This window comes from Amblyomma maculatum, chromosome 3 (assembly GCF_055883805.1).
Source record: "Amblyomma maculatum isolate TAMU_Amacu chromosome 3, ASM5588380v1, whole genome shotgun sequence".
Lineage (NCBI taxonomy): Eukaryota > Metazoa > Arthropoda > Arachnida > Ixodida > Ixodidae > Amblyomma > Amblyomma maculatum.
The window spans coordinates 87,323,027-87,395,115 of record NC_139346.1 but is presented as its reverse complement, the minus strand read 5'-3'; the positions used below and the strand labels follow the sequence as shown (position 1 = coordinate 87,395,115).

General features: G+C 45.2%; 2 protein-coding genes and 1 pseudogene across 2 annotated transcripts; all 3 read left to right on the top strand.

The window, feature by feature from the left end:
- The first annotated feature begins 26,334 nt into the window (after positions 1-26,334).
- Positions 26,335-27,500, top strand: LOC146195196 (small ribosomal subunit protein eS19 pseudogene; annotated as a pseudogene).
- Positions 27,501-36,442: 8,942 nt separating this feature from the next.
- On the top strand, positions 36,443-36,880 carry LOC146195195 (solute carrier family 22 member 15-like). The gene has a single exon (XM_084596746.1). The coding sequence runs from the start codon at positions 36,443-36,445 to the stop codon at positions 36,878-36,880; it is 438 nt and encodes a 145-aa protein (XP_084452872.1).
- Positions 36,881-44,003: 7,123 nt separating this feature from the next.
- Positions 44,004-68,646, top strand: LOC146195194 (uncharacterized). Its single transcript, XM_084596745.1, has 7 exons — positions 44,004-44,070; positions 48,575-48,810; positions 50,899-51,079; positions 54,251-54,388; positions 63,094-63,203; positions 64,332-64,490; positions 66,757-68,646. Exons 1-7 carry the CDS (start codon positions 44,004-44,006, stop codon positions 66,838-66,840), a joined length of 975 nt encoding a protein of 324 aa, XP_084452871.1. The 3' UTR covers positions 66,841-68,646.
- The last annotated feature ends 3,443 nt before the right edge of the window (positions 68,647-72,089 follow it).

Genomic DNA, 72,089 nt, shown 5'->3' with positions numbered 1-72,089 from the left:
TTCCGGATGTATACCATTACATTCGAGTATAATATGGTAAATTGTTTCACTGGAGTTACCACATACAGCACATGCGTCATCTCCATTGTAATTTTTTTTTTGTAGCTGCGTGCTCTAAGAACAGCAGTTACAAAAAGGAACAGCAGTTTACATTAGGTAGCGAAGTACTGGAAGTAGTAGGCGAATATGTCTACTTAGGACAGGTAGTAACCGCAGATACGGACCATGAAAAGGAAATAACAAGAAGAATAAGATTGGGATGGAGCGCATTTGGCAAGCACTCGCAGATTAGGACTAGCAGCTTACCGGTATCGCTCAAGAGGGAAGTATACAACAGTTGCATCTTACCTGTACTCACCTATGGGGCTGAAACGTGAAGGCTAACCAAGAGAGCTCTACTTAAGTTGAGGACAACCCAGAGGGCTATGGAACGAAAAATGGTAGGGGTAACATTAAGAGATAGGAAGCGCGCAGAGTGGGTCAGAGAAATAACTTAAGTTACCGACATTCTAGTGGAAATTAAGGAGAAGAAATGGGCATGGGCAGGACATATAGTGCGAAGAGAGGATAACCAATGGTCGCTTAGGGTAACAAACTGGATTCCAAGGGAAGGAAAGCGTAGCAGGGGGCGGCAGAGAGTTAGGTGGGCGGATGAGGTTAAGAAGTTCGCAGGTGTCAAGTGGATGCAGCTAGCACAGAACCGGGTTAAGTGGAGAAATATGGGTGAGACCTTCGCCCTGCAGTGGGTATAGTCAAACTGATGATGATGATGATGTTCTAAGGCACCCTGATCTAGCTTCAAAAAGTAGGGCACTGCCTCTTGAGTTATCAAAGAAATCTTCCTTCCTGATCTGCATTTTCCACTTTCGGTATAATTCCACTCTGTTTCTTTCCATCGAATTTATCCAATTTTTACCTTCTGTTTGCTCCCACTACACCAGCGCCGCCTCCTTCCTCGGGCGGTAATTTCTGAACTACTGGTCGGGAACGTCGCCGGGGGAGCGCATTGAACCACCCACGTCCCGACTGGTACGCGCGCTGCTTGCGCCGTTGGCACCCTCTCCTTCATTGTATGCACGCGCCGTCTGACCCGCTGGTGCACAAAAGAGATGTTGCTGGTCGCTTCGAGTCTGGCTGGCATTTCGCAGCGTTCAGAGAGGGAAAAAAAAGTTATTGTGTCCAGGGATGCGGAATGGCTCCTCTTGGTTCTCTTTATTAAAAGCACACAACAGCACCATGCTTGCAGTGCCACAGAATGCCAGCCCTGCAACTGCATTTGCCACTGCTTGTAAGCTGCCGCTTTGGAGAGCATAGCCATGAATGCTAAAAAAGACGTTCGCAATGAAACTTCTTTGTCGCACAATTTACGAGTACAGAGAAAGAGGAGACGCGCTCATAATTTTTTGCCATGAACGGCCTCCAACTAGACCAGACTTCTTTCCAATTGAAGAAGTATGGCATTCTTTATTTCAGAAACATTTATTTACCCAACTTTTGCACGGAATCGTAGCATTTAATTAAGCATTTCTCCATTATCGTTATTTACTGTCGAGTGTTCATGCGGTCGAATGCAGTTTCGAAAAAAGAATTTTGAAAAGTCAAAATGTTGGTTATCCACATCAGTGAGCATTTGCTTATGATCGATGGCTCTGCAGATAGGTTTTCTTAAGGGTACGCGTGCGCTGTCATAGCATGAAATAAATAAGCAACCGCGTTTTTCTATGGCACTTATTAACCAAGCTTACGACATTTTCCTTTTAACCATAAGCGAGCAGTTGGTAGGCATATTCGGTGGATGGTCTCGTCTTTCTCTTCAGCCTCGCATATCGCCTTCAGGACTCTTAATTTGTGTTAAAATAAAGGCAATTTTTTTATTATTAGCACAAAAAGTATCAAAATCCCATCTATAAGTCAGCGAAGGTTCGTGCATCACACTGAGCCATCAATAAAATTTTGCATTGTGAAGATGACTATGTAAAAAATAGATTTACTTTCCACTTGTAAACTGTTTTGCCACTTAATTACTTGCGGCACTAAAAGAGCCGTTAACATAATGGCATTTTTGTCAATTTGCCTCATGGAGGGGAGATGATCCACAAGTTTTTTTTTTTTTTTCGCGTTTGCGTTGAAACATTTTCCTAATTCTCTGAAGAATGCGCATGCGTAAGCGTTCAAGCATCCATGAGCAAGCACGCGACTGCACAAACAGATATTCAGCACGTGCAGAACTGACCCCTTTTAAAAGCCACTCGCGCAGCTGTTCAATGGGAGGGGGAACCGGCCTGCCCGGTCAATTATCGGGACGCCGCCGAAGAGGGCGCGTTTCACTGGCGCTTGCAGCGTCCCCCTGCGAAGCTGCGGTCCCTTATTCGCCCTTTCCTACCAGCGCGTAGGCGTTGCAACCGCCCAATGAAATCTGGTTACGATCGACATCAACCCATCATAACCCCGGTGCAGACAAACCAGATTCGTAGTCTTCTTAAAAGCTACAGTGAGTCCTTTTTGTTAGCGTGGAAAGTGCGACAAATGCTATTGGCAAAACACCGCATTTTAACCGACGAACACGCGCGACCTCTTCGTCAGAGCCCCTATCGCGTATCACCGCGAGAAGGCCAAGCCATCCGAGAGCTATTCGATGAAATGCTTCGCGAAGACGTTCTTCAGCCATCAAACAGCCCCTGGGCGCACCTGTCGTCCTGGTGAAGAAGAAAAACGGAACACGTAGTTTTTGCGTTAATTACGGAAGCTCGAATGGCATAACTAAGAATAGTGTCTACCCGCTTCCTCGCATCGACGACACTCTAGATCGGCTCTGTTAAGTACTTCTCGTCGATGGGCCTGAAGGGCGGGTATTGGCAAATTGAGGTCGACGAACCGCGTTCATCACGACAGACGGCCTTTTCGAGTTCAAGGTAATGCAATTAGTCCTCTGCTCTTCAACAGCGACATTCCAGAGAGTAATGGATACCGTACTGGCTGACATGAAATGCTAAATTTGTCTGGTATGCTTCGAACGTTAAAGGCCATCTGAAAAGGCTTCGAACAGTGCTTGACGCAATCATGTTCTCAAGTTTAACGTTTAAAGCAGAGAAGTGTCACTTCGCTTACGAAGAGATGTCGTTCCTGGCTCATATCGTTAGGATGAAGGGAGTTCTCCCCGATCCGCAGAAAACAGCTGTGATTGCACAGTTTCCACAGCCCGGTGACAAGAAAGCTGTACGCCGATTCCTCGGGCTCTGCGCATATTACCGACGATTTTCCAAGGACTTCTCGCGCCTCGCCGAAGCTTTGACGCAGCTTACAAATGAGGACGTGCCATTTCAATTGGAAGCATCGTAAGCGGAAGCCTTTGAGGGACTTAAGCGCCACCTACAGTCCCCTCCTGTCCTAGGCAAATTTGATGAAAACGCCGAGGCTGAGATACACACCACGTCACACAGCCATGTGAGAGTGCCGATTCTGATTTTTGCCTATGCTCAATTTTGTATTCACCGCTTTAAGACTTCCCCGTTCTTACAGCATGCTCAAATTTCTCCATGTTATAATTCCTTATATCTGCCAATTTACGCTTAATGATTAGCTTTATCTCTGCCAGTTCTCTCTGGTCTGTTGGGTTATAAGTTTTCATACTCCGGCGCTTGTTTGTCAAGTATTCAGCCTCCTCAGACAGCTTACCGGTTTCCTTTCTAAACTACTGCCTACTTCAACAGCACACTAAGTAACAATATATCTGAAATTATTGGTTGGTTGGTTGGTTTGTGGGGTTTAACGTCCCAAAGCGACTAAGGCTATGAGAGACGCCGTAGTGGAGGACTCCGGAAATTTCGACCACCTGGGGTTCTTTAACGTGCACTGACATCGCACAGCACACGGACGCCACTCCGTTTCGCCTCCATCGAAACGCAGCCACCGAGGTCGGGTTCGAACCCGGGTACTCCGGCACAGTAGTCGGGCGTCTTACCACTGCACCACCCCGGCGGGGTGGTTCATTGCTTCTAGGCTTATGTCGTCATCCTCAGTTAGAACTGAATATCTATTCTGTAGCGAGATCCTGAAGTCTTCTGCCCTCGCCTTCACCTCTAATTCTTTGATGGACTTCTTTCTTACTAATCTGTTTCGTTCCCTCTGCAGACTTAGACTAATTCGGGACCTCACCATCCTGTGGTCACTGCATCGTACTTTCCAGATTGCCTCTCCATCTTGCATATTGGCGGGGTTAGATATATAGCATAAAATCAATTTCATTTTTACTCTCACCATTAGGCCTTTTTCATGCCCACTTCCAGTTCTTCCGTTTGTTGGAGGAGGTATTCATGATTCGTAAGTTACTGCGCTCTGCAAGCTCTACTAGTTACTCATCCTGATGTTCCTGGAACCAGTGTCATAGTCACCTGGTCTGCCCGCTCTTTCTCTACCTTGGCATTGAAGTCGCCCATTACTACATATATTGCGTCGTTCCTTTCCGCTGCCGATTCTACATCTTCGTAAAAATTTTCAACTGCCTGGTCATCATGATTACATAAAAGTGCGTATAAGGCTGTACAACCTTAAGCTTATACCGCTTATTAAGGTTAATTACGATGCCTGCCACCCTCCATTCATGAGCTCCTCAATATTACCAGCTATATCCTTATTGACAAGGAAACGTACTCCTCCTTCTTGACTACATTTCTGTTCTTCTTAACTCTCCGATAAACCTCGATAACACGGTACATACCCGTCCTTCACTACATTATATGCCTTATTTGGCCTCCTAACTTCACTAAGCCCTACGATACCCGATTTCATGCCCTCTAGTTCCTGTAACAGCACTGCTAAGCTAGCCTCACTAGCTAGGGTTCTAACATTAAACGCATGCCCGGGTCTGTTTCTGATGGAGTCCTGTCCAGCGAAACCAGGTATTCGTAGCAGCCCCCGCTGGGTCACAGGTCTGACCGCCGCCGTGGACACTTGCTTCCCAGCCGCTGGGGACTGAGGGCCGCGGCTTCATAGGACTAATATGAGAGGTTGCGGTCAAAACTGATCCATGATGGTCAACTCCTGGTGAGGGGATGTGTTGCCGGAGGCGTTCAGTGGTATCAGGTCGCACCTCAAACCTGTTTATGGTTTATGGAATTCTATCGACGCGGATTTTTTTCATTCCGTTAAGAATTGCGCAGCACCGGGATTTGAATCACAGTTCTTTATCATACGAGACGGATGATCTATACCTCTACGCACTGTTTCCCCACCGTGTTAGCCAAACTTATTTTCGGCTGGCAAAGCAATCTTGCAAAGCTATGTCCACTCGGACCACGGCCAGCGAGGAAACATGCACAGCTGCGGCCGTTTCATTTACATTATCGCGAAACTAAACGAGCTTAGAATTCTCTACACTGCCCGTAGCGAACAAGGGCATCCCAGCCGCCGCCGTCTCCGTCTCGTCTCCGCCGCAGCAGCGGACAAGAGTGCGACCAACTCGCAAGCATTACCTTGAGTTTTTCTGGTGCTTGTCCAGAAAATGACTCGAGACTGTTTCAACCGAAACATACACAATTTATCTAGCATTTAGTATGTGAGCCGAAAATCCCGCAGGATTGCGCCGATTCGCGGTTACGACAGCGGCCCCAGTGTGTTTGCTTACATAGAGCTTTTGTATATAGGTGGATGCTGCTCATTTCCATGGTGTAAAATGCAAGCCGAGCCAGCAATACTGAAATATTGTTTTCTTTTCACTCCAGATGCACCTTTGTTTGCTTACAAACTACAACAGCGCTGCAAGAAGCGCGCAGATGCTAACACCTCTGCCTGCGCCGAGCACCCAAAAGCGGCGTCTGCATTTGCGGGCTGCCTCGGCAGACAGGCCGGGTTACATCGACGCTTCCCGCTCAATGTGCAGGCGCTTTTTGATGCAAGATGCCGTCAGTTTGGCGTCAGTATACCAGAACTACACTCGATGGCGACATGCAATCGCTAAAGCTTGGGAATGCGTGCTCCTTATTTGCCGGAATTGCAGACCGGAACCCCGCGCACTCGCACTAGGCCTACTCGTCGCTGAACGGGACGACAGTTCGCCGCCGACTGACATTTCTGGTAAAGGTCATTGGTGATGAGAAGAGGGAGCATATAAAGTGCAGCCGCTTGTTTTGCCATTTTTAAAACAGTTAGGCTACAGGTAAGCGAATCGGTGCAGGCCTTTAACTTATTGGATGTCAAGTTGTCGCTCGGCCTGCGATCTGACCAAAACAGATAAGGCGACTGTCCGCTTATCGATTCCATCGGCATCGTGGGCCGAACACCTGACACTACAAGGACAGGTGACCGTTGATCGTGCTGGCGTCGTAGCCGGTGCAACGCAATAGGGCAGTGTGTCGATAAAAAAGGGAAACCAAACCGCGCAGCACACTGTGATCGTGTCTCAACTACACCGTAGAAAACGCACTTTACTCTAAATTGTATCTGTTCAGTAACGTAATCATTTCTGCACGAGGATGGGCCACTATGTCATTCGTGCTCTAAAGAAAAGGCGTGTTCTTTGATATTGCAGCTCGCCATGTAGACGACGCTCCGCCGTCTATTCTCTTCCGACGTCACACGAGCATTTCAAAATGGTGGTAGCTCTCGGTGGGAAGAAGTTTAGGATTTCGATTTCAATTGCATATTTTTTGTAATATGCGCCGCGCGCTAGGCATTAAGTCAGTACGAGCAGAATCAAATAGTTGTACATTATTTACAGAAGTATACAACGGCAATACATCGAATGACCTTGTCATTGCCCCTTAAAGCAAAGACAATCCAACATATTGGGGAAGTGATTCAATCTTTATTGTGTGATAGCGTAATCTATTTTAAGGCGTGGTATTTCTCCACGGGAAACGGTAGGTACACTCCGCTGTAGACAGCCACTATGTTTTCGCGAAGGCGGTATAGAACTTCGCTATAGGGAACAGGCTGAAGCAAGGCAAGCAACTCCACAATTTAGTGCCTTTCAGGTTCTGAAGCTACGCTGCTTGGCAAAGATAGCTTCGGTTTACGATGTCCATGATAATGGCTTGGCTTTCTCACTTTGGGAGACAATGAGATCGGGACAAGGCGTTCCTTTAGGGCTTCCTTTCTTTGCCGTTCGTCCAAGGTGGCCGGATCCGGGTGTTCTTGGTGTTGGGCTAATATCTCTGGCAGCCATTGAATCGCAACCCCGCTGATGAAGCGGGGTTGCGATTCAATGGCTGGGGTGATATTGAGGGCTAACACGCGCTGACTCGTAGCGAATGCGCTGATCATTGTGGCTAGGAGAACAGCCACGCGACCGATAGAATACGAAAGGTAGAATCCAAAGCTCCGTACTTCTGTGGGAAACACCTATGCGGTATAGCCGTAGTTGACGCACAAAGCAGCAGCCGCGGCGCTGAAGATAGTAAGTGTTGACAGCGACATCGCGATGCTCGACTCCAATGCGTAAGAGACTGTCTGAAAGACGCTGCAGACAAACAACAGAGCCAATACAGCGGTCAAGGTCGCCCTTTGGCCTCGATGTTTCATGCCGTAGTAGACTGCGATGAGTACCATAATCTTGAACACATGTGCCAGTACATCCCAGTGGCCTTCCAAACTCCCGCGAACCATGCGTACGCCATGGTACGCAAAGCTCACGCCAAACCAGGACACAAATATAGATAAGGCGTAACGGCCAAAGGCGGCCGTATGGAAGAGACGCTCGGAGATACTTGTCCTCATGCCGGAGGTTGTGTGCCGCTTTTCCAGCTGTTGCACGAGCGCTCTGAATGTGGATCTTGCTTTAACCGTATCGACGCCGTTGGACTTTACTGCATGAAGCATGGTGTGCTCAGCCTGGTGAAATCTCCACGTGGAAAGCTGCCAGACAGGAGACTCATCCATGGCGTAGCACCATACCGGCACGATTGTCGATGAAGAGACGAGAAGCGCTTGCGAAAGCCTCCAAGATGGACTTAGCGGTGACAGCAGGGAATAAATAGCAGGTGTCACTGTGGTGGCGATACAGGTGGCGAGAAGTATGTACAGGGCTCGGTGCTCGTTTCCGGTCACTTCGTAGAGGACAATAAAATTGAGCACACTGGTTGCACTCGCACCACTGGAGACAACAAAGCGGTTCATGAGAAAGACGCCGAAGGCATGTGTCGAAGCTGCCGCCATGCTGGCGAACAATGTGGCGGTGGCACTCGCCAGCATGACCGGCCTGCGTCCCTTCAGGTCAGCGATTACGCCTGCCACAGGCACCAGGCACAGAGATCCCAACGTGTAGACGGATTGGGAAACAGAGGAAACAAGTGTTCTCGCACACGAGATCCCACATGCTGACGATGCTGTTGCCCACGTCCGCAGTGTCGTAATCCCATCGATCACAGGGAATTTCGTGGCGCTCTTCTTGGCTCTTGTCCTTAGAGAAAGAAAAAAGAAAGCAAAAGAGAAGCGATTAAGTGGTGTTGGCAGAACAATGCCGGGTGAGGTAAAGAACTGCTTAAATATGGGCAAACATTAGTTTTATTGGTAGAACTGTTAAGGCTTGGCTGCATGTGAGCGAAAAAGAGAGCGACGTGACAAGGCGGCGCGGCGAAAGCGATCATCGTTTGCTGTGTCCCCTTCTGGATAAGGTACACGCACGCGACAGCGCCAACAGACGGACGCCTGAAACGGCGATGACGCTCTGTGTTGCTGGCATAGTACACCACAAAACTAGCTGCAAATGGAACAACAGTGATAACGATTGCATGAATTAAAGTGCTTATCGATAACATGCAAAACAAAATGTACTCACAACAAAGCGTAATTAAATCGTTTAACATGTGCAAAGTAGCGCTATATACAAGTGGTCACGTGAACTTTTGTCTTTTTTGTCGCGGTTAGAGGTTCGTTGAATCCTTCGCGATTCTCCATTGTTCGTACAAAGCGAGACATTTACGCCGCAATGCACAATCATAACCCAACACTGCAGAAAAAAGAATGCGTGTGAAATGAGCGGCAGTGACGTACGCTTCGTGTTCATGCTAAGTGCTGATCACGCATGCACTTCCGGGCCAACGAGCGAAATTTACAATGTCGGAAGATGTGAGCGACGAGCCAAGCGACACATGCATTAGTGTTCGTGTTCGCCTGAGTTTTCGCGGACATGTAGCCCAGCCTTTATCAGTGTGCGGGAACTAATGTGGGCAGAGTAAAGTCAGTGGTTGAGGTTATACGAAAGTAATAGAAGGAGTACTGGCGCTTTAATGAAATAGAACTAAAATATTTATCTTTATAAACACCCCCAGAAAGTAGCAATTATCTAGTTTCGTAAAGTTAAAGACTGCGAAACAGCCACAATTGTACTAAGCTATTTTGCTGTAGTGTTTCACCGACATAAAGTCTTCGAAACGGGAAAAGCAAGGGCAATATCAGAACTAACAGAACTAAAAAGATGAGCACCCGGGAAAATATTTTTTGATTTCAATGTTTATTTTAGCCCGGTAGTGATTATCTCTTTTCTAGACCGTTCCACCAAAGTCTGCACGTCTTTATATGAGACCGCCATACATTAGCAACAAAAATGACGTCGACCTGTGCGGCCGCTCATGGTCACAGATGCCATGCTCGCGACGGCCCCTGCTGCTGTTACCACAAGTGCCGTTGCAAACGAAACGTGCTAGTTCAACCTGCTATCCTGGTCCAGGAGAAGCAAACTCTCTGTAATTTCGGTGTCAACTACTTAAAGACACCTGGCGACTGAAGGAGACTAAGGTTATGGCTCTTGAAAAATGGCTCTCTGTGCACGTAGCCGGCAGGCTGCGGTGGTCGGCGCTGATTTTGCTGCAATGAAAAAAAAAAGAAAAAAAAGCCGGCGTTCGGTCGATTTTTAAGTCGCCACCATCAGGAAGCGCTCCTTTGTCGACGGTAAGTTGGAATCGCGCACGACAACGACTACAAATTTCTTTTTCATCGATATTGTTGCCAGGGCAAGGATACGACTGTTCAAAAGGCTTTCGACCGGCCGTTATGAAAGTTTTCTGCGCAATCGTGTTAAATTTCAGAAAATTGCTTTTATGCAAATTTCATACGATTTACGTGACAGCGACCCATTCAGGTAACAGGTAATTTATATACACTGAAAGCGCCAGGAACAATGACGTAGCTTCTAATAAACTCAGCTGTAAGTTCAAAAGTAAGAAATTAAAAAGTCACCGTGCGAGAAGATGCAAATTTCTAGATATTAGGACTGTGCGGATGGGGGAAAGATTGGAAAGGGGAGGTGTCATGACGGGACGGTTTCTGCGCGAAGTAAATATTGCGACAGGATATGAAGGCAGATTTCTCACCGGAATTGGTGGATTGTACACTGTGCACTCGCTGAAGCTGCCGTCGGCCAAAATTGGAATCGCCACGTTCTTCCACTGCTGGACGGACAAGTCGCGCGAATTCGAAGGCGGCTGGCACCAGTGGTCGACAGGCCGGCCGATGAGGCGATAAGCGAAGGAGTGCATCAGAAGGACGGTCGTGCTCAGTATGGCGCATAGCAACACCAATAGCTGGAACCGTCCGTGACCCAAGATGATATAGACGTTCTCCTGAATGATGGCGTGCGACTCAGCGCCCACGAAGCCTTCCAGGGGAGACGCAGTCCCAGGTTTGGAATCAAAGCTCGGGCTGACAGCTTCTTTAGGCTGCATAGCCTTAATACGGTCAAGAATTACGCCGTCGGAGTGCCTTCCGGAGCAGTATTGGTTGAAGCAACACCGCAGCTTACATGGTGTACATCAGCCAGAGCTTCGACCACCGTGACTCAGGATCGCATAACGTTGTCAGTAGTTCGAACCCCTTCGTGGCTGGTAACTTCGAGTGAAGTCCACGGTCAGCTCACGGAGTTGGTCTGGAAAGATACCGCGCCGAAAAGAGATCGCCGTTGCAGAGCTTCCAAGGGGTCAAGTATTCCAACGTCGTTAGCTTCTTCTTTAACGCAGGACGTTTTGTGCACGTGGCGCGTGAAAACTGACGAAGCTACATTGGTTTCTTCTTTACCATCATTCATCGCAACCTTGCATTGATGATGCATCTACAAGTAAATGTGCAATTTAAATTCTCTTGTAGTGAGAGCGCCCATGTGCTTGCCCAAGCAGATGCTTTTGCAAACTGACAGCGGGGAGATATCACTTAACCTTTACCTTATTCAACGTACGTATAAAACCGGATTGTAAAATGTTTCATGAATCCTACCGAGCTTATAATAAAAAAATCAGGGTACATATTGGCCTGCTCAAGATGTTTATAAAAGATGACAAACATGTGAAGCTTCTTGACAATTTTGATGGGATGCATATTCGAAATAAAGTAAAATATTTGCATTGGCAGATGGAATTAGAATTATATCTATTATTTAATTTTATTATTCTTTACTATCGTTTTGTCTAGCCGCGTGGGACAATATAACAGAGATCAAATATACGATGATAATTAGACTGCGAAAAGTCTGCAACGAAAATAAAACAGAAGAAAATTACTCGAAAGAAGGAACAGGAGAAGGAAGACTGATGCTCCGGTCACTGCCCTTTTTAGAGGATGATACTTGCAGGACTCGCGAGTAATACGTGTCGTTATCAAGGGACAGATACAGTGAACCCATTTCAGCTTAAAAGCATATTTTGACACCAAAAAAGTCTGCAAGAAAAATTAACTGTGGTATGCAAAGCGCATGAACCATTTTTTTTATGCATTACAGCTAGACACTAATCAGGACGCAGTATAAAGCCAGCGTTCGCTGTTTTATTTTGCAGATGCCTAGGCAATCTGCCTAAAGCAAACGCGCAATCGCATTCGTATGCTATTGCGTGCCACCATCCTGAGGTGGCACAGAATATAATAACAACAAACTCTTTGAAGGTGATGCGTCCCGCTGTCTGTATTAGGTACGTATCAATGAGGTTCTTAAAGCATAGTTAGATTGCGTGGTCTAGGTTGCAATAGAAGGGGATCGTATGAAGTAAGGGATCTTTCTCCTTTTTGGAGCGTTGCGACTGCGCGTTTGCCTTCGTGCAATGGGGCCTTGGATCCAGGGCAGGGAGTGCTTTCTGGAAGAGAAGCGAAAGTAAAGTTTCCGAAGAGGTTAAAATGTTGATAAAAAAAGGCTGATGATGCTTGCTATATTACAATAGTACACAAAATAACTGAAGATTTCATTTCGATTCCTAGCATTTCTTCACTTATTTCAGTGTAAAGAATAAATTGGCTAGTTTTTTTAAAGAAATCTCGTTGCCGTTCGCAGGCGTGAGGGCCACCCCGACCCGGATACTCTTAACTGCGACATCCTCTGCACGGGTGAGACCGCGGGGGAGGGTTACCATACACGGAGAGATAAGAGCACGTGTACGGCGCCGGAGGTGTTCATTTCTTGATGAAAGGAGAGCAGTTTTGTCCAAAGTAAGGAGTCGAGGAAATCAGGACCCTGGGTCATGAAGCAGGTTCGATAAATCTGCATATGTTTGACAAGGCAGTATATCTCGTGAAACCCACTCAATAAGAATAGACTGCGGGATACGTGCCTTAGCTTGCTGATGTCATATTCCTGGGCAGCAAGTGACACGTTGGAGCAACCCAACCGCTTGCAGGATGTCAGTGCAGATGAGAACGTGAGCCGCAGGAATCTTGAAGTTGCGGCGGCCAAGGAGGAGTGTGCCTCTGTAACTGCAACGAGCTCAGCACAAGATGATGTAGGGGGTTGCAGCAATTGAAACGTGGAAGTCTAATTAAGGCCAGTTCTGCAAGGACAGCAGCCTTGGATGCTGGTTTCCACGTATACAATAGACCCTCTTCTCTTCCTCTAGCTCTTCCAATATATTCCAAACGACGATGCGGAGTTGGTACACATTGGTCTGCGATTATACCGGGTGTCTAAACTAAATTTAGCCAAGGGTTAAAAATAAACACTTGAGATTTCCAGAAAACCTACAAGTGTACAGCTGTCAGCCATCTTGCGCACCACAGGTATTTTTTTATTTTCTTTAATTAATTAGTAATTAAGATCACTTTTCTAATTTACCAAGTATTTCCTTCAGACAGAAAATTTGATGTGCGAAGTTTGAGAGCGCCTTCTGAAGCTCCCATTCCATTTATTTCCGAAAAACAAAAATACAAGCGTTCAACGCTGGTGAACCCAATATGAAGAGAAAGCATTAGCGACGGTTGACCGAGCGTTCTTCTTCTTCTTCTTCTTCTTCTTCTTCTTCTTCTTCTTCTTCTTCTTCTTCTTCTTCTTCGTCTTCTTCTTCTTCTTCTTCTTCTTCTTCTTCTTCTTCTTCTTCTTCTTCTTCTTCTTCTTCTTCTTCTTCTTCTTCTTCTTCTTCTTCCTTCTTCCTTCTTCTTCTTCTTCTTCTTCTTCTTGTTCTTCTTCTTCTTAGGCGCAGCGACGGCTCGGGGACCACAGACACGGACACTGCAGGCAGCGACGAGCGGTTAGACCTGGCGTAGTATTGCTTTCGCAATAAAAGCCTCACTCGTATCGTTTTTCTAATGGAAAGAAAGCGCGCGAAAAAGAGACTATCACGTGACTAAAGCATTCGTGCCCTTCGACGTGCTGCTCTCATTGGTGAGCTCAGCATTCGCTCTCTAACTAATGTCTTTGATTTCTAACAAACTCGGCTCATTCGAGTATAAACATATGGCAGCGCGAGGGTCACACGGCTCCATGGCGGATCACTCGGGGGAGGTAGGGCATGTGCATGGCTGACGATCACCCCGCTGACATGTAGCCAGGCACATATCCGTAGCGAGCAATTGAAAGCCCCCACTCAGTAACAGACTCACGGAGCCGCTGTACGAATGTCGTGCGGTTTTTCTCATATTGGTCGTGCAAGACGAAGCAGTGCCAGTGTATTCATGGACAAGTGGACCGACGCGCATAGCGTACCATTTAATGCTGTCCACTCATTTATTTAAAGGCGAGTTTAGGCGGCCTCATGTTTTTCCATTCGACGCGGTTCAGTTATAAAGCTTTCTTACATTGATCTCCCCTATGTGTGTTAGCCACTTAACTTTTAACTACAGTCACTAAAAAACTTATGGGGTTCGACGCACATTCTAACAGTGAACCATGTTAAAAGTGTATCGCACACTGGCCTGTGGCGAGCAATTAGATTGTCTCTTGAGCCTGAATTCTCATTGGCGCGCCATATCGTGACGTCGCAGTTTACGTGTGCTGGCGTGAAAAAATCAAGAAGTGCAGCAAATCCTAGTTGTTCTTTGACTTCACCATTTTTGTTTTACTGCAAAATTTCGGCCTCACGCACTGAAATACAATGAAAAACGTTGTGGATTGCCTCTCCCGAATTCGGGAAAAAAGAAACAGAAACAAGCAACGGGGGTGAGCAGGTTCGGAGCCGGAACCTTTTCGCGTTAAAAGTGTATCAAAGTTTGCAGCTAGCTCCGCCTTTTATATTTATTGTTAGGCTTTCACAAATTATTCTGGCATCTGTCAGCGTAGCTAGATCCGCCGCTATCAACCTTCGTCTTATACTGCAGCACACTCTGTCCCTGATCACTGCCCGCCGCTGCCTTCATCGACTTCCTTGTGTGCGCAAAACTCTTTCGCACATCTATTCGGCTCAATTACAGTAATACTCCAACCTTTATTATTACACTCTGCAGAGCAGTTTAATTAGATGTACAATTTTATGCTTAGGTGGTTTACTTTAAATGCAACTTGGCAGTGCATTTCAGCATTATATGCTTACATAAATTAGGGGAATTGACTTACTTTCTCCTAGCCTGAAGGGGCAGATGCGGTTAAGTAAAACCCATTTCTGGGCTAGTAGGTGCATTTCACAAAAAAGTAATGAGTCCGCAGCGCCAACAAATGGGAACTTACACATAGACACATAAAGGACAGGCGCTTGTTCCAACTTCTTTTCGAAACGACAATGAAATAAAACTTCTTCGAAATGACAAAAAATGAGACATTTTTCACCATGCTCAAAAACAAATGCTTCCACACCGTTGGCAAGATATCTGTAATGTTAGGCCTTCCCTATCTAAACAAAGTTAATAAGATGACTTTCACCACTTAATAGTAATACTGACGTGTTACTGATGCACTCCGATCCCAGCTTTTCGATATAAGAGGCTTCGATCAACTCACGGAAGACAGTGCCCTGCTCTTGCTTAAAACCTTAATTTTTTGTCAGCTTTGGTTCCTACTTTGGCTTAAAATAGCACGATTGTCAGTGGGCGTGTAGATGTAAATTTGGACTGTTAGTCACAGAACGCTTTTGTTCTGCAGCTTGATCATTCACACATCGACTAGTTTGGCCGATATATATTTGCCACAGGTTAAGGGGATTTGATAAATGTTCGTACGAGTCACAGACGATGACAATAGAAAACAAGGCTGCTGTAAGAAGCATGTCAAGCCATGTACTTCAAATGTGTCACCCCGGTGACACATTTGAAGTACATGGCTTGACATGCTTCTTACAGCAGCCTTGTTTTCTATTGTCATCGTCTGTGACTCGTACGAACATGCTAGCCAATTTTAGAAGGCGGAGAAGACCATCCTGGCGTCGTGTTGGTGAGCCACCTTATGCATATAAGGTGCAACAACAGGACTGGTCGCGACCTCTTCTTCATGATGCCTTTTCTGCGCATGGTCGTCACTTCATACTGTGCATCAGGGACTCCGTCACGGCCACCGTTAAGTGTTCTGGATAGCCCGCCGATCGAAGCCTTTTCAGCTGGTTATCATAGCTCTCCTTCATCAAGTGGCAGCCCCCACCAACACCCAACGTTTTCCGCTTTATAGCCCTCTGCGTTGTCCTCAACTTAAGTAGCACCCTTATTGTTAACCTGCATCTTTCAGTCCCAGTGCCGGTAGGATGCAACTGTTATACACTTTTCACTTCAGTGGTACGGTAAGCTGCTATTCTTAATGTGTGAGTACCTTTCAAATGCGCTCCACCCCAATCTTGTTCTACCTAGCTATTCTTCTTTCGTGGTCCGGATCAGCGGTTACTACCTATTCTAAGTAGACGTATTCGCCTACCCCTTCGAGCGCATCGCTCCCTATATTACAGTGCTGTCCCCTTCCTAGGCTGTTCAACATTACTTTAGTCTTTTGCGTATTAATCCTGAAGACTGCTGTTCTGCTTCTGCTGTCTAGATCACTTGTCATTAGCTGCACTTGATCCCCTGAGCTACTTAACAAGGCAATGTCATCAGCGAATCGCAGATCACTGAGATATTCACCATCGACCCTGATGCCTAACTGCTCCCGTTCCATGCCTTTGAATACAATGTCTAAGCAAACTCTAAAAAGCGCTAGGGAGATCGCGTCTCCTTGCCTAAGTTACGCCTCTCTTAATAGGAATTTTAGCACTTTCTTTATGCAGAACTATGGTTGCTGTGCAGGCACTACAGATATATTCCAGTACTTTCACAAATGGCTCACCTACACCCTGATCTCGCAATGCCTGCATGACAGCTAAGGTTTCGACCGTATCAATTATTTTCTCGGATTCAATTATTGCTATCTATAGGGGCTGTTTATATTCTGAGCACTTTTATATGACCTGTTTTATATAAGGTGGACATGATTGATCGTAGAGTAGCTTTCCGAAATCCGGCTTGATCCTTAGATTGTTTAAAGTGTAAAGTTGTCCTATTCCGATTAGCGATTACCTTAGCAAATACCTCGTACGTAACGGATAGTATGTTGATTGGTCTATAATTTTTCCTTAGCGTCCTTAGCGTCCCCTTTCTTATGAAATAAAATAATGTCAGCGTTCTTCCATGATTCCGGTACTTTCGATGCCATAAGGCATTGCGTAAACAAGGTGACCAGATTTTCGCGCACGATACCCCACCCATCCTTTAACAAACATATAGTTATATGATCTTGCCAGCTGCTTTATCCCTTGTCATTACTTCTAAGGCTTTCCTAACTTCGTCCATCGTTACTTGCGTGACGTCTGAATGCTTTTCACTATGGCCAATCTCATTTTGGTCCCCACTACTTTGACTACAGTAGAGTTGCGTGTAGAACCCCTCTGCTACCTTGATTTTCTTGTCCATGTTAGTATTGCCGCGAACAATTCACGTCTTTAATTGTTCTTTTTTGACAGTGCCGGAATGGGGCCTTATCACAGTAATTCTAGCGGATCGATTCTCTAGCGGATCATGAGGATCGATTCTGTCATTTGTGTTTGTTCATGCTCGTTGTCACGAGTTTATGCTTTATCATTTTCTTTGTCGCGCATGATGCTTCGAGAGGAATCTAGAAGATTCCTGTCACTCGCATTTGTTTCTGCAATGCTCCAGTTGCGCTAGTAAAGGCCTGCGGCTTTATCTCTGTGTTTCCTTGCCGCCTTAAAATTGAGCGTTGATGCCTTAGACGACCGCCTTTGTTCGACGACCGCCGAGCACTACTGTTGCTATCGCGGCCGCCGAATCGTCTAGTTCTTTTGCGGGTGCAAGTCCGCCTAATAAAGAGTTTCTTCAATGCACACCCAGACACTTCTTTTCTGTCATCGATGTTGTCACCACCACGAGAGTATTGGCATTGGCAGCCACGCCCCTTAGTGAATACATCTGATTTTGCGTATACGCTCAATCTCCTTTTTGCCGCTTTCAGTTTAAGACTCTTTTTTAGAGCATGCCCTATTTTTCCTATGCTATACTTTCTTTTGTCGGCCACCTTGAATTTTCGAGTTTTACTGGACTGGAAGCACGAGAACAAGGAGTAGGTTTCCTTGGCAAGGTCAAAGCTGGTAATATAGATGAATATTATAGCGTCAATTACAGTGTAGCAGCGGAACCAGGTATTCGTAGCAGCCCCCGCTGGGCCACAGGTCTGACCGCCGCCGTGGTCACTTGCTTCCCAGCCGCTGGGGACTTAGGGCCGCGGCTTCATAGGACTAATATAAGAGGCTGCGGTCAAAACTGATCCATGATAGTCAACTCCTGGTCAGGGTATGCGTTGCCGGAGGTGTTCAGTGGTATCAGGTCGCACCTCAAACCTGTGTATGGAATTCTATCGACGCGAATTTTTTTCATTCCGTGAAGAATTGCCCGGCACCGGGATTTGAATCACAGGTCTTTAGCATACGAGACGGATGATCTACCTCTACGCACTGCTTCCCCACCGAGTTAGCCAAACTTATTTTCGGCTGGCAAAGCCATCTTGCAAAGCTATGTTCACTCTGACCACGGCCAGCGAGGAAACATGCACCGCTGCCGCCGTTTCATTTACATTATCGCGAAACTAAACGAGATTAGAATTCTCTACACTGCCCGTAGCGAACAAGGGCATCCCAGCCGGCGCCGTCTCCGTCTCGTCTCCGCCGCAGCAGCGGACAAGAGTGCGACCGACTCGCCAGCATTACCTTGAGTTTTTCTGGTGCTTGTCCAGAAAGTGACTCGAGACTGTTTCAACCGAAATATACACAATTTATCTAGCATTTAGTATGTGAGCCGAAATTCCCGCGGGATTGCGCCGATTCGCGGTTACGACAGCGGCCCCAGCGTGTTTGCTTACATAGAGCTTTTGTATATTGGTGGATGCTGCTCATTTCCACGGTGTAAAATGCAAGCCGAGCCAGCAATACTAAAATATTATTTTCTTTTCACTGCTGGTGCACCTTTGTTTGTTTACAAACTACAACAGCGCTGCAAGAAGCGCGCAGATGCTAAGACCTGCGCCGAGCACCCAAAATCGACGTCGACATTTGCGGGCTGCCTCACCAGACATGCCGGGTTACATCGACGCTTCCCGCTCGATGTGCAGGCGCTTTTTGATGTAAGATACCGTCAGTTTGGCCTCAATAGCGCCAGAACTACACTCGATGGCGACATGCAACCGCTAAAGCTTGGGAATGCGTGCTCCTTATTCGCCGGAATTGCAGACCCTAATTCGCGCACTCGCACTAGGCCTACTCGTGCCTAGTGGTTAGAGCGCCCGTCTCGGCTGCGGGAGGTGGTTAGTTCGAAACCCAACGCCGGACACCCACCGGTAAAAATGGGTACAAGCGTCCCCCGGTCTGGTGCCCGGCTTTTCTAGGGGTGTGCGTTTGGGAGAAGCTCCGTAAACCCCGCTGCGCGCCCCTCCTCCGCAGTGGGCCCAAACCCAGTTTCGAACCTCGCAGCCTGCAAAGGTGGTTCAGTTTGTCTTGCAAAGGTACTTTGAGCCTCACCTGAAGTGCTCCCTTAGAGCCTCATCTGCAGCAGTCCTAAAAAAAGCCTAAAGTCCTAAACTAGCCTCCTTCTTCCCACGTGCAGCTAAAGATTGGAATGGCCTTCCCCAGCATTTCGTCGACATCACCTGCCCTTTTTTGTTTGCTAGCAATCTAAACAACATTTTTTTGTATATGATCACATATATTGCATTGTCTTGTACCTTTTCTGCTCATCCCACCCCTTATGTAATACATCGCGAGGGGTCTTTAAGGTAATAAAATGAAATGAAATGAAACGGGACGACAATTCGCCGCCGACTGACATTTCTGGTAACGGTCATTGGTGATGAGAAGAGGGAGCATATAAAGTGCAGCCGCTTGTTTTGCCGTTTTTAAAACAGTTAGGCTACAGGTAAGCGAATCGGTTCAGGCCTTTAACTTATTGGATGTCAAGTTGTCGCTGGGCCTGCGATCTGACCAAAACAGATAAGGCGACTGTCCGCTTATCGGTTCCATCGGCATCGTGGGCCGAATACCTGACACTACAAGGACAGGTGACCGTTGATCGTGCTGGCGTCGTAGCCGGTGCAACGCAATAGGGCAGTGTGTCGATAAAAAAGGGAACCAAACCGCGCAGCACACTGTGATCGTGTCTCAACTACACCGTAGAAAATGTCATCATCATCATCATCACCAGCCTGATTATACCCACTGCAGGGCGAAGGCCTCTCCCATATTTCTCCACTTAACCCGGTTTTGTGCTTGCTGCATCCACTTGACCCCTGCCAACTTCTTAATCTCATCCGCCCACCTAACTTTCTGCCGCCCCCTGCTACGCTTTCCTTCCCTTGGAATCCAGTTTGTTACCCTCAGTGACCATCGGTTATCCTCTCTTCGCACTACATGTCCTGCCCATGTCCATTTCTTCTTCTTAATTTCCACTAGAATGTCGGTAACTTGAGTTATTTCTCTGACCCACTCTGCACGCTTTCTATCTCTTAATGTTACCCCTACCATTTTTCGTTCCATAGCCCTCTGGGTTGTCCTCAACTTAAGTAGAACTCTCTTGGTTAGCCTCCACGTTTCAGCCCCATAGGTGAGTACAGGCAAGATGCAACTGTTGTATACTTTCCTCTTGAGCGATACCGGTAAGCTGCTAGTCATAATCTGCGAGTGCTTGCCAAATGCGCTCCATCCCAATCTTATTCTTCGTAGAAAACGTACTTTACTCTGAATTGTATCTGTTCATTGACATAATCATTTCTGCACGAGGATGGGCCACTGTCATTCGTGCTCTAAAGAAAAGGCGTGTTCTTTGATATTGAAGCCCGCCATGTAGACGACGTTCCGCCGTCTATTCTCTTCCGACGTCACAGGAGCATTTCAAAATGGTGGTAGCTCTCGGTGGGAAGAAGTTTAGGATTTCGATTTCAATTGCATATTTTTTGTAATATGCGCCGCGCGCTATTCATTAGGTCAGTACGAGCAGAATCACATAGTTGCATACTAGTTACAGAAGTATACAACGGCAACACATCAAATGACCTTGTCATTGCCCCTTAAAGCAAAGACAATCCAACATATTGGGGAAGTGATTCAATCTTTATTGTGTGATAGCGTAATCTATTTTAAGGCGTGGTATTTCTCCACGGGAAACAGTAGGTACAATCCGTTGTAGACAGCCACTATGTTTTCGCGAAGGCGGTATAGAACTTCGTTATGGGGAACAGGCTGAAGCAAGGCAAGCAACTCCACAATTTAGTGCCTTGCAGGTTCTGAAGCTACGCTGCTTGGCAGAGATAGCTTCGGTTTACGATGTCCATGATAATGGCTTGGCTTTCTCACTTTGGGAGATAATGAGATCGGGATAAGGCGTTCCTTTAGGGCTTCCTTTCTTTGCCGTTCGTCCAAGGTGGCCGGATCCGGGTGTTCCTGGTGTTGGGCTAATATCTCTGGCAGCCATTGAATCGCAACCCCGCTGATGAAGCTTAAGACTGTTAGGGTGATATTGAGGGCTAACACGCGCTGACTCGTAGCGAATGCGCTGATCATTGTGGCTAGGAGAACAGCCACGCGACCGATAGAATACGAAAGGCAGAATCCAAAGCTCCGTACTTCTGTGGGAAACACCTCTGCGGTATAGCCGTAGTTGACGCACAAAGCAGCAGCCCTGGCGCTGAAGACAGTAAGTGTTGACAGCGACATCGCGATGCTCGACTCCAATGCGTAAGAGACTGTTTGAAAGACGCTGCAGACAAACAACAGAGCCAATACAGCGGTCAAGGTCGCCCTTTGGCCTCGATGTTTCATGCCGTAGTAGACTGCGATGAGTACCATAATCTTGAACACATGTGCCAATACATCCCAGTGGCCTTCCAAACTCCCGCGAACCATGCGTACGCCATGGTACGCAAAGCTGACGCCAAACCAGGACACAAATATAGATAAGGCGTAACGGCCAAAGGCGGCCGTATGGAAGAGACGCTCGGAGATACTTGTCCTCATGCCGGAGGTTGTGTGCCGCTTTTCCAGCTGTTGCACGAGCGCTCTGAATATGGATTTTGCTTTAACCGTATCGACGCCGTTGGACTTTACTGCATGAAGCATGGTGTGCTCAGCCTGGTGAAATCTCCACGCGGAAAGCTGCCAGACAGGAGACTCATCCATGGCGTAGCACCATACCGGCACGATTGTCGATGAAGAGACGAGAAGCGCTTGCGAAAGCCTCCAAGATGGACTTAGCGGTGACAGCAGGGAATAAATAGCAGGTGTCACTGTGGTGGCGATACAGGTGGCGAGAAGTATGTACAGGGCTCGGTGTTCGTTTCCGGTCACTTCGTAGAGGACAATAAAATTGAGCACACTGGTTGCACTCGCACAACCGGAGACAACAAAGCGGTTCATGAGAAAGACGCCGAAGGCATTTGTCGAAGCTGCCGCCATGCTGGCGAACAATGTGGCGGTGGCACTCGCCAGCATGACCGGCCTGCGGCCCTTCAGGTCAGCGATTACGCCGGCCACAGGCACCAGACACAGAGATCCCAACGTGTAGACGGATTCGGAAACAGAGAGCAGCCAAGTGTTCTCGCACACGAGATCCCACATGCTGACGATGCTGTTGCCCACGTCCGCAGTGTCGTAATCCCATCGATCACAGGGAATTTCGTGGCGCTCTTTTTGGCTCTCGTCCTTAGAGAGAGAAAAAAAAAAGAAAGCAAAAGAGAAGCGATTAAGTGGTGTTGGCAGAACAATGCCGGGTGAGGTAAAGAACTGCTTAAATATGGGCAAACATTAGTTTTATTTTTAGAACTGTTAAGGCTTGGCTGCAAGCGAGCGATAATGATAGCGACATGACAAGGCGGCGCGGCGAAGGCGATCATCGTTTGCTGTGTCGCCTTCTGGATAAGGTACACGCACGCGACAGCGCGAACAGACGGACGCCCGAAACGGCGATGACGCTCTGTGTTGCTGGCATAGTACACCGCAAAACTAGCTGCAAATGGAACAACAGTGATAACGATTGCATGAATTAAAGTGCTTATCGATAACATGCTAAACAAAATGTACTCACAACAAAGCGTAACTGAATCGTTTAACACGTGCTAAGTTGCGCTACATACAAGTGGTCACGTGAACTTTTGCTTTTTTGTCGCGGTTAGAGGTTCGTTGAATCATTCGCAATTATCCATTGTTCGTACAAAGCGAGACATTTACGCCGCAATGCACAATCATAACCCAACACTGCAGAAAAAAGAATGCGTGCGAAATGAGCGGCAGTGACGTACGCTTCGTGTTCATGCTTAGTGCTGATCACGCATGCACTTCCGGGCCAACGAGCGAAATTTGCAATGTCGGAAGATGTGAGCGACGAGCCAAGCGACACATGCAATAGTGTTCGTGTTCGCCTGAGTTTTCGCGGACATGTAGCCCAGCCTTTATCAGTGTGCGGGAACTGATGTGGGCAGAGTAAAGTCAGTGGCTGAGGTTATACGATAGTAATAGAAGGAGTACTGGCGCTTTAATGAAATAAAACTAAAATATTTCTCTTTATAAGCACCCCCAGAAAGTAGCAATTATCTACTTTCGTAAAGTTAGACACTGCGAAACAGCCACAATTGTAGTAAGCTATTTTGCTGTAGTGTTTCACCGACATAAAGTCTTCGAAACGGGAAAAGTAAGGGCAATATCAGAACTAAAAAGATGAACACCAAGGAAAATATTTTTTGATTTCAATGTTTATTTTAGCCCGGTAGTGATTATCTCTTTTCTAGATCTTTCCACCAAAGTCTGCACGTCTTTATATGAGACCGCTATACATTAGCAACAAAATTGACGTCGACCTGTGCGGTCGCTCATGGTCACAGATGCCATGCTCGCGACGGCCCCTGCTGCTGTTACCACAAGTGCCGTTGCAAACGAAACGTGCTAGTTCAACCTGTTATCCTGGTCCAGGAGTAGCAAACTCTCTGTAATTTCGATGTCAACTACTTAAAGGCACCTGGCGACTGAAGGAGAGTAAGTTTATGGCTCTTGAAAAATGGACCTCTGTGCACGCAGGCGGCAGGCTGCGGTGGTGGGCGCTGATTTTGCTGCATGAAGAAAAAAAAAAAAAAAAAAAAAACCGGCGTTCAGTCGATTTTTAAGTCGCCACCATCGGGAAGTGCTCCTCTGTCGACGGTAAGTTGGAATCGCGCACGACAACGACTACAATTATTTTCATCGATATTGTTGCCAGGGCAAGGATACGACTGTTCAAAAGGCTTTCGACCGGCCGTTATGAAAGTTTTTAGCGCAATCGTGTTAAATTTGGGAAAATTGATTTTATGCAAATTTCCTACCCCGCCCTCGTCATACGATTGTCATGACGACGACCCATTCAGGTAACAGGTAATTTATATACACTGAAAGCGCCAGGAACAATGACAAATGTCACCGTGCGAGAAGATGCAAATTTCTAGATATTAGGACTGTGCGGATGGTGGAAAGATTGGAAAGGGGAGGTGTCATGACGGGACGGTTTCTGCGCGAAGTAAATATTGCGACAGGATATGAAGGCAGATTTCTCACCGGAATTGGTGGATCGTACACTGTGCACTCGCTGAAGCTGCCGTCGGCCAAAATCGGAATCGCCACGTTCTTCCACTGCTGGACGGACAAGTCGCGCGAATTCGAAGGCGGCTGGCACCAGTGGTCGACAGGCCGGCCGATGAGGCGATAAGCGAAGGAGTGCATCAGAAGGACGGTCATGCTCAGTATGGCGCACAGCAACACCAATAGCTGGAACCGTCCGTGACCCAAGATGATATAGACGTTCTCCTGAATGATGGCGTGCGACTCAGCGCCCACGAAGCCTTCGAGGGGAGACGCAGTCCCAGGTTTGGAATCAACGCTCGGGCTGACAGCTTCTTTAGGCTGCATAGTCTTAATACGGTCAAGGTTTACGATGTCGGAGTGCCTTCCGGAGCACTATTGGTTGAAGCAACACCGCAGCTTACGTGGTGTACATCAGCCAGAGCTTCGACCACCGTGACTCAGGATCGCATAACGTTGTCAGTAGTTCGAACCCCTTCGTGGCTGGTAACTTCGAGTGAAGGCCACGGTCAGCCCACGGAGTCGGTCTGGAAAGATACCGCGCCGAAAAGAGATCGCCGTTGCAGAGCTGCCAAGGGATCAAGTATTCCAACGTCGATAGCTTCTTCTTTAACGCAGGACGTTTTGTCCACGTGGCGCGTGAAAACTGTCGAAGCTACATTGGTTTCTTCTTTACCATCATTCATCGCAACCTTGCATTGATGATGCATCTACAAGTAAATGTGCAATTTAAATTCTCTTGTAGTGATAGCGCCCATGTGCTTGCCCAAGCAGATGCTTTTGCAAACTGACAGCGGGGAGATATCTCTTAACCTACCTTATTCAAAGTACGTATAAAACTGGATTGTAAAATGTTTCATGAATCCTACCGAGCTTATAATAAAAAAAATCAGGGTACATGTTGGTCTGCTCAAGATGTTTATAAATGATGACAAACATGTTAAGCTTCTTAACAATTTTGATGCGATGCATATTCGAAATAAAGTAAAATATTTGCATTGGCAGATGGAATTAGAATTATATCTATTGTTTAATTTGATTTTTATTTACTATCGTTTTGTCTAGCCGCGTGGGACAATATGTCAGAGATCAAATATACGATGATAATTAGACTGCGAAAAGTCTGCAACGAAAATAAAAGAGAAGAAAATTACTCAGAAGAAGGAACAGGAGAAGGAAGATCTGAAGCTCCGGTCACTGCCCTTTTTAGAGGATGATACTTGCAGGTCTCACGAGTAATACGTGTCGTTATCAAGGGATCGATATAGTGAACCACTTTCAGCTTAAAAGCATATTTTGACACCAAAAAAGTCTGCAAGAAAAATTAACTGTGGTATGCGAAGCGCATGAAGCTTTTTGTTTATGCATTACAGCTAGAAACTAATCAGGACGCAGTATAAAGCCAGCGTTCGCTGTTTTATTTTGCAGATGGGTTGGCAATCTGCCTAAAGCAAACGCGCAATCGCATTCGTATGCTATTGCGTGCCACCATCCTGAGGTGGCAGAGATTATAACAACAAACTCTTTGAAGTTGATGCGTCCCGCTCTCTGTACTAGGTACGTATCAATGAGGTTCTTAAAGCATAGTTAGATTGCGTGGTCTAGGTTGCAAAATAAGGGGCATCGTTTGAGGTAAGGGATCTTTCTCCTTCTTGGAGCGATGCGATTGCGCGTTTGCCTTCGTGCGATGGGGCCTTGGATCCAGGGCAGGGAGTGCTCTCTGGAAGAGAAGCGAAAGTAAAGTTTCCAAAGAGGTTAAAATGTTGATAAAAAAAGGCTGATGATGCTTGCTATATTACAATAGTAGACAAAATAACTGAAGATTTCATTCCGATTCCTAGCATTTCTTCACTTATCTCAGTGTAAAGAATGAATTGGCTAGTTTTTTTAAAGAAAACTCGTTGCCGTTCGCAGGCGTGAGGGCCACCCCGACCCGGATACTCTGAACTGCAACATCCACTGCACGGGTGAGACCGCGGGGGAGGGTTACCATACACGGAGAGATAAGAGCACGTGTACGGCGCCGGAGGTGTTCATTTCTTGATGAAAGGAAAGCAGTTTTGTCCAAAGTAAGGAGTCGAGGAAATCAGGACCCTGGGTCATGAAGCAGGTTCGATAAATCTGCATATGTTTGACAAGGCAGTATATCTCGTGAAACCCACTCAATAAGAATAGACTGCGGGATACGTGCCTTAGCTTGCTGACGTCCTGTCATATTCCTGGGCAGCAAGTGACGCGTTAGAGCAACCCAAATGCTTGCAGGATGTCAGTGGAGATGAGAACGTGAGCCGCAGGAATCTTAAAGTTGCGGCGGCCAAGGAGCAGTGCGCCTCTGTAACTGCAACGAGCTCAGCACAAGATGATATAGGGAGTTGCAGCAATTGAAACGTAGAAGTCTAATTAAGGCCAGTTCTGCAGGGACAGTAGACTGCTGTTCTTGCTTCGGAAGAACAGCAGCCTTGGATGCTGGTTTCCACGTATAGAATAGACCCTCTTGTCTTCCTCTTGCTCTTCCAATATCCTCCAAACGACGATGCGGAGTTGGTACACATTGGTCTGCGATTATACCGGGTGTCCAAACTAAATTTAGACAAGGGTTAAAAATAAACACTTGAGATTGTCCAGAAAACCTAGTGTACAGCTGTCAGCCACCTTGCGCACCACAGGTATTTTTTATTTTCTTTAAATATTTGGTAATTAGGATCACTTTTCTAATTTACCAAGTATTTCCTTCAGAAAGCAAATTTGATGTGCGAAGTTCGAGAGCGCCTTCCGAAGCTCCCATTCCACTTATTTCCGAAAAAAAATAGAAGGGTTCAACACTGGTGAACCCAATATGAAGAGAAAGCATTAGCGACGGTTAACCGAGCGTTCTTCTTCTTCTTCTTCTGGGAAACTGAAGGTTCCCGATTGGGTTGATGTCGTGAAGACTGCCATTTACAAAGAGCTGGCCCCTTATGACGAGGACTGGTTCTACACCCGATGCGCATCAGTGGCACGGCATTTGTACATGCGCTCCCCATCTGGTGTCAAGTCCATGCGCAAGATCTATGGTGGCCGCTACCGCAGGGGTGTCCGCCCATCCCACTTCTGCCCAGCCTCTGCTAGCGTGGCTCTCCAGGCTCTCCAGGCTCTTGAGCAGCTCAAGCTCGTTGAGCAGGACCCCAGCGGTGGCCGCAAGCTGACCAGCCAGGGCAGGAAAGATCTGGATCGGATCGCTGCCCAGATAAAGATGAAGACAGCGGCACCACCAGCGAAGTGATGCAACCAGCCTCACTGCTGCCACACTAGGTCTCAAGGAGAGCATTGAGGAATGCATGCGCATTAGGGACCCTGTCGAAAACACGTCCGAAACTGGCGAGCTGGACTTGGAAGGGCTGGACGATGAGGAGCTGGATGGTTACATCATGACGGATGCTGAGGTGAAACTGAAGACCAAGTTTTGGATGGAAACGCACGCAGACTATCTCAAGGAGATGGAAGAAAAGGCCGCAAGAAAAGCACTAGAAGCCGAAGAGAATGCCAACAAGCCGGAGTCTAAAAAGCGCAAGCGGTGGAAGAGGGTGCAGATCCAGGCCAACACAGCTGGCGAGGCCATCGAGAAGATGCTCCAGGAGAAGCGCATCTCCAACAAGATCAACTACGATGTGCTCAAAAGCCTCAACAGCGTGGATTTGGGCTTCCCCTCCGACGAACCGCAGCAGCAATCGTCTGAGCCCACAGCCAACGATGGTGACAGAAGTGAAACGCAGTCAGTGGTTTCCGAGCCATCAAAAAAGAGGAGTCGCAAGGCACCGCCAGTCCCGCAGGAGGCCTTCAGTGCACTCATGTCGACAGTGAAGTCGATTGCCCTGAGCCAGCAGAAGCCCGTGTACGTGCTTTCTGATGACGAAGAGCTGGGAGAGCCTCAGCAAAAGTCTGCGGACACCTCGAGAGACGCGGCTGAGATAAAGGAATTGGAAGAGGAGCTACAAGTTCACGACGAAGAAGAGGAGGAGGTGGAGGAAGAACTTGAAGACGAAGATGATGAGAAGGAGTACCATCTGAGTGCAGCTCAGCTCTTAACTCAGCATCGAGGAGAAGAGCAAGACGATTAGCGGGAGTCGGCGGCGCGAGCATCGGCGGGGGCGACACTGCTCGGCCGCTTGGCGTTCCATCGACTGCCGGGGGCGCGGGGCCTTGCCGGTTAGGCCCCGCTACCAGCAACCAGACTACGGGGGCCACGACCTGCGCCACTAAGCGGTTCGGACGAGCGGGCAGCGACGCGCCTGGCGTGCATCCGCGGTAGCGTGGCACGACCGCCCCATGCCCGTGCCCTAGGCTCAGCAGCGATGTGCGGCCGCTCCTGTTGGCCCTGCTGGAGACTGAGCGTAAACTCGCCCACATCGGCGTCAGTCAGGCGCAAGTGAGCCAATCGACGTCGAGTGCCTGGCCTTCCCACAATGCCGCTTCTGACAGTCGGCGAATGACGGTAGCTTCAGCTGTCGTTACCGTTGCTTGTCTGGTTGTGGCGGCCGGTGCGACCGAGTCTCGTCACTGTGCGCGGCGGGGATGTCAGGGGCGCCGCCGCCCGGGCCGGAGAAGTCCGCGGACAAGTCACAGAAGGATAAAACATCCGAAAAGTCACATGACAGGTCTGGCCAAAGCCGCAGCGCCAATAGTTCGTTGATCTTGAACAACTAATGACCTTTGCAGGTCATTAGTTGTTCGAAACTTTAAGCCCTCTAAGGAGCACAGCAGGGTTAGCAGAGCCTCTTCCAAACGCACACCCCTGAGAGAGCCGGGTGCCGGGCCGGGGGACGCTTGTGCCCATTTTACCGGTGGGTGTCCAGCGGTGGGTTTCTTCTTCTTCTTCTTCTTCTTCTTCTTCTTCTTCTTCTTCTTCTTCTTCTTCTTCTTCTTCTTCTTCTTCTTCTTCTTCTTCTCTTAGGCGCAGCGCCGGCTCGGGGACCACAGACACCGACACGGCACACAGCGACGAGCGGTTAGACCTGGCGTGGTATTGCTTTCGCAATAAAAGCCTCACTCGTATCGTTTTTCTAATGCAAAGAAAGCGCGCGAAAAATAGACTATCACGTGACTAAAGCATTCGTGCCCTTCGATGTGCTGCTCTCATTGGTGAGCTCAGCCTTAGCTTCGCTCTCTAACTAATGTCTTTGATTTCTAACAAACTCGGCTCATTCGAGTATAAACATATGGCAGCGCGCGGGTCACACGGCTCCGTGGCGGATCACTCGGGGGAGGTAGGGCATGTGCATGGCTGACAATCACTCCGCTGACATGTAGCCAGGCACATATCCGTTGCATGCAATTGAAAGCCCCCACTCAGTAACAGTCGCACGGAGCCGCTGTACGAATGTCGTGCAGTTTTTCTCATATTGGTCGTGCAAGACGAAGCAGTGCCAGTGTTTTCATAGACAAGTGGACCGACGCGCATAGCGTACCATTTAATGCTGTCCACTCATGTATTTAAAGGCGAGTTTAGGCGGCCTCATTTTTTTCCATTCGACGTGATTTAGTTATAAAACTTTCTTACATTAATCTCCCCTATGTGTGTTAGCCATTTAACTTTTAACTACAGTCACTAAAAAAACTCATGGGGTTCGACGCACATTCTAACAGTGAACCATGTTAAAATATATCGCACACTGGCCTGTGGCGAGCAATTAGATTGTCTCTTGAGCCTGAATTCTCATTGGCGCGCCATATCGTGACGTCGCAGTTTACGTGTGCTGGCGTGAAAAAATCAAGAAGTGCAGCAAATCCTAGTTGTTCTTTGACTTCACCATTTTTGTTTTACTGCAAAATTTCGGCCTCACGCACTGAAATACAATGAAAAACGTTGTGGATTGCCTCTCCCGAATTCGGGAAAAAAGAAACAGAAACAAGCAACGGGGGTGAGCAGGTTCGGAGCCGGAACCTTTTCGCGTTAAAAGTGTATCAAAGTTTGCAGCTAGCTCCGCCTTTTATATTTATTGTTAGGCTTTCACAAATTATTCTGGCATCTGTCAGCGTAGCTAGATCCGCCGCTATCAACCTTCGTCTTATACTGCAGCACACTCTGTCCCTGATCACTGCCCGCCGCTGTCTTCATGGACTTCCTTGTGTGCGCAAAACTCTTTCGCACATCTATTCGGCTCAATTACAGTAATACTCTAACCTTTATTATTACACTCTGCAGAGTAGTTTCGTCCCAGTCTTCCCTGTAATGAGATGTACAATTTTATGCTTAGGTGGTTTACTTTAAATGCAACTTGGCAGTGCATTTCAGCATTATATGCTTACAGGAATTAGGGGGATTGACTCACTTACTCCTGGCCTGAAGGGGCAGATGCGGTTAAGTAAAACCCATTGCTGGGCTAGTTGTTGCATTTCACAAAAAAGTAATGAGTCAGCAGCGCCAAAAAATAGGAACTTACACATAGACACATAAAGGACAGACGCTTGTTCCAACTTCTTTTCGAAACGACAACGAAATAAAACTTCTTCGAAATGACAAATAATGAGACATTTTTCACCATGCTTAAAAACAAATGCTTCCACACCGTTGGCAAGATATCTGTAATGTTACGCCTTCCCCATCTAAACAAGGTTAATAAGATGACTTTCACCACTTAATAGTAATACTGAGGTGTTACTGATGCACTCCGATCCCAGCTTTTCGATATAAGAGGCTTCGATGAACTCACGGAAGACAGTGCCCTGCTCTTGCTTAAAACTTTAATTTTTTGTTAGCTTTGGTTCCTACTTTGGCTTAAAATAGCACGATTGTCAGTGGGCGTGTAGATGTAAATTTAGCTATTCCTCTTTCGTGGTCCGGATCAGCGGTTACTACCTATTCTAAGTAGACGTATTCGCTTACCCCTTCGAGCGCATCGCTCCCTATATTACAGTGCTGTCCCCTTCCTAGGGTGTTCAACATTACTTTAGTCTTTTGCGTATTAATCCTGAAGACTGCTGTTCTGCTTCTGCTGTATAGATCACTTGTCATTAGCTGCACTTGATCCCCTGAGCTACTTAACAAGGCAATGTCATCAGCGAATCGCAGATCACTGAGATATTCTCCATCGACCCTGATGCCTAACTGCTCCCGTTCCATGCCTTTGAATACACTCTCTAAGCTAACTCTAAAAAGCGCTAGGGAGATCGTGTCTCCCTGCCTAAGTTACGCCTCTCTTAATATAAATTTTAGCACTTTCTTTATGCAGAACTATGGTTGCTGTGCAGGCACTACAGATATATTCCAGTACTTACACAAATGGCTCACCTACACCCTGATCTCGCAATGCCTGCATGACAGCTGAGGTTTCGACCGAATCAATTACTTTCTCGGATTCAATTATTGCTATCTATAGGGGCTGTTGATATTCTGAGCACTTTTATATGACCTGGTTTATATAAGGTGGACATGATTGATCGTAGAGTAGCTTTCCGATATCCGGCTTGATCCTTGGATTGTTTGAAGTGTAAGGTTGTCCTACTCCTATTAGCGCTTACCTTAGCAAATACCTCGTACGTAACGGATAGTATGTTGAGTGGTCTATAATTTTTCCTTAGCGTCCTTACCGTCCCCTTTCTTATGAAATAAAATAATGTCAGCGTTCTTCCATGATTCCGGTACTTTCGATGCTGTAAGGCATTGCGTAAACAAGGTGGCCAGTTTTTCGCGCACAAACCCCACCCGTCCTTTAACAAACATATAGTTATATGATCTTGCAAGCTGCTTTATCCCTTGTCATTACTTCTAAGGCTTTCCTAACTTCGTCCATCGTTACTTGCGTGACGTCTGAATGCTTTTCACTACGGTCAATCTCATTTTGGTCCTCACTACTTTGACTACAGTAGAGTTGCGTGTAGAACTCCTCTGCTACCTTGATTTTCTTGTCCATGTTAGTATTGCCGCGAACAATTCACGTCTTTAATTGTTATTTTTTGACAGTGCCGGAATGGGGCCTTATCACAGTGATTCTAGCGGATCGATTCTCTAGCGGATCGTGAGGATCGATTCTGTCATTTGTGTTTGTTCATGCTCGTTGTCACGAGATTCTGCTTTATCATTTTCTCTGTCACGCATGATGCTTCGAGAGGAATCTAGAAGATTCCTGTCACTCGCATTTGTTTCTGCAATGCTCCAGTTGCGCTAGTAAAGGCCTGCGGCTTTGTCTCTATGTTTCCTTGCCGCCTCAAAATTGAGCGTTGATGCCTTAGACGACCGCCTTTGTTCGACGACCGCCGATCACTACTGTTGCTATCGCGGCCGCCGAATCGCCGAGTTCTTTTGCGGGTGCAACTCCGCCTAATAAAGAGTTTCTTCAATGCACACCCAGACACTTCTTTTCTGTCATCGATGTTGTCACCACCACGTGGCAGTATTGACATTGGCAGCCATGCCCCTTAGTGAATACATCTGATTTTGCGTATACGCTCAATCTCCTCTTTGCCGCTTTCAGTTTAAGACTCTTCTTTAGAGGATGCCCTATTTTTCCTAAGCTATACTTTCTTATGTCGGCCGTCTTGAATTTTCGAGTTTTACTGGAAGCACGAGAACAAGGAGTAGGTTTCCTTGTCAAGGACAAAGCTGGTAATATAGATGAATATTATAGCGTCAATTATAGTGTAGCAGGTATAGTAATTAAGCCTAACAAGAGATATAAATTGAAAATTGTACAAGCATGCTTGCCTAACTGATGTCATTATGACCAGACAGTCCAAAGCTTCTACGAAGATGTAGATTCGCCACTGGGAGAACTAAAAACAACATATTTTATTTTGAGTCACTTTAATACCAAGTTAGGCCGAAAGCAAGCGGCAGACAAGGCAGCGGGCAACTATGGCATTCGGTTAAGGAATAGTAGAAGGAGGTATTAGTATAGTTTGCTGAGCGCAGTAACTTATGAAAAATGAATGCTTCTTTAGCAAACGGAAGAACCGGGAGTGGACAAGGAAAAGTTGCAACAGGGAGACTAAGAATGAAAATTACTTCATACTGTATTCTAACCCTGGAATTGTGCAGGATATAGAGGTAAGCGGAAAGATTTGAAGCGGTGATCGCAGGAAGGTGAGGTCCCGAATTGATCTGGATTTGAAGAAGAAACGAAACCGATTAATGAGGAAGAAGTCCATCAACGAATTAGCGGTAAGGGGAAAAGTAGGAGAATTAAGCTTCTCGCTGCAGAATAGATATTCAGTGCTAACAGAGGAAGACGAGCTTAGCCTAGAAGCAATGAAAAACAATTTCATAGATACCATTGATTAGCGCGCTAGAAATTTGTTTAGATATGTAAGAAAGGGTACCGGTAAACTATCTAAGGAGACGAAAGATTGGATTAAGAAACGACAATGTATGAAAGTCTACAACACAAATGAGCGGATAGAACTAGATATCAAAGCTAATTAACAGGCACATAGACATGAATAGATTATATATCATTTTTTGCACAATTGAAATCAAAAATTCAATAAATAGTTATTTTGAGAACCGTCGCATGTTGAACTAACTTACAAATTACCGAGTCATATTCGATTATGAATTTTTCGTTTTATATGTGGGACTTCGTAACTAGAATTCTTATATGCTGTTGCTATTTTGAGTACCCGTATTTTTGTTTTCTTTTGTTTTCGTTGCACGCGTTTGCACTGCGTAAATGTTATGTTATATTTACCCCTTCTATATGTCTCACTCTGCTAGAAAACAAACTAGTAAATATTATTCGATAAAAAAGGATTAAGCTTTTTGTCCAACTTCAGAAAATGTTGTACTTGTGATGTTCGGAATTTATGTCGCATCAAACATTATCCAGAAGCTTCACACGTTTGTTATATTGTATAAGCATCTTTTTCAGGCCAAAGTGTACCATATTTCTATTTTTGATAATAATATCGTAAAAATACGTCAGATATTTCGCCATGCGGTTGTTCTACACACGTTAAACTAAGCCTGTTAAGAGTAATCTCCCCGCTGGCAATTTGCATAAAGCTTCTGCATGGGCAAGCCCATTGGTGCTCTCACTACAAGCAATTTTAGGGTCCACATAAGTTTTAGAGGAACCATCAATGCAAGGTTGTGAAGAATACTGGTAAAGACGAAACCAATGTTGCTTCGCAAGTTTTCATGCGCCACGCGCACAAAATTCCTGCGGTAAAGAAGAAGCTAACGTCTTCGAAATGTTTGGCCTCTTGGCAGGTCTTCAACGGCCATCCCTTTCCAGCGCATTTTCTTCCCAGTCCGAGTCATAACTTCCAGTCTGCTGATAAGGACCTTCATTAGAAGTTACCAGCTAAGTGGGGCTCCAATGACGGACACTGTCATGCGATCCTGAGTCACGGTGGTGATGTTGCTGTGCATGCAATATCAGCCAGAGTGCTACATCAAGCTGCGGTACTACATCAACCAGAATTGCTCCGGAAGGTGCTACGACGGCGTAAATCTTGATTTGTTTTAGACGATGCAGCCTAAAGTAGCTGTCAGCCCTAGCGTTGATTCCAAAGCGGGGACTGCGTCTTTCCTGGAAGGTTTAGTGGGCCTACGCTATCCTTCAGGAGAACGTCTATATCATATTGGGTCACGGACGGTTCCAGCAATCGGTGTTGGTGTGTACCATCCTCAGCCAGACCGTCTTCTGATGCACGCCTTTGCTTATCGCCTCGTCAGCCGACCCGTCCACCACTGGTGCCAGCCACCTTCGAATTTGCATGACTTGCTCGCCCAGCAGCGGAAGAACATGGCAATTCCCATACGGGCAGACGACAGCTTCTGGCAGTGCACAGTGAACGAGCCACGAATTCCGGTGAGGCAGCTGCCTTATACCCCTTCGCAATACTTGCTACGCACAGAAAGCATACCGTCTTGACGCCATCTATCTATCTACCGTCCGTAAAGTCCCAAAACCTATTACTTAGCATCCTCTCGTACTGTGACGTTTTGACTTTTTTAATTCTCCATTTTCAGCTGAATGTAAGAGAAAGTGCACTAGTGTTGATGGTGCTTTCAGACTTTCAGCATATACCATAAGAGAAAACTTCACAGTTTCAAAACGTTTACCTGGATGAGTAATGGCCATAAGGAAATGTAACGGGGAGAGGGGTAAGAAACTTGAACAAAAGCCATTGTCCCTCATTTAAAACGCTAGGGCAATTTAGTTTCATAGTGGCCGGAGGACAGCCTATTGAAGCGTCGTATGGCTATCCTGCCAACCGTATTAAGAAAAAAAAAACTTCGTTGTCCTCGTCGTCGTGCGCGATTCGATCCACCAGAGACTAAAAAGGAGTACTTCCCGAGCCGGCGCCATAAAACGTCTGCCAACCAACACAGCCTGCCGATTGCGTGTTAAGGGGCCGTTCGTAAAGTATCCTTCAGTAGGCAGGTGCCCTTCTGAAGCTGAAGCTGAAACTGCCGAGAGTACTCCTGACCAGGACAGCAGGCCCGACTAGTAAGCTCCGATTTCAACGGCACTTGAGTGAACAGTAGCAGCGGACGTTGCGAGCGTGGCATGCGTGACCATGAGTGGCTGCTGGATCGACGTTAATTTTGTTCCTAATCTACGGTGGCAATATAAAGGCGCACAGGGACGCTTAATATTAATGCCTAGAAAGGTTTGGTTTGTGGGGTTTAACGTCGCAAAGAGACCCAGGCTTTGAGAGACGCTAAACGCCTAGAAAGATCCGAAAAAAAAAAACACTGAACACCTTATTAAAAAAAAACTATTAAATCAGTGAACGATTACTGGGTTCATTTTTTGAGATGAAACTTTACTCTTACGTTTATTCATGTTTTATTCATGAAAACTACTGCAAGAGCGCTTAGAGCACTTCAGAAATTCATTTCACACTCTTTAACTATACAAGACTTGTTCTATTCTGGGCCTGTTTAAGTGAGCTATTTTAGTTATTTCATTTCATTAACCCACAAATACTCCTCGATTTAGGCGCCAAGTAGTGAAAGTTTATATCTTTTGTATACCCGCAACCACTCTTATTTTCCATTCGCCCACATTAGTTGTGCGTACCCTGATATAATTCCTCCTAATGTTTGCCTTTATTTATGGTGTATTTTTTTACATTACCCAGCGTCCTTCTTTCAGCACCACTTACTTGCATCCTTTTTGTTTTGTTTTGCTTTTTCTAAGGATGACAGCGAAGAAGAGCGCCGCGAAATTACCTGTCATCGATGGCATTACGACAATGCGGACGTCGGCAACTGCATAGTCAGCATGTGGGACCTCGTGTGCGAGAACAGTTGGATGCTCTCTGTTTCCAAATCCATGTACACGTCGGGATTACTGCGTCTGGTGCCTGCGGCTGGCGTAGTGGCTGACCTAAAGGGGCGCAGGTCAGTCATGCTGGCGAGCTCCGCCTACGAGCTGCTCGCCAGCATGGCCGCTGCTTCGACTCATGCCTTCGGCGTCTTTCTCATGACCCAATTTGTCGTATCGCGCGGAGCGAGTGCAACCAACGTACTGAACTTTATCGTCCTCTACGAAGTGGCCGAAAGCGGACATCGGGCCCTCTACATGCTTCTCGCCGGCAGTATCGGTGGCGTAGTATTGCCTGCAATTCCCCGCTGTTGCCGCTTCGTCCTTCCTGGAGACTTTCGCAAGCGGTACTCGTCTCGCACACGGCAATCGTGCTGGCATGGCACTAAGCAATGAATGAGTCTCCCTTCTGGCAGCTTTCCCCATGGAAATATCATCAGGGTGAGCACACCGTGCTGCATTCAGCTATGACCAACGGCGTCGATGCTGCTGAAACCAGATCAACATTCCAAGTGCTTCTGCAACGGCTGGAAAAGATGCACACAACCTTCGATCTGAACCCAGGGGTCTCAGAGCGCCTCTGTCACGCGGCTGCCTTTTCCCGTTACTCCCTATTTATATTTGTGCCTTGTTAGGAGTGAGCTTTGCTTACTATGGCGCACGCATGGTTCGTATTAGTTTGGATGGCCACGGGGAAGTATTGGCACATCCGCTCAAAATCACGGTACTCATCACGGTCTACTTCGGCATAATAATCGAGGCCAAAGGGCAACCTTGTTCGCTTTGCTGGCGCTGTTGTTTGCAGCGTCTTTCAGACAGTCTCCCTCGCATTGGATTCGAGCATCGCGATGCCGCTATCAACAATTACGGTCTTCAGCGCCACGATTGCTCCAGAGTGCGTCAACTACGCCTATACAGATGAGTTTCCCACTGCAGTACGAAGCTGTGGATTCGGCCTTTCGTATTCGATCGGCCGCGTGGGAGCTCTCCTGGCCACAGTGATCAGCGCTTTCCCTAACGACCACCGCGTGTTAGCCCTGAGTATCACTATAACAGTGCTGAGCTTCATTAGCGGTGTGGCGATCCAATGGCTTCCAGATATGTTAGCCCAATACAAGAAATACCCGAATCCGGCCACCTCTGGTGCACGCAAAGAAAGGCGATATCCCCGAAAGGGGAAAAGCCAAGCTATTTGCATAGCCGTCTGCAACTGAAGCTACCTTTGCCAAGCAGCGGTGCTTCAGCACCTCGAACGCACTTGTGGAGCTCTTTTCCCCGCGTCAGCTTGTTTCTCCCCGCGAGACTCTAGACCTTATTTGTGAAAATACAATTCCTATTTACCGTTTTCCATTGAGAAATAGTAGTTAGCCTGCATGATATATTACGCTATTGCAGTATAAGATGAACCTTTTTCCCAATATGCAGAAGTTTCTTTGCTTAAGACCGAATCACATTTGCAATGGCAAGGGTCATCTTCAGAGCTCTCCTTGATTTATTGAACTCACTCGACTTTGCAAACTTCTGTGGTTTGTTTGATGGTTTCAGAATCGCTAAAGTCTTCATTCAGAATTGTGACCTTTATAATTGCTTCGATCTTTATAATTGCTTTATAATAAGTGTATCGCAGCATAATCTAGCGACTGAGATAGTTTATGAGCCATGCTTCGGAGGTGTTGGAGGGCCCTTTTAACGGCAGGCAGATCCAGCGTAGATAATGGACAGAACGATTCAGTCATCTTCGTTTAAAAGGATACCGAAATTGCCACCGATGCCCCACATTCGCTAACAGGGGATAAGCAGAAATATTATTCAAAGAGGTTTTGAAAATGGGTGGTATCTGGTTTTATCCCAACAGCTATAACTTCCTGGCGCTGCCTCTAGGCTTTCTTGTAAAAAAAAATGGATCAAAGAAAACGAATGATAAAACACGGTTTGCCTAGTTATGTGCTTTTCTACCTGTTGGATATCACGGAAGCTTTGTAATTATGCTTTCCTTTTAAAAACGTTGCCATATGTGAGTGTATTATTCTGAAATTTTACATTCGATATCGTTTGCCGCTTCAATTTCAAGTGCTCTTCTTGATAGATTTGGAAGTGCGTTGCCTTAGATGAGGACGTAATTTTAACCCTTGCCTAGATCGGAAATGCTCCGGTAATGTGGGCGCTGCACAATAATCACAGCACAGTCATTTACCAGTATGGCTATATTGACCAGTCCTTTCTTTGTACGAGCTTATTCTCAAGTGACAATCAAAGTTAAATAATCACTGCAGTAAAGACGCCGAATTAATTTATCTGGAGCTGCATGGTTAATTAGGAGATCGCAATGGATACTGCCTTCCAAAGCAATGCTTATCCTGTATCATGCACTATTCAAATCGGATTTCAGATATTGCCGATTGGTGTGGTATAAGCTTTGTCTTGACGAAACAGTCCATCAGAGTTATAACTAATGTCTAATACTTATGTGACGCACGAATGTTATTTTTACAAGCATAAATTTATGCCAATAAGTGGTTTCTGTGAGTACTGGGTTCCTGACATTTAGATATACAGCTTCCCTGTGACGTCAATCATATAATAAATTTAACTATCCTACATGGTCCATAGGGTCACGAAGAGTCGGACACGACTGAACGCCTGAACTGAACTGAACTGAACTAGTTAACCAGTTCCAAATAAGAAGGCAGCATGCATACTGACCAGCATGATATCCGTTAACTAATTACGGACTTCAATCACCAACGGACATTCTACCCACTTCACTTGACAAATGTTTGTTTTCCAATTATTTAAATTGCTCCGTAATGGTCAACTACATCTGAATCTTCCTTTAGCATGCAGTTTTTGTACCTGAAAAAGGTATTGTGTGAAATGTTTTGTTGTTTACTCTTTTTCAGATTTTGTTGTCTACAGTTCGTTGCGATAAGTTTTTGATTTGCGAATCGCCGTCAAATCTGCGTACAAATAGGGAGCCGAGAAACCTAACCGTTAAATTGTTTCCGCAATATCTGCTTTTTCTCAATGGGTTGTCAATTTGTTTTCTCTCTACCCAACTGCTGTCCGAAAGCACATGGGGTCTCGGTGTTTCGTCAAGCTGCTATTGCGGCTTTTTGTCCTCCTCCTCCGTCATGTTTTTAATAAAAGTTTCCCAGATCACTGCAGGATTGGTTTCCGCCCCCACTTTAACGCACAAGACGCTATGTTGCAAATCATGCACGACGTCCTCGACCGCACTATCCCAGCCCACGTTTAAGCTATGCTCGCCTTATCCCTCTCCAAGGCTTTTGATAACATCCACCACGTCGCCATGATGACTGCACTTTCCCCGTTAAATACTGGTCATACAATGTATTCTTACATCCGCGCCTTCCTTGCCAACCGTATCACGGAGGTTCATATAGGCCCCCACTTCTCCTCCTCCTACACACTTCAGGGAGTCGGTACCCCGCAAGGCTCTGTACTATCACCATTCCTATTCAACGCCGTCATCATCCCACTTGCTGCTTCTCTCAAATACTTACCGACACACATTCTACGCCGATGAAATCAACCTATGGATCACGATGGGAAACGATGGGAAAATAGAAGACACACTCCAGCAGGCAGCCAATCATATACATTGGCCTCACCTGCTCCCCTCGCACCCTCCCTACAACATCCATCAACATAACTTTGGAGGGCCAGCTTATACCTGAGGTAAACATCATAGGTATCCTTGGACTCGACTTGCAAAGCACCGGACACAATAGTTTCACTATCAAAAGGCTTAAAAGCGCAACAACTGCACTGGCAAACTTCATCCGGCACGTCTCAACTAAACACTATAGGCTTAAAGAAGATGACATCTGCCGCCTAACCTACGCCTTTTTACTGAGCCGCTTCTTTATACAGTTTTATATCTAAAACTATACCCATGAAAATAGACAGTTTAGAAGCCCTCCTCAGGTAAGGATGCAAAACCCCTCTTCATCTCTCTCCCCATGCACGAACCTCAAAACTCCCACAACTAGAAGTCCATAACACTATACACTAGCTCATTGAAGCTCACAGACAAGTTTAATACCTATGGCTCAGTAAAACTGCTACGGGTAGACACATACTTGATAGACTGCGTATGTAAATACCCGCCAACCAGCCCTAGCTTTTCCGCCTCCCTGATGCTCCTATACTCCGCAACCTCCTAGTCAAACTCCTCCTACGCAACACACACCCCTATTACCACACCGCACGCAGAGCGACCGTGTACGCGCCCTCTACAATTAGTACGATTCCGAGGAGGACGCCGTATGGGTGGACGCGGCTTGCGCAGAAACGTGCTTTGCAGTGGCGGTTGTGGATAACACGGAGTACCCACTAATATCTGTCTCCAACCCACCCACCTCCACTCTAGAATCAGCAGAGCTGCTGCAATATCTGCTGCCATTGCCCAGACTGAAACTCAGTACATTCTTTCCGATTCCAGAAATGCGTTGCTAAATTTCTCCTGAGGCAGGATCCATGAAACCGCCTACCGCATGCTGGAATCGGTTTCTCCTAAACCGTCCCGCCAGGTGGAGCTGCTCTGGGTGTCTGTGTACTCAGGAAATCTCGGCATTGAGGCCGCCAATGCCCCACGCCCGAGGACTTTAAACCGGGCGGCGGCGGACTCGGGCCTTGACGACTCGTGGGAGCACATGCATACCTTCAGTGGGCTGACGCAGGCCAATCAAGCCGAGCGATCTGATCTACCCTCCACTCCACTCATCCCTCACCTCACCATCCACCACCAAATCTTATGGCGACGCCTGCAGACCCGAACCCTCCCCACGCGCTACTTACCATTCCTCATGCATCCAGTGCCTTCACCCCATTATGTTCCTTGTGCTTTCATCCCACCGCTACCCTAATAGATATCCTGATGGAGTGCCTACTGATCCTCCCCCGCCGTGCTCGCTCTCCACCTGGGAGGCCTTACAGCGCTCGACGAACCTGAATGGACAGAACACCGCCATCACGCGTGCCGCGGATATGCTGCAGCGACATGGACTGTCAAACATCTAGCGCAGTGAGGCTGTGCCTGGTCCGGCTTTGCGACCCACAGCAGTGGGCAATAGTTTTCTCTCTGTCTCTGAGTGGTTGGTCGTTGATGGGATAACTTTTATTTCCATCTGAAGAAGGCCTCCTCTTCCCCGTCCCCGGTACGCATTCTGGGAGAGACGGGGGTTGTACGCCTGCGGATTAGATGCTCGCAGGTAGCCCTTGGCTTGTTGAGGCCTCTTCCGCCAGTTGGATGATGCGTCGCTGGATCGCAGGGTCCGCGCTTCGTAGCAGGGTTTCCGAGGCTTCTCTACTAGTTATATATTGCCCTATACCTGGGGATTCTAGGCGGTCCCAAATTATGCAGTTGAGGGTCTCACTCGCCCCACAGTGCTTGCAATGATCGTTGCCCCTGAGGTCTGCTAACGCGTGAAATGCCCAGAGCAGGTTCACGAAAGTATTAGTTTGTAGCCGCCTATATGCGACAACTTCTCTATTGTTTAGGCTAACATCTGGAGAGGGGTACCAGTCTACGTCTCATTTTGCAAAGATCTATGATTTCCTCGTAGTTTTGCAGACGCTGGTCGTATGCTCAGTGTTTGGGGGTCTCGACGCCTACCCGGAAGTAGAGAGCTCTGGCTTGCTCGTCAGCATGAGCGGGTGTCCAAATTAGCTGAATTTTCCTATTCAGGGATACTCCAAGAGACAGATACTGCGCTTTTCCTTTCCTGTAAAAACATTATAGAATGCCGGTTGACTTAGATGCTTTAACTGGAACGTTAGTTGTGTTCGACAAGGGGCGCGCGATGTACCGTGTGAAGCCGCAACACTCAGGCTTTCGCATATCTACACGTAAATTCTGCAGTGCTCTCGGAAATTTTCAGAGTTCACTTGGTTGATTATCCCTCTTTACTCACTTTCTAACAATTCTCAGCAATTTGTACACATTAATCACGTCCCTTCACACTGATACACTTTCATCGCTATTTGCTCACTTTCTAACCATTCCCACCCATTTGTGAACACAAATCACGCCCTTTCCCCCTTGTACACTTTCAACATCTTATATTTCCCGCCAACGAAAGTTAGGGCTACGTCATAGAAATTCGAGTACCAGGTGACTACATCTGGACGTCCGCATTATTCTTCCCGACTATTTCGACGTCTGAATAACTGAATTGAACAATTAACCTACATGCACCTCCCAATTTTCTATGTGAGAAGTTTTGATGCTCTATCTGAGGCAGCCATTCTTTCCCATATAAACTAATTTGTTCGAACGTAATCTAGCAGACAAGCTCCTGATAACCCGAAATTTCAAACTAGCCTCACAATGCTTATACATTAAAATGAATCTTGAATCTAAAACCTTTCAGCCAAGTCGAGTCCATTTACTGTAGGCACTAGGTTCGAGTAAGCGTCTTGAAAAATTACGACCATGCTTTAGCACTTTGTCTCCAGTGGGATGATTTGCTTTTCGGGGAATAGCTTCCTTTATGGCTGTCTGAGGGAAACATTCTTACTGGCACGCTGGGATTAATTTTCGTCGTGTCCATCGAAATAATTTGAAATAGTTTGCTTTCCGCCGGTTAGTTACCGCCTGCTTACCGTGTATGTTAGTTCAAACACTCTTATTATGCTACATTCTTGTATGTGAGCCCCAGCTTCGCACCAGGAGCTCTCCTATTATTTGCTTATTCAACTTCCTGCAGGAGCTCCACTACAATATGGAGATAATTTCTTGTCTCCTTGGTGACTGCTGCATGAAACGCGTTTACTGGCACCCTCTTAAAATGAATACATCCTTAGGAAACGTTGTACTGGACACCCCAGAGTGTTCCCTGAAGGTTTTCAAGTTTGTTCTGTCAAACACCACTGCGTACGAGTTCCTTTTATTATCTTCACAAAAAAGGCAATCACTGAAACTTTCCCTTAACCTTTAAGGTTCTCCCTCTTTGTATTTCAGGCATTGCTCTTTTATGGTAATTGCATTTGTTAGAGGGAGCACGATGCCCCTTACCCCCAGCCGGAACAAAGGAATGACCACACAGTCACAGTCATCATCTTAATCATCATCGTCGTCGTAAATGGCAGCGTTCATTTAACTCTTCGTGTTCGTTTCTATATTCCTTCACATTTAACCTGATTTCATGACCTCTGATGTTTTAGCGATCGCAAGCGTGAGCGCCTTAAGATACGCCTTTATGCTGCCGGTGTATGGTGTAAGAGTCTGCTTTTGAAATATGTACCTTAATATATTTAAGAAAATTAGCCCAAGTGTTCCATAAACAAAATATTCGACTACATGTACTCTTCCGTGGTTCTCATAAACGCATCCTAAGGTCGTATTAAAAGCCTGTGCCGCAATCATCGTTCTACTTCCTACCTTGACATTCATCAGACGTGTATCACGTAGAAGGAAGAAGAAATTGGAACCCAAAGAACACAGGGCGCCATGTTCCGAGGATCTTTGTCCAGGTGTGTCCTTCAGCTTACGGTCATGGCCCTGGCTCCTTCGCTCGCTGACTGCCAGCTGGAACCGAAGAACCCTACCATCTACAAGATAGGTAAGAACGGCTTCCAGCCGCCTACTCTATTCAGCCGTACTTAGTACATGCGTTCATGGCTAAACGCGCCAACACGCCGAATATAATGTTCTTAATGTGGCTGAAGAATTCAAACCTTAAAAAAGCACCCGCAGTGCACGCTGCTAGATTATTTCGAATGTTAAAACTTATTTCGTGTGCATGAAATCATGCAGCACATTAACGTGTCTTTTGACACTCGACTTTATCGGAATACAGCCTCCGCTACTAGATTACAATCCTACGCTCTTCTGCCTAGCAACTAAACGTAGAGGCAACTACCAGTTAGGGTTGCGGGTACCAGCGAGAATCTGGTACCTCGAGTGATGCTTGAGATGAGTTCGGCTATACTGGTGTATTAAGTCGTGTTAATATTTTAGGCGCAGGCAGATCATCAAATATTGGGGACAACATAGGCCATGCCGCTGGAATTGTGGCTTATCAGAAGATTCATATGGCTTTTTGCCGAAAACGCCGTCTCTTAAAAGCCAAATAGAGAGAAGAATTTATACTATACTGCATGTACAAGGCGCACGCGTAATCACTAATATTCTACCGAATATGATAATGTCATTTACATTAATGCAATAGCATCACTAATGTCCAAATGAGAAAAAATGGGGATTAGTACTTCAGCTGTCTCTTTATGAAGAGCAAAACCGCAGCGTTGGTGGCTCCCGTATGCCCCTCCCGCTTGCGGACGCCCGATCACGTATATGTTCTTTCTAAACCGCTTGACCACTAATTGCTATCAGTGCTTCAGATATTTCATGCATACTCATTGGCATACTCTTGAAAAGACAGGTTAACAGCGCTAACAAATACACACTCACACAGGACAGGCGCTTCTACTTCAACTTCTTATTCGAAACGACACCGTATACAAACTTCTGCTTCAGTCACCAAATGCTCCTGCAGCGTCGCCAACATATCAGTTTAGGCCTACCCTACCTTACTAAAATTCAACAGACGACTTTCACTATTAAATATAGATGATTTTCTGATGCAAATCGAACCTAGTCTTTTTAAATATAAGAGGCTTCTAGCAGCTCACGTGCAAGAGAGTCCCTGCTCCTGCCTAAAATTTTAATCTTTCCTTTTAAGAGCAATGTACAAACTAGCCCAGCAATTAGTTTTACTTTTTATTGGCATACAGGAAGGCGTTCCGACTTAGATATGCAGCGCCGCTTAAAAAAGGCCGTACAAACATCCCTCGATGGCATAGGGCAAGAGTGTTTGACGCGGAATCTAAGTATCCCGAAAGGTTCAGTTTCCGTAATTTTTTTTCCTCAAAGAAGACTCCCGGGTGTCCTGTTGCTGCCAGAGCTGCCATCTAATGTAATCTCGTTACGTCACAGAAACCTAACAACTACTCAGTGGCAGGTAATATCAGCTATTGATTACGACCTGCCAGACATATGAATGTGATTTATTACGCGCATCGATGACGAGGCCTTCGATACCACAGCGTTAAAACATCCCGTGAGATTTACAGATGTTAGGCGAAATGCTAACTACAAGGCTTAGCAATGCGGTTTTTGCTGTGTTTCATTTTTGCGGCGCATATATTATGGTTTTTCTCCTGTTTTGGTTTCGTTTCGAACATAATAGTCCTCGTCCACCCTCACGTTCCTACTCTGATGTAAAATCCCATTTTAACGTCTCTGACTGCATTAGCGTCTCTGACTGGAAATCCAAGGGTCCCCCTGTGGAATTCATTTTTGATTCAGAAGTGCTGCCTAAGTTGGAGTTAGAGTTTATTTCTTTCTTTTACAAGAAAGGGGAAGCCAAGGCAAAAGGCGGCAAGCCTGACTGGGCCTTGGCTCCCAAAACAGACGACAACAGCACACCTCTAGTATATATAAAATATGTATATAAAAAAGACATTATGCAACATTTACATTTACAGTTCGCAACTCTCCCACCGGCTACATGGCTACAGATAGACATCGGCGACATGGGTGAATGCTAGCTCTGCTTCTCGCGCTGTAAAGCTGGGTGGTGGCTGATTGTTTCAGGAAATGCACTTATTTGTCTAGAGGTTTATGCCATCAGGAAACAAGGTGACTCCCCGAATGCTGATTATTTGCACGGGCTTGTGACGAAACCAGACGACGTGGAATGCCCGAGTTTGCAGGCATGCTGGTAGTTGACAGACTGCCTAGTCACTTATAAATTCGGAAATGTTTTGAAAACAACCGACCCTCCTTACCAGGGTGCAAATGAACTGGAAACAAAGCAACTTTTAACTGTTGTATAGAACAACAACCATGGACTCAGTGGGCTGAATTCAGAACCTTGTGCAAGTGCTACGAAAATATAAAAAAAAAAAGCAATCTGAAATGAAAAAGCAAAAAACAAAACAAAATAAAGCGCGTTGGACTGAAATCATTGAAAACTAGCAGAAACTGCTCCTGCATTGCACTTATAATTCGACTTAGTTGTTGTTATAATATTTTCTGAACTTATGTCTGCTCACATACCATTATAAGACGTGGTCTTAGCTTCGGACTGAGGATTTAAAAAGCAAAGTTAATTACCAGGGCCAATGTAAATGGCCTGGCTGAGTACTAACAAACATAAAAAATTGCAGTAGAACCTAGCTACAATGAAACTAAGAGGGCGAGCAAAAGATTTGGTTAAGGAGAAATCAACCCAAAGTACTCATATTACGCCAATGAATTACAAAGATTGCACAAAGAGAAGGATTCTTGGTGTCGTTGCAGACGAAGCACAGAAACGTATACCTGGACGTTTACTATACTTACACTAGTTTGCTAGTGACGAATTGTGAAAATATCATGTAACTACATAGTTGAAAACGACTATCGGTCCAGACCAGTTAAACAACTGAATGCTCTGAACAGACAGATGTTCTACAGTCTGAAGCCTTTTTGTTCTCCATAATAGAGGAATTGGTTCTCAATAAGTAGGTTTTGCTAATTTTGCTTGAGGACGAAATAAGATATTCTACAGTGCCTTGAAATATCACTCAGCAGGCGTATACTAAATTATTTTTAGTAAGTGCCGCTGAAAAACAGCTACCATGCGGCGACCAGCTGCTAGTCAGTCTTTCACTCAGTGCAACGCAGAGCATGGCTGAGGTCAGCCTGCAGAGAAACAGACTATGTTCATTGAGACGCGTCTGAGGACGCTGAAGTAGCACCGCTGTTGTGTTGATTTTTTTTCATGCGCGAGTAACTTCTTGGTCAGCTGAAAGACTACTTACGTAAACAATGAATTCATGCAAATATTTTAGTAATAATGTCAAGACGACCCAAAAGTTCTCAAGTGACCGTATGATTCTGCGGGAAGTGCTGAAAAAGTTATCTAAACATTCTGCATTAAAATTGAACTCTGGAAAACAAACTTTTCTCCTGTTTAATGAGGCTAAAATACACGAGACCGTTCCAGACGAACACAAGTCCACTTGTCGAAACGTTGGCTCGATCTGCGAACTGAAGCGTACCCCATTTACCCTTATTGAGTGCTCCTTCATATAATGAGACAGCACTAGTATTGATTGCGTAGCTTACTTTTCTAAGCGGCATATGGAGTTTATATCGACAACCTCCTCGACTGTTGTTGTTCACATCACTTGTCAACGCGTGTCTCTGCAGCCGATAACTATATTGCTATGGACCAGGCTTGCTGTCGGTTTCGAAGCATAACGAATTCACCCAGCTTACCACTTGAGTTAATAAAGTTAACCATGTGCCACATAGGCCACTCCCCACGTTACACACACGTGTAATGCAAGCAACCACAGAGGAAAGTAACTATAAGATATGTGACGTCACCGAAACGGACGACTAATCACTGCCTCATTAAGCAACTTGCCAACTACCAAATGCAAGATGTACACTCGTTATGAGGACCATGGTTTATGAATATTGTTGCCCAAGCTACCATGATTGACAATGATATAAAAGGCCCGCTTTAATTGAGCAGTACGAACGTTGCTGCATGGTCTGGGTGCAGCTTGTCTAATTCAGGATCCAAATGGTCCTGGAACCCTGTATTAGATCTAACCTACCATTTTAATGATGAAGCCCAAATTTGTAGCTTCTGCCAATTCTAGAAATCACACGTGATCTTTTGATGTCAGGGTACCTACCGACCAATCAATGTCGCTCGGCCATGTCGCCTGCCAACTTCCAACAGCCAGAGACATCCGCAAAGGGCAACGCTGAAATTTCGAGGCTTCAAACCCTCCTCTAGTTTTTTTGGTTTGCCATTTGGAGCTGTATTTTCGGTCCAAAACAGCTATCTGGGCCACACGACCCTCAACAGCCCTCTGTATATAACAGTGGGCTGCGATACGCTCACCGCTTTTGAGAGCTTGCTTATATTTCGCCGCGACATCTGATATACGCAATTGGATCAAGCGATGCACGAGAATTATGATACAAGTAAAATATATGCGGTTATAGACAGGCATATATACATAAAACTAGGAATAAAAAACGGCATTTCTTCTGAGCAGTGTCCCTGAACGACAACTGCGGCACGAGAGTTGGAAACGGCTCCCTGAACAACGCAACGGAGCCGCTGTCCTCGACCATCGTGACGGCTAGGCAGTTTCGAGACCGCAGGGCTGCCACCAATGATGGCTGCGGAACCGAGATCTCTGCATCGGGAAGCGAAAGCATGATTGTCTCCGTAATCGAGATGAACCTGCGGCAAGGATTGCTCAACAATTCATGCATCGATTACGTCAACGTGAGCTTTGAGTTTCAGTAACTCGATCGTTCTAATTTATATTTGTGAAAGGTTTGAGTTTCAGTGGCAATTAAAGTGTCGGCTAAAAATTTCAATTTGCGATCGAAGGGGTGGTTTCTAGCGGCAACACAATTTTCTCTCTTGATACGCATGCTTGATTACTCTTGAAACAAGCTTATTATTTAGGTTTAAGAAATCAAATGTAGCTTGACCACAGATTTCAACGAAACACTTGTTTGGACTGGATTAGATCGGACCTGAGATTCCACCTCACCCGAGAAGATGGGCTCTGCGACAGGAAAAATATCTACTGATAAGCCTTGGGTGTGTGGTCACTCGGCGAACATGAACCCCATGCTCGTGCACACGACACGTCTCTCACTTTAGACGTGGGCGCATAATGATTTGGAATTTGGTCTTAGTTTATGTGGGACCATGCTTTTGCCTAACGTGTTTTTGTAAGCGTGTTCCTCTTCCAGATGTGCGATTAATACCCACCTTAATACTATCGACGACCAAAGTCTGGAACACGCCTGCTGCGATTTAGGATTTTAATCACGTGAGAATCTGTAATCGCTTTATGTACGTAGCACACGTGAGGGGTTAAGTTAAAAAATTACCACCGCAAGAACGGTGTGTAAATACTACGAGTAGATACGAAAGTAACGCGGTTTATTCGCCAATCACGCCTTGCAAGAAATCTTATCCCCGATACATTTACGCAACGAGGAGCTTCTAACGCCTCGTTGCCCAATGTTATTTTTCTGAGATCTTTGATTATTCCTTCAATTTCGCGAATAATATTTTTGTGTCATGTTGGCTCTGGCTGTCTGCAATTTATCATGCTTCGTTACTCGCTCTTGAGTTTTCTTCCAAGAAAATCTCACTTATTCATTACGATTGCAATACACGTATCTAAATAGGTCTCCCCTGATGGGGCTGGGACAGGTAGGTCACCGCCGCTTGAGGCGGGGGCTAGCCTGCCGCCGAATTTTTATCTGTTGTAGGCCGTCTTTGCACCCGCCACCGCTACGATGGTGAACGACGGCTGTTGCGACGCGCGTATTTCTCTCCGTCTTCCTTTTCTTTCTTCTCTATTTTCTCTTCTGTCAGCACGAGGCAGTGGAGGTGGCTCAGCTACGGAGCAAGTAGCAGGCCCGTGCATTTTATTCCTTTTTCCTACAGCCACAACAACAACAATAAGTGGTGAACTGCGTTATGTTCGGATAGCACTAAAAAAAAGGCGTTTACCCTGCAAGGGCTCCCATACTGCCAATAGCTTCGACCGATCCTTGTGTATATTCACCTTTGGCCTCTAAGAGGAGAAAGGCAGTGTTCGGAAGATCTAAGAGCATTCCCGAGCCGTAATCGAATCAAGCGGTCGTCATGAAGATCAGTCGACGTCATTAGCTAGAAAGGCATGAGTTTTATTCAGCTATAGAAAGATCATGTCGCAACGCCTACCTTTTATTGCGGCAGGGTTATTTCTGGACGACTGTAGTACATGCTCATCCGCTGCATAGAACGATTCCATTATATTTAGATATGTGCCTTCAACACCCTGATGGTCATTAGTGCTTCGGTTTTGACCGAATCAGAGGCTTTCTCGTCGGTTATGACGGCGTAGTGTAAGCTCTGCTTATATTCCGTTCATTTATCTACAGCTGGCTGGTAACGTGAACGTGCGCTGCTGAAGAATGGTTTATGCGAAAGCCTAACTGGGCATTGAGGTTTGATCATTGAGCAGTCTTCGTCTGTTCTTTGGACGCTTATGGGGACTTGATGGCGGTGTTAATAGACATTTAGACATATACTTTCCTGCTTACATTAAATTCTGCCTCGAGTTTCAGTGAATCGCTAAAAGTTGCTGAGGAGAAAATTTGATTCCTTTCGTTAGTCTCAGTTAGAAGAGACGTTGGTAACTAACTGTCATGAAGAAGGCTGCAATTGCTTATGTTTCCCGCGGCGCTTTAAGGACACCTATGCCATGTCCAGCGCTCATCATATAGCCAGTGCGCCTTTACAGCAGCCACTATGACAGCAGCAAAAAAGTCTATAGCGGAGTACCGGACATTTATCGGTGCGCAGGTCATCACACGCTTCACCAGCACCAATGATCCGCACCAGGACTGCGGTGTTGTCCGCAAAAGCGACAACAAGCACTTCGTCACCTCGTACACGCTGACGTTCAAGCTGTTCTCGAGGACACCCCTGTCGTACTTCTTCGACGGAAACATATACGCCGTCGTCGTCACCGCTGCCACAGAGCGTGAGCATGAACTGTACTGACATTGCTGCCTTGTTCTCCGTGAAGAAGGACGTGCCTGACATTACTGTCTCGTGGCACCTTCAATGTTAGGAAAGTGACTCTACAGGATGTAGAATCTGCAGCCCATTGTCGGTGGTTCAGCTGGATCAGTGTTCGTGTATGTGGTCCTTCTCTAAACAGTATGGTGGGATGAGAAAATGAAAGGAGGAATGTTGTCTACTACTGCTTGCTTGGCTCTGTCACGTAGAGATGCAAAAGTTCTGACAGCGAAAGGAGAGTGGAGTAGAAGGGTAATAATTAAGACTATGCATGAGTGGTATTTCACCTCGCTGACACAGCGACTATACATACGTGTAAAAGTCACCTTCTCTGGCTCTCAATTATCAATTCTTATAACTCTTCCTTTCATGTTTTTCCTTCAACAAAAAACAATGATAGGTAGTAAAGGGCGTGTTTGAGTGCATCGAATTAACGGCATTTTCTGTATTTGTAGTAAGTCAGGGGAGGCTGTTTCGACCAAAAAGTAAGTGAGCTGGCTCGACGCCTGGACGATCACGGTGCCTCCACAGCACAAAAAAAAAGCAGTTTAATATTAAAAACGAATATAAACCAGTTTTGCCACGCTTCAAACAGGATTCACCTGGCAAGCCATAAGTTTGCAGAGAAGTGTAATGAGTCGCTCCCTTTTGGCAGTGCCAATTTGTGGTGATAAACAATATAACTTCTCGTAAGAGTACAGGGAAGTGAAGCCCGCTTATGCTGGGAGCTACCATGTGATGGTATGTGGTAGACTCCATGTAAAAGGGGAGATTGGGAGCGCTGTTAGGCAGGTGCTACACAGGTTGGTCACATTTCTGTTCTATAAGATTAATGGGCATTATGTAATGACCAATCTTGTTATCTTTGCGGAGCCTTTGCATACTGCGGCTCTTTTGTGTCCATGCTCCCTTCATTCAATAACTGACAATGTGATTCAGGTGTGCTGCATGGCATAGATTTGTCCCTTTCACTCTGAATGACTACTTTCGAAACCCACCCCTCCATCGGTCTACTGCCCCTGTTTCCGGAAGCGACATGTCACATATGCATCGGCGGAAAGGGAGCGGAAGGTGGTTTGAGATGGGAGGGCAGCAGTAATTATCCGACAGCAATCAAATGCCAGTGATTCGATCATAAGGTGCCAGTGGAGTTATGGGTCTGCTCCGAACGCTGGCTCATTGAATTTCTTGCATAGCGGGAACATGTATCAACGTGTGGAAAAGTATTAGGGCCAAGTAGAAATAATTTCGACCGTTAGCATGTACTCTACGATGGTCCTGAATCTTTTGGCTTCTGCATGGGAACTTGTTAGAACTGACGTAATGGTTCCGTTGTTAGAACTGACGTAAGGGCTCCGCCGAAGGGCCCAGAAACGCACCTTTATGGGCCCTATAAGGCGTTTGTCTAAGGCGGTATAGTACGCGTATTAGTTCCCAAACTGGGAAATCGCATGGACAGAAAACCAGTGGTCGCATATATGATTATGCGAAACAAAAGCTCAAAATCAAGACAACAAAGAAGTGATGGAATACCCAACACAAGAGCCAATTTTCGACTGAAAGAAACCCAAAGCGGCAATGGCGAACGAGACTTGAGATTAACAAGCGTATGCGCGAATCGTAACAGAATCACCAAAGGTTAGCAAAAATAGAGTGAAATTGAAAAACATGAAAGGGGATGTGAAAGCATCCACCGATGAGAGGTTCACAACATTGAACGTGGGAAACGTAGCTCTTTTGAACACAAAATTAAAGGGGTATTAACATATTTAGGTTGCTGCTGGCCTTCTACGATCTGATAAGTTAATCTTTTCGCAACAACTGAGCATTGACCCAAAAATGGCACGCACCCGCAGTTCTTGCAATATTAATCCAGATCAGTGCCAGTATGTCTCTTTTATATATCTTTCCCATGTTCAAAGCCGTGAAGCTTGAGTCGGTGGGTGCCTTCAACTTCAACACAATCCTTTTCCTTTATTTGTTTGCTCTTCGTAGATTTTGATCGGTTTGGGTGGTTATCTCATGATTGGCGCATGCGCTTGTTAGTGGAATCGAGTTTCTCTCACCTTCGTCGTTTTTGGTGTCTTTCAGTCGGAAGTCGGCGCTAGTGGTGTTTTCTTCTCTTGTACGTTGTCTTGGTTCGGCGATCCCTTTTACATAATAGAACAATACCGATAAATAGCAAATCTCATTCTTTCTCACTGAATATATGAGTGCTAATCAATATTAAAAAGTGTTTTACTATCAGTATTCGTCGTACGTCAGTGCCATACTAGCTTTCTCCTTTAGTAACGATGAACCTGTCGCCTGTCTCTCTAGGTTTTCGGCTCAGTACGCACCACGTATTTAAAATAAACGCCGAAAATCCAGGGTCCAGTATAAAATACTCATTATGTCTCCTCTTGATTCAAAACCTGGTTGGTATTCCAGTGTGGGTCACCCTCCTTATGTGCGTCACGAGTACAGGCTAAGTGGCGCCAACCGTTGCACAAGATCGCAGGTCGTCATCCATCTGATGTTAATGCGGGTATCATCTTTGCTGCATTTTCAGGAGAGAAAAAGTAGAAAAATGGTGGAGACATAAGGTGTTGATAAGTTTGAACTACCATTCTACCTGCGATTCTAGAACATGGTACCATACATTTTTCTGGCTTAGGTGCTTTACCGTCTCGCTTTACCGGTGCTTTACCGTCGGTGCTTTACATGAGAGGCGACTCGTAATCAACTTTTTTTATGAATTGTGAAACAGCAGCAGCACTTGTATAAAAAAAACGACGAAGCCGTGCCGCACCTATGTTTTATCGTCATGTCAAGCTGTCACTACCATTGTTAAATATTCTGACGTAGCCAACAGTTGTGGAATTCGGATTAAGAGGCAACTCTCTATGCGGATAGGCAGCTGTGTGGAAAGGTGTGTTTTGTGGTTTACTTCTCAGGCTGGGTTGCTTATGAAGCAGGCCACAAATCTGTGTTGTGGTGACGGGGAGAGCGGGGGTAAAGGAAACACAACATGTCACGTGATTGCTGATGCAAGCAAAATTTTCTGCTTCTAGAGGAGCGATTCCCTTTTGACAAATATTCCTGGTAAAACGCCTGCAGCAGTGGCTGGTTGTTTCTCCCTATGTGTGCGCAGCCGTCAACGGCCGGTGTGCCCCGAACCAGTTCCTGTGCCTCAAGGAGAACCGCTGCATCTACGAAGGCTACAAATGTGACGACATCAACAACTGCGGCGACGACAGTGACGAGGCCAAGCTGGGCACATCTACGTGCTGTGAGTAGCTACGCATATGCAACATGTTACTACAACCAAAACGCTTCTATAGCCGCTCTAAGGGGGAAACAATAGTTTGTTCCTTTGAACACTCCCCAATGCACATGAAATGTTGCTCAGGTTACAGCGGAAAGCAAGGAGTAAAACGTGACAACCGGAACCGCTCCTTAAAAAAAAAAAAAGACAAAGAAACAAAGGCACTCTTGCATGATTTCCTGACCCATTTTTGCGTTCAGCAGCCTCTCTTGAATGCTCTCATTGTTGACGAAAATGAGCCTTTTAGGTCACAAGAGAGCTATAGCATCTTGGTTAATCACTCTTCATTTTATAATAACATATTATTCAGAATGCGCTCCTAGTTCCCACAGTTCTTTCGTGTTACTTTACATGTAAATAAAATGCTGAAGAGGGTAGGGGCACCAAATGTTCGTGCAGTACTTTTGTGTATTAAATAGTGCGTAGCAATTCTGTATCTGTAAGCCTAAAGCACGGTGCTAGAAGCCCAAAATCGCATTCATCATCATCATCATCAGCAGCAGCCTGATTATACCCACTGCAGGGCGAAGGCCTCTCCCATATCTCTCCACTTAACCCGGTTCTGCGCTAGCTGCATCCACTTGACCCCTGCTCCCGGTGCCGCGCAATTCTCCACCGGATGAAAGAAAAAAAAAGTCCGCGTGTCGATGGAATTGCATATACAGGTTTGGGGTGCGACTTGATGCCGGTGAACACCTCCGGCAACGCACTCCCTCACCAGAACAGGAGTTGGCCACCCTGGTGCAGTAATTGGCCACAACCTCCTATGATAAGCTCCATAAAATCGCATTACATAATGTATTATTGCATTATCAGTACGCCAATGTTTCCATTTCGGTTCGTAGTTACCAGGCCTTTAGTTGGCGTTCAAAAACAGGACATAGCATTGAAACGTCCCGTGGACCAAAAACACGTGGCATCAACGAGTAGGTGCATCGTCTCCTCTGTTTGCAGTGTGATACCGCCATCTGATCTCATGGCGGAGTGCCACTGTGGAAACAGGTGGTCAACTCTGGCGAAATCGACTAGGCCGCTGTCGGCGGCAGTCTTCACCAATTTGAGTAAACGAATATTGCCATCAAGCATAATTTTCGCTACAGTGAGCCGTCGTGCTGTCGTGCGTTAGAATACTTAGAACACTGTCAAGCTTGTATAAGTACAATGGAGGGGATGGGATGGAGCCTCTCTTTTGAAACGGGGTGGTAGCACTTGCTATCAAGCTCGTTTTTTCCCCTATATCTTAATAATTCTTTTAGATCAGTTAACTATAACATCCCTCTGTTTATTGAATTTTGTTTCTACATTACTAACATGTTAATTTTCTGCTTTTAAGCCACCAATTTTCAAATAGTTTTTTGCTAGCTTCCAGCGCAGGGGCATTCAACCGGCCACTGGTACCTCTAAACCCCAGGGCCTCAGGAAGAGTGACTGCGCCTGCATCGTCTTAGGGAAGGATACCACCACATTCGAGTATAAGATGGTTATCTGTTTCTGGGGATTTAACACATACTGCACATGTGTCATCTTTATGGGTAAATTTCTTTTTGTAGCTGCGTGTTCTAAGGCATTCTGATCTAGCTTCAAAATGTCGGGCACTGCCTCTTGAGTTATCAAAGAAAGCTTCCTTTCTGATCTGCCTATTACACTTTCGGTAAAGCTCTACACTCTGCTTCTTTTCCATAAAATTTATCCAATTTTTACCTTCTGTGTTTTTCACATATTGCTTAATGCTCTTTATTTAGTCGTTCTTGTGACCAGCATACTTACTGGTTAGTTTCCTAGTTCTTTTCTTCCAATGTGAGTCAACGCATATATTTAAACACTTTAACTGCCAACCTGTTACTGTGCAATTTTCTCAGGCGTTCATCATGTAATATTTTACTCTGAGCTTCCCGTACTTCGAAAGATGCCCAGTCCATATCTCCCTGTACCGCCTCATTTGTGGCTTTGCCGTGGGCACCTAGTGCTAATCGTCCAACGGATCTCTGATTTATTTCTAATGTCGACTGTACCTCTGAGTTTAGGCATAGAACTGCATTTCCGAATGTCAGCTCGGCACTATAATTCCTTTCCAAATACCCCTCAGCACCTGATACCTGTTCTATTTATTTACTTATTTACCTATTCTATCCCTACAATGCCCTATGCTTCATTATCTCAGCAATTCTTCGCCTTTTTGTTCCAAGTGATTGCTCATGCTTTTCAATATATGCCAATCCTTCGTTTACCCATACCCCGAGGTATTTATATTTTGCCACTTCTCGTATTTCATGGCCTTGTATGTTAAGACCCTGATCAGTTCAGCCGTTGAAATCATCAGACCTGACTTAACTCCACTAAAACTGAAGCCTATGCATCCCCTTCGTCTCCGCAGTATTTAACTAGAGTTTGCAAGTCTTCCTGACTCTCAGCTAGTAGCACAATATCGTCTGCATACATCAAACTGGGGAGGCGCTGCTCTACCACATTTCCGCCTAATCTATAGGACAGGTTAAAACTTAGGTTGCTTTCTTGTATCATCCCTTCTATATTTATCATATAAAGCATAAGCAGCGGCGGGGATAGAGGACAACCTTGTCCTAATCCTTTGCTTACCTTGACAGCTTCCATACTTCTTATCCCTTCCCATGTAATTTCAACTTTTTTATCCCGGTATATTTCCTGTAGGATACCTTCTTCTTTTAATATGTTACACCGGAGTTCTCTGTTTAAGTTGGCATACGCCTCGTTTATGTCCAGGAAAGCCAAATACAAATGTCTATTTTCCACTCTAGATATTTCGATGCATTGGTTAAGCATGAACAGGCTATCATCTCAGCGCCTACCATTTATAAAGCCGTTCTGAAGTTCTCCGAGTATTTTCTTACTTTCTACCCATGCTTGCATCTTTAATGTCATCGCTTGCATGGCCAGCCAGTATTTAACAGATGTTATGGTAATCGGCCTGTAGGATTTCGTGTGCATGCTATTTTTTTTTCTCTTTATAAATCAAATTCTGTTTGCTCTGCCGCCAGCTGTCCTGAATTTGCTTGTTCGTTATGACCGCTTCCAAAGATTTTAACAATATTTTCTTATTCTTGGACCAAGTTCATTAACCAGCTTCATCGGAATTTCATCCATTTTTGTAGATGTGCTTTTAGGAATATTTTTTCTGCCTTTTTCCAGTTTAGATTGGTCAGTTCTAAGCTTGTGTTGCTTCCTGAGTTGCAAAATATTACCCAATAGTCGCTCCTTAATGACTCGGTAACTGATGTAATGTAGTTGACTGCGCTGTCTGCTTTTAAACAATTTTCCTCGTTATCTTGAATCCGGTCCTCTTTTTTCTTTTTTCATTCTTTTTACCTAGACAGCTTATATGGTTCTAGAATTTTCTTGGTCCGCCTCTAGTGGCATGGCCCGCCGGGGTGGTGCGGTAATTCTTTCTTTATGGTTATTAATCCTTACGGAATACGGTACTTACCCACGCAAAATGAGGAGGGGGTTCCATATGATTCAATCATGCTAATGGGCGTCCACAGTATATGGTGGAGGCCACAGTATATGGCGTTCACGCATGGCAGGCTATCACTGTGATCCTGATGCGCGTCCTATACATATCTTTTTCCTCGAGGCTGTCCATTGGTTTATAGAGATTGTGAAGTTTGTCGATAATAATCCTGAGTGGTTGCCAAAGATAGAACCTTTGATGGATGTAAAGGAATTTTAGAAGGACGAAGCCAGTCCCTGGCAGGCTTAATATATCAATGTCTTGTGTGTGTTTGTGTTGTCTTGCAAAAGTCTGGCAATAAAGAAAAAAAAAAGCCGGGGTGGACGCCCGACTACTGTGCCGGAGTTCTTCCTTGGTTCGAACCCGACCACGGCGGCTGCGTTTCGATGGAGGCGAAACGAAGTGGCGTCCGTGTGCTGTGCGATGTCAGCCCACGTTAAAGAACCCCAGGTGGTCGAAATTGCTCCGGAGTCTTCCACTACGGCTCCCCTTTGTCTCTTTACACTTTCACTCCCACCTTCCTCCCTTCACCTATGGCGCACTTCAGGTGTCCACAGAGCAAGTGTGACAGATACTGCGCCTTTCTCTTCCTGTGAACCAATAATAATAATTATTATTATTAGTGACATCGTGTATTTCAGCCATCCAGCGATCGGTAGACTTTTTTATTTTACTTTAGACGAGGGCCTGTACATCACGTACCTTTTGTCGATCAGATTCCCATTTTCGGTCTATGTCGTCCTGAGGTACCTGTGCTTTCTTTGCTTCTCGGTCTTCCCTTGAGGCCGCTCGTCGTTGTTCAATAGCTTCCCTGATTTTCTTATTCTACCCGCTCCGTGGCTTCCTCCTTCCATTCCAGCGATTTGCTACTTTCCCCTCTTTAATTTTTCTCCTTATGAGTAGTTCTACCTGTTCATAATCCTCGTCTTCCATGAGTATTTGCTCTATTGTTTCCTGTATGTCGGCTGCTATCTTCGCTATTTGATCGTAGTTTATTTTGGAGTTTACTTATTGTCTAAGTTTCATTTCTCTTTTCATCAAGGGCCCCATCTGCACACTAATACGTTTATGATCGCTTCCCAGACTACACTCCCCTTCTTCGTCTATTTCCGTTTTTGCGAGCTTGTTATAAATTCCCTGCGACATTAGACAGTAGTCAATGGTCATCTTCTTTTTCTGGAATCCGACGTGATTTGTACCTCACCATTAGTTTTCTAGATTTACAATAACTAGGTTTTTCCATTTGCAATAACAATACAAGAGCGAAACGAACTGACCAGCAGAATCCTCTCTTACGTCTTAAAACTGTGCAGTGACTCTAGAAATATTTGATTATGGTTTTATCAGAGAAACTAAGCCGCAGTCAATGCGATGTCAGTGCACGTTAAAAAACCCCAGGTGGTCGAAATTTCCGGAGTTCTCCACTACGGCGTCTCTCATAGCCTGAGTCGCTTTGGGACATTAAGCCCCACAAACCAACCAACCAACAGTCAATGCGATAATGATGGGTCCAGAATGCGAAAGCGAACATTTCCATAAATCTAAAAAAGAATTGAAATATTTTATACGGCTACCTTGAGTCTAATACTTGACTGTGATGGTATTCAAACAGAAAGAAAGCCCGTGACAAGCTTTGAACAAGCTTGTAAATTGGTGTCTCTACTCCTTTAAGCGCGGCAGATCTGAGCTCAGGTAGTCGATATTGTTACACGTAAACTATAACTGTGGAGAAGTTTCCTCATTATCTTTGCCCATCTACAATTCTACGGGTGCAGCTAAACGTTCAAAATATGGCTGAATTGATGACTGAGCTCAAAATTAAAAGATGCTCTCGTTTGATCTGTATATTCTTTTATCGACCAATGTTTCAATTCCAATAAGCACACCTAACGTGGGGTTCTCAAGACTGAAGCTATGAGGCCACAAGTAACACTCATTATTTTGATGAGACATCAAAAGTTTAAATTTCGCTTCATAACAAAGCCAATTTGTCATAGAATGCCCTATGTAGATACGTTTCTGATGAAAAGTTATTTCAAAGATGGGGAAAAGTTTGTAACGCCGTGCACTGATGCGAAACCAATAGTTTCTTTTTGTCATGTATCAAAATGTCTCTCTAATTCTCGTGCTTTTTTATGTTTGCTTCTTTATTTTTAAGTGCATAATCATATTGGCTGACACTTGTGTTTAATTTTGTCTGCATTTATTAACAGAAGCACTCGCATTTATTAACAGAAGCACTCGCAATAGGGATGCGCGAATTTAGGAAGGTATAGGCTGTGTACGCTGTGTAGCAGTCCGGTGAAAATTGAACCTACAGGTTGCCTGTTCTGTGCTATCACTGTTTGTGAGCTTCAACCTTGTTGTTTTCGCGCTTTAATTACAAGAAACCTAAATTATATAGGCGGAAGAATTAAACGCCTTACTGAAGCCAACACATGCCATATGAAGGACTCGTCAACCATATCGACATATTTCAGCAAATATGCCTTAAAACAGGTGTTATGGAGAAGTGCGAAAACTAGCAAACGAATCCTACAATAAAACGAAACAGCATCGTGAACCTAACGTAGCAATAGGCACAATGTCACGTGAGTCTCAGTGTATATCGCAGGCAGATTTTACACTGGTAGAAAACGCTACGTAAAAGTCACGGCACTCCAAATATAGAGCCAGCTATTTTTCAAAATGGTCACTACACAGAAAAGTGTAGCACGTCGCAGCTCTTAGTGTTTGGGTAGAACACAAATTAACGTTGAACAGCACATGTACAGTGCGTTCCGAATTAGGCTATGCGAAATTTGATTAGATGAAGCTTAAGACCTGTTCGCGAAAGCAGTTTGTTTTACGCAAATGATGAGCTCAGGCGTGATACAAATTGCGATAAACATTTTTATCATGAACAGAATAACAAAGAAAATTTCCTCAGATAATGGTTTATTCGCTGCATTAAGTCCACATCTCCACACCGTTACTGAAAACCTAAGAAGTGGTGCCATAGGAAGCCTAATAATTTTTGTACAATTTATTGACGCGTTGGTGTCCAGAAATATGCGCATGTAATACTTTAACATAAACGTCTTACTGCGCATGCTACAACGCGGCAATCAGCATGAAGCTCGTTTGGTTTTACTCCTTTACTGCGTATTATGACTGAATAGAATATGGAGTTACAGGAAACATCGATAACTTTAAGAAAGAATATTATCTGCCTTTCCACTAGGACACATTGAAAATAAGTTGAGAAAACAATGTTAGGATCTCCGCGCTTGGACACGTGGACTGCGACGTCACGATATGAGGTGTGGGGGGGGATAAGGATTGAGGCACTCAAACCAGTGACAGAATTCCTCCACCGCTCTGGTGACTGTACAGACTGTCAATTCGTTAGCATTAACAAACTAATGTCGACTGTCCGGAGCAGCGGCGCCGAGCCGAAGCAGAGCGGAAACCGGGAGCGGGAACGAGGGAGGGGTCGTAATCATGCTGCTTGAGCGAGTGTCGTCTGCTTGGCGGTTCTGCCCCGCCGGAAGCAACTCCTTGAATCACGTTTCATGCCCGTGTTCGGCGAGCTCTTGTTCCAGCTACTGTATGCTTGTGGCTTCGATTGGCGCTAACTTGTAACGTTCCAAATATTACTTGTCCCTGCTTTCATCTGCTGGTACTGCCGCGAAAACGTTTCTTTTGGAAGTGATTAAGGTGATCATATTTAAGGTTCTGGACAATATTTTGGCCAAGGTAGTAACTGCAAGGAATTATTAGGGGTGTTCTGTTTTTTTTTTTTTTTCACTGCAAGTGCGTATACGTTCAAAATATTCTTCGCAATATATGCACACATGGCAATTGAAAACAAGTAGTGACAGCTTCTTCAATCACCTATGCCTACTAGCCGATGGGGGCATTTGCTTCGTACTAATGAGAGCAGCCTAGCAGGCGAGGCTTACTACAGCAGCAGGAATTGTGGGCACGCCCTTGCCCTTGCTTGCGCTGTCACGTCCTGCGTCTTCCGGTGCAGCAGCGCCCGGCAGTCGACGCACGCGCGGTACTGATAAAGAATTGACAGGCTTTACGAGGACTTTTGCGCTGAAATTATCGGTACCACTTGCAGCTTCACATTTTTCCAACAGGAGCACCATACGCAGCAGCTGCCCCACGCTATATACATCACGTAGAGTTGCCTCACGCAAAGGAGGGGCTTCTAGCCGAGTAAATTTCACACGGAATGAGATAGATTGCGTTGAAATTCTAGACGTGCGTGTTGCAAGACATAGGCGGATTACTAAGACTGTACGAAATAGAATATTGTCATGTAGTGGTGACAAGCCCAGTAGCCCCAAAGACATGGCGTTTCTATTGAATGAAACTCTTTATTGGACTGGCTTGCGCCCGCAAAAGAACTAAGCGTATCGGCGGCGGCGATGACAGCAATCGTGCTCCTCGGTCGTCGAACTAATGAACGCCTTTTCACTCATCAGCGCTCAATTTAAAGGCGCTGAAGAAAGATTTAGATAAAACCGCGAACAGTGACTAGAATACCCTGGAACACTGTTGAAGTACAGATGCGTGTCTGGAATCTTTCGAAATATAGCTCGAATAATCTCAAGCAACAAATGAACTGATAAAGCCGCGTCTTGAGACAACGAACATGAACAATCAAAGAATACACAATTGATCCGTGCATCGAATCATACTAATAAGGCCGCATGCCGGCGGCTGCCGAACAGGAACAAATACACATTTGAATAGTTCGCGGCAATATTCTTCAAACGGTGCTGGCGCTTAGGTTTCCCTTTCAACATACACGCTAATTGTCACGAATACTACATTTAACTATAGAATTTTAAGATATTGCCCCGTTAATAACGAAATTTTTTTATTTTTTTTTTAATTGGTTACATCGCTTATTTACCAAAGTGAGTTCTGGGTACTGCTCACCTTCGTTTTGTTTCAAAAAGTTAGTAAATTACAACTACAAACACCTGTGTATGTGTGTCGATTATGTGTGTACCGTTTTCGAAAATGGTTCTATAAGCCTGATATACCTGAGAGACTGACAACCGGTAAAATTCAAAACTAATGCTGTCCTTAGACATGTCCTCTCCCCTGCTAATACATATCGCAACAGAATACATCCCAGTATTGTGCCGGCTTACATGACTCGTTTGTACACCAATTCTTGCAGTTATGCCGCAGAGCTCACTACTACTCATTTCATTCGGTGTCATCAATTTCGTCATTACATGGATATCCGTGCTCTACTGCTGCATCAAGAGTGCCCTGTCGAGAAAGAAGGTGCGTGGATCTGACTGGTGTTTTGGGAACGGTAGTTCTGTTCTTATGCCATAGGATATGAAATAAGTATTTACACATATCGCGAGTGATACTCATCTAGCCATTCTCTTTCGAGTACACAGGCACACAACACATCAAAAATCTTCGTGTATCTCATTGCGTCAGGTTTCTTAAAAAATGATGCATCAGGAAAATTGAAACTATAGGAGGTAAATTTCTTCCTGAGAGTATTAAGATATTTACGTTTGTTATTTTCAGAAACCCAGGCGAATAGCTAAGCTAATATACGAGATTCTGCTTATGGAACAATGACAGTGAACACTACTACAGAGGAGCGCTGTGTAAGTCGCCACAGCTAAATGTGAATAATGGGAGAAAGGCAGTTCCGAATGAAGCCAGTTGCTGTTGTTAGTGAGGGCAGCGTGCATTCAGCCCTGACCTGATACTCATGACGAATGGCCAAGAAAGGTGTGCCTGCCGCCAATTCAAACTGCTTTCATTCGATCTAAGCATGTGATCTCTTTATCACAAAATGTGTTACAAACAATTTCCTTAATTTTATCTATGCTTAAGTAGAATGAACTTTGTCCTCGAATTCGAATGCTTGAGTGTCTACGATATATTTAAGCGTACAAAAATGTAGTGCGTCCTATGTCTAAGCATAGGTTACCCGGCAAGCAAACTGCGGTAGAATATTAGACTACGTGTGGAAGAAAATAATTTACTCTGATCGGCAATAGTTTTATTTGCTCATAAAAGTACTTTATAAGCTAATAAGAATTCTGTGGCAGAAGCCGAAATATATAAGTGAGGTGAAAAAAAAAAAATCCTCTACTGTCGCGAAATGTTTTTGAAAAATAATTTTTTCATGATCACCCAGCCCGAAAGTTTTGTGTATTGTTTCTACCTTGAGTTTAGACACCATCTGCTCCGTGCACAAAAATCAGAACGTATTTCATGACTTCTAAATATCTTCAACCAACATGGTTAATTTTTCTACCATGGAGCGAGGATATTAAAATAAATCCTAGAAATGTAAACAGTCCATTGGAGCTTTGTGTCCAGAGCTCAGGGCCGTACATGATATAATTTCCTTCCCCTTCTCCAATCGACGTCCTTTTGAAGCAGGCGTTGCGGGAGGATCGCTTCGGCTCGGCCACGCCCCCACTCGGCAGCGGCTCGGCCAGCGGTGGAGACGGGGTCACGGCTCAAGAGGTGTCCGCAGACGATGACGGATCGCCCGACCTTCTCACTACCAACGCCATGAGGTCGGAGAACGTCACCAGGGTAAGACAATGAGAAGCTCCATGCACAGTCTGTCACATTTCACATTTCAGCCTGTCTTTTAATCGAACGGCCGCAAAATGTGGGGACGGTGTAAAGGACAAATATATACCAAGAAAAAGTCTTACTAAAACAGGCTCTAAAAATCTGACTCAATTTGTATTGCCAATATTCACCACAGAAATTTCGAGGAGATAATTAGTGATGTCGTGCATTTTTATAGAACACTGTAACATAAATTGTGCGAAAAATGTTCAAACCCCTTTTTCAATTTTGGGAAAGGTTGGAGGGGGGGGGGGGTAAAGAAAGCTATGCACTTAGAATCAAATATGAAATACTATGACTTGCCTTGAACTCCTGACTAGCACTTCTCCTTTTGTACATGAATTTTATGGAGCGAGGTATATAAGATAATGATCAAAAGTTCATACACTATCACAAATGTACACTGTCATGAGTAAAATTATACCTCATAACACTCTAGCTCCAGTTACATTGAAGCGTAAACCCGTCTAATCAGCACCTGTAGTCAATAAAAACAATGGTGTTATCGTTGCCCTCCAGATTAAAACATTTACGGCCCCACATGAAAGTAATATATGCCTGGCATAGATCTGAAGTAATGTCTGCGTGGGTCAAGTCTGGAATATATGTTTTATATACGACACACTGTCACAACATTGTCATTGAAGGTCATCCTACTGCACAGAGTGTATGGAAGGCTGTCTATTAAAAAAATTGAGTCTTAGACCCAGGGGCGCGAGATGCGTTAAAAAGCGACCAAGCATGTGAAATTATACGGGTATACGTCGAGAGTAATCATAGCGTACATCCCTGGAGCTTCCGTTAGACAGCATTGTGAAGCCCACAGCAGTTTCAGCAGTGATATGCATCACTTTTTGCCTGTACCAAATAGAAAAGAGCAGAAAACTGTGTTCTAAAGGAATTATTTGGATTTAAATCTTTAGCGTTTTTCTGCACTTGTAAATGTATTATGGCAGCATGGTTGTCATTTTCACTATATTTTCGCACGATTATTCTTCTTGTGTGGTTCTCCAACAAGTACATTGTAATCTGAGCAATGCAAGCAGCATTACCTCGCTGATTCGATGAAGATATTTCCTAACTTTGCGATATTTCTAGAAAGGAATGTACGTCCACGTTTGGTTTCTGCTTTATTTCATATTTCATGTTCCTTAGAACACAGTACACGATACGTTCCTAATACGAGTGTCCCTTCAATGACGATGTGAATTCAGAGAAGCGTATAAAATCATACGCTGTGTGATAACAAACATAGTCCCCACAGATGTCACTTGATTTTTTCTGCAAACACCTAAATTATTTACCTGCGCAGTACGTAAACCGTAGCTTAATATAAAATTTGATAATTACTGTTCACATTTACGAACAAATTAATTCATGTTTGAGTAATAAAATATTCGAGCTCTTTGCTGGCCTGATCTCGACCGCGTCGCGAATTTTTGACACACACATTTCTTCGCTGCGATTTTTATTCTTTTCTGACTCCGGTCCTCTCCAGTTAATTCTTTTCCATCTAGTAGATTAAGAAAGTGACATACACAGCGCAAGTGTAAGACGGAGGTAAAAGCGAAGTCATGAAACAAATCAATCACTTGCGGTTGCGAATGGGAATGGTTGCTCTTTGTTAATTTTAATTTGTCATTTACTTACACAGATAATGTACTGCACAAATACATGCACTATAGCTTTGTAACAGAATTATTTCAAAGAACGCGTGTGCTACGCAGAGCAAGTCGCTGTTTTTCGTGCTCACTGATGCACTGTACAAAGGGTTTCTACAACCCGTAACTGCTGTCTGCTTTCTTCGGAGCTAAGGTTTGTATTCCTAAGCCCCTTAACAATACAATGAACAGTAACACAATATATGCTGCACTAACTCCGTACCTCTGCTTAGGTAGAGGGAATGTAGACTTAGTTTTTTGAAAAGAAAGAGCCACGCATGCTCGTGTGTCAGACTTGAGGTGGTGGTACTGTTACGGAAGCAAGTGCCATTACGATTGTCACATAAAACAGCACCAGGAGAGCAGCGGAAAGCATCACAAATATTTCGGTCAGTCACGTCTTTCTTGTGTAACAAAGTTTTAAACCAGCGCGGCGTATTTTCATATTTATTTTGTTAAAAGGCACTCAGCGCCGGCAGGCATATAATTTTTCGAGGAGGGTTGAGGTAGGTAAATTAAGGTACTACAGTTGTTGAGTGCGTTCGTGCTTCTGATTCTTGCAGGGCGGAAGCTCTATTCGCGACCCGCTGGTTGGCTCTGTCAAGAGGAGGGACGCCGACTCCACCTCATCCATAGAAGGCGAATAACGAGCCACGATTAAGGGTTCGCAGAAACGGGAATGCTGTTCAGCGGGGTATTTCCGCCGATGCCACTATCTGCCTGCTTGCTTCATGTAGCCTATTAACATAAACGCCAGTGCTACTATAATGCCATTTTACAGCATTGCATCGCGTGGTTCCTAATGTAGTACTACAGTAATATAACATGTAAGAACGTTCGTGTAAACGAAATTAAAATTTACTCTATGCAAAGGGAGTGCTACAAACGGCGAATAACTATATTCATTTTAGAGATATTAGTAAGATCAATTTGAAGGCAGGAAATAACTCTAGGCACACATTAAACTGCAATATCAGTAAGAGATAACGGCAATGCCATATCAGAGCGCTGCATTTTTACCTCAGCGCGTAATTAGCAGTGTGTTACGCATTAGACAAACTTTTCTAAAATATATCAATGGGAATCTATTCCCTCTCGTCGGACGCAGAGCACATTTTCTGGCAACTGACTCGAGACTTGCACAGTGTATAGAAAGAAGGCGTTTTCTCTTTAGAGCATCTGCTATTGTTTTTCCGAGTAATACGTGAACCAGTTATATCTCATGTACGGCAGAGCTACGCTTTATTATGGGCTAATTTGGAATTGTGGTCAGAGCGCTGGTTCACTGGGATGAACTTGAGTCCGTGGGTCTTCCATAAGCATTGGCGTTGCTTTGAAGAGGCTGGCACTTCATTTGAAATTGTTAGCCATCCCGATCTTCGGTATGATGTGTTCGAATGCACAGGCTTACGTTGGAAAAGAAAGGAAGGACAGCTATAGCAACACTTAGATTTTGATGGCGTAACATTCAGCAGCTCGTTTCAGCGGTAGGCATAAAAATGCACAAAATAGTCTCAAACAATTGCCGAAAGACAGGTGCCAACGAAGCCGATGGAGCCCTAAGTCAAGCTTCCACGTGAGAGAACGATTGGTGATAGCACCTGGACTCAAAATGTCGCCTGTAAGCTGGAAGTTACGCTAGCTGGCGAAACTCGTGAAATATCATTTTCATGACCGATCCGCTCAGTCTCGGAGCGGAGATGTGTTTCGAAAGTAGAAAATTGCGGAATGATGGGAAGAATTTGATGGGTGCAAGAAAAAAGGAACGCATCGATTGTACTTTTATGCCAATATCGCGTCAAGCAGTCCTGGATGTGTTCCAAACCGAGGCTAAATTTACTATTTTCTTGTCGGATAAAAATGTTTCCAGTTTATATACGGCCTTTGTATTTATTGAATGTGTCTTGTCAGGGTGCGGGAAAAATGTGGAGTTGTGATTCGTAAGCAAGCATTAGAAGTCTGTGCACTGAGGCCTCTACAAGCAGCTTTCTTGCATAGACGATGCGACAAACTTTCATTCAAATGCAAACGTCCGCTGCTTATTCCAACGCTTTCTGTTATTTCGCGGTTAGTAATTTTAAGAGATGTGCGTATTTTGAAGTGGTTAACCCGTTGGCCTGTCTTATTCAGCCTGATTATGAAAAAAAGTTATTGCTATCTACGAACATTTTTTGCTTGCCGGTGTATCACTGATACGGCATTTCAGTTGTAGCGAATGTTCTAATATGCTGTAAAGGCCAATAAAAAAGAAGCTGACATGGAACAGTTGGCTTAGTGGGTGATGTATACATATGTATCCTAGCCATAATACTGAATCCGGTTGCCGCCCCGTGCCGCTGTCTCCCTGGATAGGGCGCTCGAAAGATGAACAGAGAGACCTGTGTTCATACCCTGCCACGGCAATGCAATTTTGATGAAGGCAAAACACAAGCCGCTCATGTATTTTGCGGATCTCCCCTCAATGCACCAGCTACACTTCTGGCACTCGGGAGGGGGGTCTTCGGTGTCAGTCCCTGAAATTTTCCGAGCTCTGCATCCTGCTCCCTCCCCGAGTCTTTTTAGCCATTTCTAGCCCCCCTTTTTAACTGGTGGCGTACAACACCCCGCGAAAATGATTTAAAATATTTCTGGCTACGACGAAGCTGGTTACCTCTAGCTGGGACCATAATACAATTCTTTTCGAACCACGGCCTGCCCCAATCACACGCCTCAAGAATATACCATCGATCCCTGGCGTACTCTGCCCGTGTTCACCGACAGCCTTGGGGAGATGCTGGTCAGCTAGCGGTTCTTCAACGCCCGCGAGATGCCCGTTCTTCTTATTCAGCGCCCTCCCCAAAAAAGTCCCTTAATAAAACAGCCATACTTACCCCTTTTACTAGGATCACATCCAGTGCATTGAACGCCCATGGAGTTTTATCCCTTTTCTCGTGATGTACGAACTGGCGTTGGTATCTGAGCAACCTTTCTTCTGGAGGTTTTTTGTCTTAGTTATGGAGAATGCTTGGGAAATGCTTCTTCCATCCGACCTTGCGTAGACGATAAATGCGTTGTATCATGATCCATCGTTGTCTATAGCTGCACATGAGTCATAAAATTATAATCACATCGCATGCATCCATTATTACGTCCTTTACTTTAAGGCATTATCAGATTTTATGTTTGTCGATGCCGCAGATTAACCGCTGAAGTACCTTGTTCTGTTTGTATTTATACTTTTGGTTCGAAGCAACCGCGTCCAGATCTTGCTTACGTGTTCTGCTATGCCATAAAATAATGTACTTATGTAGTTGGTTTTCTTTTTATTGTTTATTTCAGTGGCTGTGTACCATTTTGTATTTTGCGCGTGTTAAATTGCCTTTTCGAACTGTGCCTATTATCTATTATTTAGTTTTTTTCTATCATACTTAGTTGTGTTCTGCTAAAGTATGTCTTTTTTATTTCTTTTATTATTGTGCTAAAATTGTTGTAATTTGGTCAGTATTACTGATTTACCTAATGTGATTTGCGACAAGTGTTCTCTGTTCTAGGAGATGCTACCGCGTATTTATTTAATTTGTTTTTGTATCACTGTATCCCGCTCCCCTCTTCAATGGTTCGGCGTTTGAGCGTATGTAAAATAACTAAACAATTAAATTAAAAAAAATGCAGAGGTACATGACAATATCTGCAGTGGCACCACAGCAGCCATACACGAATAAGCCTACAAGGGATCAAAAAGGGAATAGTTCGTCCTCCAGTGCACTTCCTATCAAACTCTGGGCATAATCCTCGAGGACTGGGGCAAATTCGTCTTGCTAAAAATTAGGAAGCCAATACTCACTTTAAAATTTGTGAAGTTCCGCTTTTACGAATATTTTAAATGAGCTTTTAGTGTACTGTAGCTCTTAAAATCAAAACCGTTAGTTAGAGCGTTCTTTTCATTGGGAATCATACGCAATAAATACTATTAGGGAGAATATGCTCATGTCACCAAAGTTTGTAATTCATTGTAGTAGTTGAGAAAATCTACCTAAGGGTTTGAAAGAATACCTTTATCCTACAAGGGGGGATGCTAAAGGACACGCCACTTCATTTTTCTTCCTTTTAGGCGTATTCTAGTTTTTAATGTAAGGCAGAAATTTGACTCTGGTATTTAGCCTTCTGGGCATGAACGAAGTATGCAACAATATAAGCTGGGAATTCATTTGGAAAATACCAAATGATTAAGGCATCTGTGGTGACATAAACTTCCTAACAAAGAAAACATACTGGGATAATAATGTAGAAGCAACATGTGAACGGATAAGATGTACGGAAACTTTGAGGTACCATGTGCTTTAGTACCACCGTTCACCTTTTATATGATAATACGCAAAGATGGCTAGATGAAAAGATTAAGCAGAGCGGCGGTAAGGTTTGATGCCTGCCGATTATATACTGCTAGCAGATAAAAAAGAAAACTTGCATGCCTTGCATAATTCGTGTGACAGGAAGGAGACGCTCTAGGCTGCAGTGTCATCGCAGTTAGGTCGTGTCTGGTGATTTTTGAAGATAGATCCGATACGTGCTTAGAGCGCTTAAAATACAAGACCGTGAAATTTCCATATTGGCACAGTATAAATGTCCTCGGTATACGTAAACAAAGTCAGGACATATCTAGGAAACGAACAACCTGTTAAAGAAAAAGGACGAAAAGAAGCTGGAATAATGAAAAATCGGGCATTGGGGGCGACAACGGGTCTGATGTGCGGATACATATTTGGAAAGGAATAATTGTTCCAGGGATTCCTTTGGTAAGAAGTTTTTGTAACGAAAAACACTTGTACAGTCGAGGTTACAAAGCAAAAATGACAGGGTTTAGGCGATTGGCACTAGTCATCTACGACAAAGCCACAAGCGAGGTAGTACAAAGAAATATGGGCATGGCATCTTTTGGAGGATGAGAAGCTCAGAGAAAAGAAGAAACTCCTCAAGAAATCGTTCATAAACAGAGGGTAACAAAGTAAATAATTGCCCGCACCTAAAATATGTGGGCTCACAATGGAGAAAAAGAAATATGAAACTGACCAGTCAGTATGCAGGACGCGAGGACTGAGGAATAAATTGCTTTCAATGGCGGGTGAAATTCTTGATGAACTGAAGATCACATAAGAGCGAAAAGGTGAAATTCCTTTGAAATGGTTATACTGTAGTCCTTATTAAACATACCTCAACCGCTGACAGTGCAGCACAGTGCCTTTTCTGTGCCAGATTGATGCTGACTAGCGACACTCGGCGGCAATAGCGCGGGCTCATTGCGCCGCTTTGTCTTATAAGCTGGCGGCAGATGGCGTACGCCACGCTCTCTCCTGGAGACCGGGGTGAAGGCGGCGTCGTTGCGCCCCTACGTTACCATGGAGACAACAGGAAGGCTAGACAAGAACTAAGATATGTTCCTCACATGCCCAGCGTGGCGTATTCTCTTAGCGTGCTCGGCTGGTGATCGCAGTGGTAGGGTTCGATATTCGGTGTAGGACGATTTTTTTGAAAAGGCAAGTCGGGAAAGTTTGTTTATAAGGTGGAAAGTTCTAAAGAAAGTCAGTCTATGAGAGATGCCGCTGTAGAAGCCTCCGGAAATTTCGACCCTCTAGGGTTCATTTCTAACGCTTTATGGCGTCCACCTCCTTCGGAAACCGGCTGCCGCGGTCGGGATTCCATCCCGCATCATTGGTTCTGCAGCCGAGAGCCCTAACTACTGAGCCACCGCGGTGGTGCAGGTTATAATGGAATCTTTCTCTGACAACGCAATAGTCAGTAGCAAGGTGACACTTGTGCAGTTTGACACTCTGCAAGGTGACACTCTGCAGAGTGTGGTAGCAAGAGAAGGTTCGTCATCAATGAAAAATGGCAGTATGGTGTCGAGGGCACAGCGAGG

Bases quoted from the DNA above. Each gene is read 5' to 3' on its own strand.
- LOC146195195 (XM_084596746.1), top strand. From the start codon at position 36,443: ATGTGGGACCTCGTGTGCGAGAACAGTTGGATGCTCTCTGTTTCCAAA.
- LOC146195194 (XM_084596745.1), top strand. From the start codon at position 44,004: ATGGCCCTGGCTCCTTCGCTCGCTGACTGCCAGCTGGAACCGAAGAAC. The intron at 48,811-50,898 runs GTGAGCTTTGAG...ATCGGTGCGCAG, and splicing joins CATGCATCGATTACGTCAAC to GTCATCACACGCTTCACCAG. The intron at 63,204-64,331 runs GTGCGTGGATCT...CTTTTGAAGCAG, and splicing joins GTGCCCTGTCGAGAAAGAAG to GCGTTGCGGGAGGATCGCTT.